The 61135-nt window shown below is 44.5% G+C and overlaps 1 protein-coding gene across 1 annotated transcript; it reads left to right on the plus strand.

Moving 5' to 3' along the window:
• The first annotated feature begins 965 nt into the window (after positions 1-965).
• Positions 966-54604, plus strand: LOC117525412 (BCL-6 corepressor-like). Its single transcript, XM_034187270.1, is given in 17 exon segments — positions 966-1078; positions 13312-13393; positions 14132-14630; positions 14633-14677; positions 14680-17309; positions 18674-18703; positions 18706-18732; positions 19294-19441; positions 20331-20672; positions 24080-24364; positions 27704-28023; positions 31908-32192; positions 47739-47905; positions 49317-49462; positions 52314-52391; positions 52579-52732; positions 53564-54604. Coding segments are annotated over 16 exon segments (5490 nt in total). The 5' UTR covers positions 966-1078; positions 13312-13390; the 3' UTR covers positions 53895-54604.
• The last annotated feature ends 6531 nt before the right edge of the window (positions 54605-61135 follow it).

The raw sequence follows: 61135 nt of genomic DNA on the forward strand, positions 1-61135 counted from the left end.
ACGGGGGAGGGCTGCTTATCGCGGATTGACATCCACTTAAAGAGAGGGAGGGAGGGAGAGACACAGAGAGAAAAACTTTCCCAGAGAACCTTGCTGCTGTCGCTCAGGCAGCAGAAGTTGTCAAAGTGGAGGAAATGAGGTTTTGATTGCGCGCTAATTTCATTTTAAGAGTCCAATTAGAAATGTGCAATAATCAGTTCCACTTTCCCTCCCCAAACATGTCACATCATTCAAATATGTTTTCCATCCGTGCGTCACGGCTGTTTTTGCAAACTGTGCGTGTGCGTAATGGGAGGGCTGGGTGCATGCACCTGAAAGCAGAAGCCGCGGCGCGCGCCTGCTGGGACACATTGTCATGCTGAGGGGTCGGATCTTGGATGTGACAGTGGATGTGTCAACGCGGCGCTCCGTGGGGCCGCATTTAGAATCACGCCGCCTCCATTTTAAAGCCATTAACTCTCAATTCGCCCGCTTTTCTAATCTGGAATCAATCGAGCCCGCGCGGGGGGATATTTACGCACAGATTGAGGCCGTCGATTTAATCCGCCCCCGCCCGTCCTGGGGCCACTTTTGCATGTCAACGCGGAGTTTTTTTTTTTTTTTTTTTTGGGGGGGGGGGGGGGGGGGGGGGGGGGCAATAACAGGCGAGAAATTGGGTGAAATTGGGCCAAGAAACAGAGAGCGCACGGCTTTCTGTTTTTTTATCCAATCCGGAGCCGCGAGGTCCGTTTTTTTTTTATTGTTGTGACGGTTTTCCTCTCACGCTCGGATGGAAAACATCAATCTCCGCGCTGCGCTCGCTGCTCGGGAGAGGTGAACAAAGGCGGAGGCGCGGCAAAGAGCCGAGGCGAGAGATCGGGTTTCCAGGCGCCGCAGCGCTGCTCCCAGAGGAGACGTCACGGTTTGATTGAAGCTACGCTCCGTGCCGGCCTCCCGGGAGCCTCCCTCCCCCTCCTCACCCCCCACCCCTCTCTCTCTCGGCGCTGCACAAAGCTTTTTGTTCCGACGAGGCTCAGAGCGCACGGATCACTTCCCCGCGGGGAGACGCGTGGCCCCCTGCAGCCAGGACGCACCTCCGGTAGGCCTACCGGGACCGGGACGACCCGAGAGAGACGGAGAGAGAGAAATTCGTCACGCATTTGACTTTATTCCGTCTGATAGTAAAATATCCACCAGCAAGCGCAAGATCTGTACCTTATGCACGTGTTTACCCCCCGGAGTGCGCATCAGAGTCCCCCAATTTCTTTGAAATTGAAATCTGTCGGCATTAAAAAAGGTGCATACATTTTATAATTGAATTGAATTACTTTTTTAAAAGTCAAAATTCTGAATTGGCATTTTGTTTACTGGTTTTGCGTCTGGAAATTCAATTCACAATCTGGTTTAATCCACGAACCTGCCATAAATATGTTAAAGGTTGAACTGTAAGTTGAGCTTTAGAAAATGTAAATGTTTAATTGGTATTTGTCTTTGATTTTTAATAGCAAGTTTATATATAATATATAATCTTGATCAAAAACTGACAATTATGTCATGCAGATTTTGGAATCTTACTCATATTTCAAACTTTGACTTGATTTACAAAATCAAAATGCATTTCTTTTGTACTTTTGATTTCACCTGGAACAAGCATCAACACTTGATTTCTTGTTTTGAATACTATGAAACACTTATATGTGACTACTTTGATTTAGAAAGTTACTATCTCATCATTTGACTCATGTTATCCGTTTTCTCAAATTTGTGACTTAAAACACTTTTTTGTTACAGTTCTGCTTTAGAAAGTCAACTTCTGTGCATTTGAAAACATAATGTATGTACTGCGCTGAGATGGTGTTGATTCAGAAACATGTGAAGGGTTCTGTTTGTCGAGAGGCTGGCGTGAGGCCCGTTTTCTGCCCGGTGGTGTTTGGTGTTGTTGGGAATATTGGTAACAGATGAAGGCTTATCTCCTGCTGAGGAATGCTCTTGGATCTCACTTTGATTTATTAGATTTCGGTGACGTGTTTCGCTGACCTTGCCATGGCCCAGCAGTGATTGAGTTGTTGAATAAGGACGACACAGCTCGCCTCCCTCCTCTGTAGGCCGCGTCTCTGCAGGCCCGGTCTTGAATGAGCCTCCGTTTGTTGTCAGATGCGCCTCGGGCGTCTATCTGGCAAAAATCCCACAGATGCTCCACAGCAGGGTGATGGCGATGGAAGTTTTTTTTTTTTTTTTTTTTACAACGCCGGCCTTCATAGACCACGAACATGTTATCAGATGTCTAGGTGGATCATCAGTGTGCTAATGTTGTCTAATGGATAATAAATTTTAATTTTCGGATATGGTTCTTCACAAATCATCAACCAAAACACTTGCTGCCACTTCCGTTTTTGTCTCACATGTTAACACCAGGATAACTCAAAGGTCTGAGCCAGTCCTGGGAGATATGGTTGAAATATTGGGTATTAGGTGCTAGGGATGTGAATCGTACAACAACTCATGATTCAATTCGATTCCGATTCTTGGGGTGACGATTCGATTCAGAATCGATTTTCGATTCAAAGATCTCTGAGAAATAGTTATATTACTTAAAAAATGTTTAAGAAAATGCAGCTTTACAAGGTTAATCAAGTGATTCTAGATGTAAATTTACTTATCTGCTTTGCTCGTTTGGAGTTGGCTGGCAGTTTAGTGAAGCGCTGGTCAGTAGTCGGCAGATAACGCTGCTCCCCTCTTTTAGCTCCGGGTGATAGCGTAGCATGTGGGCTTGCGGATTTGAAATGTTTCCAAAGTACTTGACTTTCATTTTGCAGATTCTGCACACTGCATAAGTCATGTCAAGTTCCTTCTTACGTAGCAAATAATAAAATCCAAAATGCACCCAAACATTTGCCTTCAGCAAAGATGATGCTGGCTGAATTAGCTCTTTGTCCGCCATGCTAAGCTACAGCCACTGAACTCTGCAGCGCACGTGTGTTTGAAGCACGCCGGACCACCCCCCCTCGTGGGGACGCTGTAGTACGGAAGCTGTTGCCTGACAAACAGTACACACAGGGAGTAAGCAAGATTATGTTTAAAAAATGCTTTTAAAAAAATAGATTCTTGGACCTATTCAGAATCGTAATAAATAAGAATCACGATTCGGACGTGAATCGATTTTTTTCCGACACCCCTATTAGGTGCTGGTCCATGTCAACCTGGTCTCACGGCAAGTTGTGATTCAGCAGCACGAAATATACATTAATTTATTGGTTTGTGATATTGTGACGAAAACCGCCTCATTTTCGTCACGGCAGCACAAATTCATTCTAATTCATTCCATGATGGCTGCACGAAATTAAAAGTGAAGCAGAGGGGTCGGGGTGGTTATGGTTAGGGTGGGGGGAAAGAGTAAGATTAGGTTATGGTTAAGGTTAGGGTTGGTGGTAGGAGTAGGGTTTGGAATAGTGATTTAAAACAAACCCCTGTCATGAAAGTTTGACTTATTTTGTCACAGGAGCACAAAAAAAAAAAAAACAAAAACAAAAACGTGAGACTGGACTGTCCATGTAGATCTTTACAACCCGAGAACTGTAGGTGATGTTCTACTTTCTTCTGCTTTACACGTAACGTTGTTAGAATTATTTTGGACAAGCAGGAACAGTAAAATTATAAAGTTAGGGCTGGGCAACACAACAATCACTACATCTCACAATAAAACCGATATAAAGATGATAAGCTTTGGGCATTTTTACTCTATGGACAAATCTACCAACTTAGTGGTGAAAGTAGAGTAGTTTAGTCGTGAAGGTTTTAGCTTGCACATCAATGGGAACAAGTATTTCCTACCAAAAAGTGGTGAAGGAAGTGCTTGAAACATGAGGGAGAGTGGAAGCAGTAAGAGGTATGAAGATGACTGTGAAAGTTAACTTGAGTCATCTTCTAAAGCTGAGGAAAAAGAAAACGCATAAGCTCCATTATGTGAACAAAGACTGGTGGAACTTTGCTGCGCCATCAATCAACGCACAATGAGAAAAAGACACCTCCTGTCCTGCCCTTTCACAATAAAATCCCTCAACATGCACTGGTGCTATAACATTTATATGTGTGTCACTTTCTAACTTTATTTACAGATTTATATGTTAAATTTATTACCCACATAGTTTCTTCAGGTTTCAGTATTATAAATGGCAGCATTATTAAATTATATATTTCGACGAATATCGATCAACAGCGGAAAAATATCTATATATTTTTTGCCATATCACCCAAACTATTTCAAAATGTTCCCTTTAATCTTTAACATTGCACAATAGGACTTTTTCCAAGAACTTGCCTTATGACATCACAAAGGCATAATTGTTCTCCTGGGTCTTGTCAAAAGTATGCGTTCTGTGATCTCATTTAGTCAGGTTGCGTTAAGTCGGAAAACGTCCCGAGGTGGTTTTCTTCACCTGTTTAACAGTCATTCATTTAAGCTTAATTTACACCTCAACACTAATTAAGCACTTCTTTTAATGGAGGCGGGGTGGGGGGGGGCAGGGCAATGTGTGATTTGCAAGAAGCTGTTTGCTGGTGATGAGTTTAAGAAATATCCAAGACATGAAACATCTTTTCAAAGGGAAGTCAAGAGAGTGCCGTTAAACGTGGGTCGACTCGTGCATGCGCATCCCTGTTACAATCAGGTCCTTTGGAGACATAAAGGGCCATTTAGGCCTCATTTGGCCCTGGATGAATAGAGCCAGTTCAGCTGCCACCGCCCGGGCTCTAGTGACAGCACAGAGTGTCGGGGTGGGGGCTCACAATGTCACCGTTGTTGGTGGCTGTGCTGCCGAAGGGGGAATTGAACCATGCGCTGACTTGCATGCGGCTGTGCAGTGGCCCGGGAGGAGGCCGGGGCGCTCGTTTACAGCGCGGTCGCTAATAATGTGACAGCTGAAGAGTTGCCGCTGGCTGCTCCTGGCCCTCCGCGCTGTCCAGCCTCGTTTACATTGGCTGCTTCATTTAAAAAAAAAAAAAAAAAAAAACAGTAAAAAAAACAGCATTCACACGTATCATCATCACAGTGAAACAGCACATTCTTTAACCAGGCCACCGTGTGAGTAGCTACATTATATTTATTTCTAATCACATTAACGTTAGGAGTTTAGAACTTTGAGTTTTCCTGACTTAATGTCTCCTAATTTGAAATAAGATGAATAAAAACGTGTATTAATTCAATTAGCATATTAATGTATTGGCCAGATTATACTGTAGTTAAAAATATATAGAAAACCCCTTCTTGTTTATTAAAAAGAAAAGCTTAAATACAAAAAAAAGCTTTGTGATTGTCAAAGACGTACATGCAGCCCCAAAGTAATGACATCCAGCTGACATACGGTTGCTAGTCGGGGCCTTTTGGGGATGTTGGTGTTGCACTGTGCCGTGCCTTTAGGGAGGTAAAGGGTGTCAATATAAATAGCTATTCACTGACCCCTTTTCCAAATTTTCAATGACTCAACATTAAAATCAAGGCAGAATGATTCATTTTTCCAGGTGTGATTGTCTTTTGTTTATCGACATTTCTTACCACTTGGAGAAACATCATTAGCAATCATTAATTACACTCAAAAACATGATCAAATTTGATGCGCATGACTGTAATGTGAAAGGACATGGATGCATCACGGCGGTGACTGACTCTGATTGGTCGAAGGGATATAAATGGTAAATGGACTGCATTTATATGGCGCTTTTTCATCTGCATCAGATGCTCAAAGTGCTTTACAAATAATGCCTCACATTCACCCCGATGCCAGGGTGCTGTCATACAAGGCGCTCACTACACACTGGGAGCAACAGGGAATTAAAGACCTTGACCAAGGGCCCTTAGTAATGTTCCAGTCAGGCTGGGTTTTGAACTGAGGATCTTCTGGTCTTTATCACATTTTGGTAACAAATTATTTGTATTGTATTGATCAGCACGAATCAAATCACCACCCCAAAACAGTTGGTGGCGCTATCCACGATTTGCTTCTATTGCTAAATACTGACTGCACTGGGTTTTATCTACTGCTTTCACAGTTTGTTTCAGAATATAAAACTGAAAGTTAAATATTTGTCCAGTTATTAAATTGGCTCAGTTTCTCAAAAAATGTATTCTTGACAGGAAACTAATTTTTTTGTTGCACAGTTCTAGAAATTCCAACTCGTATGCTATTTTCATCTGTTGTGATCACAGTCACTGGTGGAGTCAGCAGTGAGTGACTGCGTGCGTGTCCAGAGGTCACCGCAGTGCTCGGTGAAAGGTCAGCAAATTTGACCTTTTGACACCACCTCTGTGGCAGTCACATGGCGAACACACTCACGGGCAGGATGCACACACGCTTTGTCTCACAGGGTGAACACACTGTTATGGATTTCAGTAATGTGCACTGAGAGGAAGTGAAATTCTCTGTGAAACGTCACAGCAAGCCAAAGTGTGTAAAAATTAGTCAAAATAAAAAATTGTGCTGGAACGCTCTTATTTAGACAGAATTCTCCAGGAGAAGCTGCTCAGGTGGAGCACGTGGTGACGGAATAAGATCCGGATCTGGATTAGTGCCAACATCTCTGGTTTAAATGGCTGAATGTGGATTACTTTTGGAGTTACTGACAGCTTTTGAGTGCTGCGGTGGTGCTAGTGGTGATTCTCTCGTCTCGGCGCGCGCGCGCGAGCACACTGTGTATGTGTGTGCGCGCTGCGCGCGCAGGCTCGTGTTTAATCCGCGTTTATCCCCGCCCCGCCCTCGTCGCTGCGGAGATTATCCTGCGTCACACTGCTTTTTTTTTTTGTTTGTTTTTTTACCCGATCGGAGCTCTGCGCTTCGCGGAGTCTGGCGCAGCTCCAGGGACAAAGCGCGCGCGCGCGGGCGCCTGTGCACGGCAGCTAGGCTGTTATGACTGGTGTCCACGGTCGTCCGTGCCACTTGTTGACATGAAGAGACCGCGCAGGTGCACCCCCCAACCCCACCATGCCCTTCGCGCAGCGTCTCCTTTTTACGCACGCACAGCGCGCGCCGGCTGCGCAGACAGGAGCCCGGGAGGAAGTGATGAGCGGCGCCGGTGTTTGTTCCGCTGCTCACCGCGGGTCACGCAGAGTTCAAACCGCCGCAGGCAGAAACAGGAAAAGAGGGAAATGAGGGAAAATCGAGTTTGCTCCGTCCTCGGCTCCCTGCTTTGTTTGCGCTCCTCCCTGCGACGCGCGGGCCGCACGAGGTTCCGATAAAGAACACCCGGTGGTTTCGTTTTTAATGGTGCGAGTACGGGCTCCGCTCCAGCGGTCTGCAGCTCAGACCTCCTCTCCCTGCTCCTCCACCGTCTCCTCCTGCTCCTCCTGCGCGGCCCGCTGTGATGGATTGGACGGCCGTCGGGAGTTGTTTGTTGCGCAAACTATTCTTAGCAGCGGGGATGGGCGTCGACAGGCAGCCTTTTCCTCTCCTCAGCAGCTTTCCATCTCTTCACTCCCGCCTCAGCTGGTTTTTATCAGGAGATTGTTAACCAGGACGACCAAAAGTCTGCGTGTCCACGCGCAAATTCCTCCCTCTGGACAAACAAATCATGCAAGCTATTAAATGTCATAACTAATAAATAATAAACACATTGTTTATCCAGTAATTATTTCACGTGATGCACAGAGTGTGCAGATTATTAATGTTTCAGACAGCAGGGCACTCTGAGTGCACACCTCTGCCAACGCTGCTGTTTGTGCCATTAAAGGGGTCATATATGCAGCTCTTCACAAGTGAAAATCTGTCACCCAGTGTTTTAAAAACAGACATAAGTTTGTAAGAGTTAGAAACTTAGATCTCTCAAGCCTCACTCATTCAGAGTGAGACTCGTGCTTTAAAATGATCCTGTCAGGTCTCATGCACTAGGCGTGAGACTCAATATGTTGTCGCTTTCTCATGCTAATGCATGACATTCCACCAAAATGACCTGCAAGACAAGATTTGGTGGAAAATAACTCCTTGAGCATATCTCAACTTGAGAGTTCTGGAAGTTCACAGAGATGGTGCCACCATTGTTTATTTATTTATTTTTAAAGTAGGAAACAACCTGTTTGTGTGCCTGCTGATTTAAGTGCAAAGGAGCTGCTTGTAGTCACACCCCCTCTCCTTTTGGATAAGGGGATCAGATCTTAAAGCCTGGTTCAGTGGGCGTGTCTCACAGGACAAGCAGGAGTCCAGATACTGACTTCTGTGACTTATGTCACAAAAGTCTAAAACAAGTGGTTTCAGGCCTGCAGTTTGTTCACATGCGCACTCTGAGAATTGTGTGACTTTGAACCACCACCAGCAGCTGAGATGATGTGCAGGTGGTGGCGCTGTTTCACCAGACTGAATTGAAATCTTTTATCTTTTTTGTGATGTCCTGCCACATAGTTCAATTCTCCATATTGTCCTTATGGGGGGTAATAACATACTGAAACTAGAAGAGCACTCAGAGTGCACAGATCTGAACTAAACCAGATCCGGTTCTGAACTGTCTGGATCCACACAAAATCCTACATGTTCATGGGTATTATTATTGCAACATTTCTTGATTAAATTAATTAATGAAATTAATAAAAAAAAAAAAAAAGACAAGAAAATAAAAAAAAAATTTGGTCTTGAGCTGTATCCGCGGGTTGTCCTTGACACACGGTGCGCTACATTCCATGAAAATGATCCTGATGGGTTTGCGCAATCCTGCTGAAAGATTCGCAAACAACAATAAAACAGTGGCATGCATCCACAATCACCATTTGTTTTTGTTTTTTTTTTACAAAATTACAAAAATTTACCTTTAAAGTTGTTTTGCATCTGTGTTTGAAATTCATTCATTCAATTCAAAAGAATTTTTCAAAAATGCCATTTTTAATATCTTTATTTTAATATCCTCTTTTGTTTCCCGTGTACAAGGCGTAAACCTTTGTAGATGGCAATGACTGTTTAAGCAAATGTGATTGGACGCTCAGCTGATTCTTTGTCTAAATAAATCTGCCCTCAGCAACTCTGTGACTTTCATCTGACAGAGGCGTGTTTACTGTTAGCTGGCCCTGTTTTTATTATGCACAGTGTCAAGGTCGAGGTTTCAAATGTCTGACGAAGGATGTTGGGCCAATGGCACAGGTGTGGGCGGAGTTAGCTCCTCCACAGTTCAAAACAACGTGGTGTCCAGTTACCATGGGTTTTCGGCCTATGAGGAAAACAAAGATCTTAGTCTTTAAGGTCCTGGTGCTTCCTGTCTTAGTGGACGGTTGTGAGACCCGGAGACGACTGCATGTACTGCATTAGTACTTGGTCTCTTCGAAGGATCCTTGGGTACGACTTCAGGAGACTCACATGAGGATTGTCACTTGCATTGTGAGGGAAGGTCACCTATGACATTTAGGCCACGTGGTCAAGCACATGCTCACTTTTCACCTGCAGATGTTACTTTAATGAGGTGAGCATGGACTGGTTTTCTGCCTGTGTGGTAGCCATCCAGGCCCCGAGGCGTTTTTGTGGTGACTTGTGTCACCGGCGTGTGCTCCCTGACCTGACCTGTTCTGGTCAAGTCCCACCCACTTTCAAACTGTACAATCAAATCCCTCCTGACACGAAGTCGCGCAGAATCTCATTTCATCTTGAAATGCGTTACAAGCTACAAATGTTATAGCTTTGTTGTAATAATAAGCAATTTTAAGAAGATAATAAACTTAAATTCAAATTCATACCCATCTTCTATTTGCTGACAGTAAAACGGGTGATAATAAGGATTACGTGTACCGCCATCAGCAGAATGTGAACATTTGAAGCCACAACCATCCATTAGACACCAGACTGTCTCTCTGCTGCACAGACTCAAACAGGAACAGCTCATTTCCTCTCAGATGTCCCCAAAACCTCTGCCAATTTTTTGCCTCAGTTGGTCCAGGATTGGTCGACTTGTAAAATCATAAACAGATATTTTTCTTTTTTTTTTGGTAGCAAAAGCTAGTGGAAATACTTGTTAGAAGTTTTGTTTTAACCGTTTTTGTCAATTTTAAAATCAGTGTACACATCTTCATCAATCTCGGAACGCCGCTGTGTCACAGGGCCACTTGGTCCAGATCCAGATAGAATCTGGCAGATCACGATGTCTTTTGGGTCACAGTGCATCCAGCACCAGAATATAGTTGAGACAATGCTGACTCATAAATATGGATAAAACTGTTTATAAAACTGCACCTGAATGTTTGGATGTTAAAATAAATAAATGCTGAAACTTTTCATTTACATTTTTTTTAAATTATTATTACGATAATCATTTTTGGAGGGGGTTTCAGCCCATCAGAATGTTGAAAAAACCCCATAGTTGGAGCTGGGGTGAGATAACGATCACCTTGCGGTGATAAATGTTTTCCATGAGTGACTGGATTTTCAGATTTGGAGAGTCCCACTGTTTATACTGGACATTGCTACGTCAACATGCAGCATTTGGCAAATGATGAGCTAACTAAGGTTAGCATTAGCATGAGTGACATCACGTTAGTTTATTGGTAACGGCTACTGTGAACCATAGTTACGACTAACTATGGTTAGCATCAATCTTGGAGAGATTCATCTGCATTTAGTGACATTTATGGTTAGCATGTCCATGTACAGTCATGCTAGCATGTGTTTCCCTTTGTCAAACAAAACTATCCTCACTGTTATTGACACAGAATTTCATATCAATGAGTAAAGCCATTGTTATTCAAGGACTATGGATATATTTTAAGAGAAGTTTATGTAAGCTAAGGTGCCAGCTGTTGCTGGTTGCAGTGCTAAAACAGACACTGTTAGCATTGCTATGGCTAACCCTTGAAGTAAAATACATGAATCAGTCTTCTGGGGGATCATCCATCCATCTATCATCCCTAGCCTATTCCAGCAGTCATTGGCTGAGAGGCCAATGGTTAATGGTTGATCTAATTAATCTCCAGATGATATCCACTGGTTCAGAAATGTTCATTATATCTATTGCCGTACTTGGTGAACTTGACTTGCTCGCCGATTGCAAAGGCTCCTGATTATAACTTTTGGTTACATTGTAATGTTACTAACAGTGACCTCTAGCTGTGGTGTAAAAAGCACTCAACAATATCCCCCCCCAGGGTCTACTTCATGTCTGTCTTACATTTTGTCTTGACCACTTCATGTTAGTGTTGCGTTCTGTTATTATTAATCCTGACCACTAATCTGAACCTTACGCACCCATGGCTGGCATTGAACCGCGGACTTCCTTATCGCAGTAACACCCCCCCCCATAACAAGTTTTGGAAACGCTCCCGTGGGTCGTATTTAAGAGTAGGAACAATCACTCTCGATGATTATATGGTTTGGAGGATTTGTTGAAATAGTTAGTTGTTCTTTTGATGAGGATGAATACTTAATCAAGCTCTCGTTTTTTGTTTTTTTTTAAAGATGAAACAGTATATTTGCAATGATGTTTGTATTAAAAAAAATAGAATTCTTTTATTTGATGTCATAAAAATAAAAAAGCACAGAGGGGGTGAGTACTTCTTATAGGCAGCGTTGGCTGCCATCAGCTTGTTTATAGTTTGAATGAAAACGGCCGTAAAGGCAAAGTGTCTGTGTATCTGAATTTGCATAAGAGGCTTATTTTTCCGTTATCTTGTTCAGTCTCATTAAGTGCAGACTTTCGTTTTTCGGCGCAGGAGACGCGGCGCTGTGCTAAACGAGTGCGTGTGGGTGCAGTATGTGTCACGACAGAGAACACAAACGATAAGGTTTCTCAACTGCACGCACACATTTCAGATCTTTCAGATGCTGATGTTGTTGACACGGGGGGGGGGGTCTCTGAGGAGGCTGATTAATGACCTCCTGGGTCACAGCGATAAAAGTGGCGCACCAGTGGCGCTGGAGCACAGCTCAGAGGCATTTTGTCTGTGTTTTTTCTTTTCTTCCCCCCCGGAGTCAAATTTCTCTGCTGCTCTCAGCACTACTGAGCAAGGCACTTCTACTATTTAAAGGTCTTTGCTGCGCTGCAACTCTCACACCTCATTGCTGCTGACTCCTCTGACTTCACCGAGGCAAGGCTACGGTCACGTTCCAGGATTAGTGTGGGTTAGAGACATGACCTTTTGCCCCGAGGGTCCTCGGTTTGACTCCCTGGCTAGACAGGAAAATGTGGGTTAGGAAGGTGAAGGAGCAGCAGTCGTCTCGACCCCCTTGAGTGTTGATTGTTATATTTGTCTTTCTTTTTTCTCTCCACGGTAGCACTCGGAGATTAATTATTGGAAATAATAATCTTGTAGTTTATTGAATTTCTTTGTGAGGTAAATTAACCGTTGTGTTACGCTCCTCTGAAGGTGATCTCGGCTCTTACTCATTAATCTTGTGGTTTATATAAATCAGCCATTTGCGCTTCCACAGTTGATGTTTTTCTGTCTACACCTTGGCTGTTCTACGGTAACGGAGTTACAGTGACAGTAAAATCCATCCGTATTTCATCTTACCGTTAAACATTTGCTCTGGTTGTAATTCCGTTACCGTTGAATTGCCCATCTGTTCATTTTTTTTGTTTGTTTTTTTTAGTGCACGGTCAAACAAATGTTTGTTGCGTTGTAAGTTTCGCACAGTTGGCCGTCTTCTCTTGCGCGTTGCCGTGTACTTGCGCAGGTCTTGTTTTTGCGTGCATTTTTTTTGTTTTTTTCCCTGTGTATGCTTGGTGGGAGTGTTTGCTGAGCCGTGTCTCTGTGTTGGCGGGCAGTAAATGGTCTCCCACCGAAGTGGTCTCTGATGTATAATCTTCCCTCGCTCCGCTCGCCGAGGCAGCCGAGAGAGCAGGTCAAGGAGGTCACAGAAAAACCAGTGTGTGGGGAACGTGACTGAATAGATGAGGCCCCACAATGCAGGTCTCGCCCACAGAGAGGGTGGAAGCGGGGCCTCAGGGAGGGCTGCACAGGGGGTGTTTGATGGATGGGAAGGGGTGGTGGTGGTGGGGGTGCTTTCATCTCCAGCGATTGCTTCAGTAGGCTAAGGGCACAACCGGAGCAAGCAGCACATCGTACTTCCTGTTGCACGCTCCTCGTCTCATTTTACTGTCATGTTTCTCCAGAACATTTCTTTGCAAAATGCATATGATGTTATGATTTCAAGCCACTCAGAGATTTTTGAGCCCTTGTGAATTTCTTGTAAAAATGTTTTAGAGTTTTTATTTTATTTTTAAAAGCAGATTCCTGTTTATTTTGAGTTACTGTGTGTGTGTGTGTGTGTGTGTGTGTGTGTGTGTGTGTGTGTGTGTGTGTGTGTGTGTGTGTGTGTGTGTGTGTGTGTGACGGCGCCAAGACACTGACTGCTAACAGTTTGTTCATCTCCACAGGGCAGCATCTGTTCGTGATGTCGATGCTGAGACATAAACCAACCTGGAACTAAAACGAGAGAACCACATCACACAAAACATGGTAATTCCCTTCGCTTCTCCTCAGACCCGTTGACAGTCATTTGTCAGATGAGTCACCGTACAAATGCATTGTCAGTCTTTTCCAATAGGTACATATAGACATATTAGCAGTGAAACCCTCTTGTTGTGTTCGGCCCCGTGTCCATATAGTGGTTTTTGTTGTTTCTTTTTTTCTGTGCACCAGCATCTAATTTACAGTTGTTGTAAATGAGAATGGAGGGCAGTTTTTTTTTTTTGTATGGCCGCTTTGAGTGCTTTCAAATAGAAAATCCATGAATTTTTTTTTTTTAAACATGTTGATTTCAGGCAACTGGAAGAGAGGTTTTTTTTTATGTTTTGTCACTCAAAAGGCATCACAATAGGTGACAAAAAACTCAACCATGATAGCAGATTGGACAGACGTTTGGTTCTTGCTGAGGGTGAGTACTTGATATCACTGTACATTATGACCTAGTCATTAACCATTTATTGTTGTCATAGAAACAAATATCATGCACAGGCTAACCCTCCCCCCCATTGAAAATGCTGAAACCATTGAGATAAAGCATTTTTAGGCGCTCTCAGTGCTTTTCCACCAGGAAAAAACAAAACAAAAAACAAACCCATATGGACACAGGGTCTTACAGCTGCATGCTTTACAAGTGATCTTTCTAAACTTCTTCAGTTGGATTTGATGTGAGCAGTTTTAGAAGTCAAACTGATTTTTTTTTTCCCACCTCTTTTTTTTTTTTTTTTTTAGGTGGATGCAAGATTAACGCCCCTGGCAGCGATGGGGCTAGAACGAGGCACACTAATGCACGACAGTCTTCGGCTTCACAGTGGAGTTGTTTACCCAGGAATCCGAACAATGCCAACTGAGAAGAACCGTGAGGTGCCAGCCCTCCCCCTCAGTTACAGCCGGGACGGTCTTCCAGAGTTAATTTATAAGCCTGATGGCTCTCTGGACAGTCGGAAGCCAACTAATGGATACCTAGGCCTCTATAAAGGAACCCCACCGGGTCTTCACAAACCTGTGCTGGTTTCTCCAGCTACAGCGGATGGTCTTGCCATGGAACGTAGAGGAGTAGGGCCTGGAGAAAAAGCATCTGAACTTGGCTTGGCCGGTGCAGGAGGCAGCTACCTTCGTCTGCCGTGGCTCAGTCCTTACCCAGAAGCAAGCATGTATCCTTTCATGGACTCATCCAAGTATGCAGCTCTGAACATGTATAAGGCATCTTTGCTCAGTCAACCCAACCCCTATCTCCCCAACACCTGGGCTACCCTTCTCTGTGCGCAACCCAGGGAGGTATGTGACCCCTGCTGCAGCTGCCTCTGCTGCCGAGAGGCTTTACTATATGTCTCCTTACTCTCCCTCTCACATTTCTTCTCCCTTGGTGGCACCACCTATGAGGATTCCTGCTGTCACAGTAGCCCCCACATCGCTGGTACACTGCCAAGAAAAAGGACTTGGTGTTGGACCTGCTTTTGGACAGCAGCTTCACCAACTTTCACCTCATCAACAGCACCATCAGACTGCTGCTGAAAGGGACCGGCCCCCCAGCAGGAGCAATCGACCAAGTCGACCTCCTTCCAGGAAGAGCTCCAACAACAATGCCAACAGTAGCACAAGTGTAAGTGGTACTAATTGTGGAAATAATAATAGTATGCCTGCTGATACGTCTCCTCATGCATCTTCTTGCCTTCCCCAAACCTCTGCTCCTCCTGCACTCATTGACAATTCTCTGGATTTACAAAGACCAGTCCCTAGGATAGTGCAGCCACCCACCACTTCCACTTCTTCAATAGCTGCTTCATCCTCTAATACACAGTCCATTCCTCATCCATTCTCTGTAAGTAGTATGGCATCAGAGCAGCGTTCTCCTTCCCGGCCAAGCCCTCACAAACCCAAGACAAGAGACGTGGCCCCTGAGCACAGAGGTGTTGTGGGTGAGAGGAGACCCAGTCGGCCACCCTCTAAACCTAACTTTGATCGGTCAGGTCAACAGCTGCCAGTAACCAAAGACTCATCGGAGAAGCCATTGGATTTGTCTGGAAGAATGCTGGAGTTTGGACTGCCTCCTAATGGATTCCCAGTTAAGATAGATTCAATGGCACCAGGAGCACGTTATGGAATGCCTCCTAGTCGTGAGCTCTTAAAGGAAACACTGACACTATCTCCTTCCTCTATCCCTGCCTCTGTGGTCAGCAGCACTTCCTCAAAGGTCTCCGAGAGGCCAGAAATGATCAGCACTTTACATTCTTCCTGGATAGTACCTACCCCCTCTACTTCCCATACACAGCAAACACCAGGCTTACCCCCGTCTCCACGGCCTAACACTGACCTGGGACTTTCCCAGGCAAATAGTTCCTCACCCTCTGTCATCAAACACAAGAGTCTGGAGCGAGTCCTCCCTCAGCAACGTAGTGCATCTTGTCCTAGAAACGAGGAGCCCAACCATAGTGTTTCTTCAGTTCAACACTCTGGCTCCTCTCTGGTCACCTCCAGGACCATGTCTCCAAAACCCAATGGCGAGTGGGTGAAACACAGCCCCAGCCAAGCAGAGCATTCACCTGTTATGAGCCACCACAGAGATGGAACAGAAAAGTCCTCCCAGACCACTAAGAGAGGTGAAACGCCAGAGATGTCCTCATATAAAAGATCGTGCTTAGAGAATGGTCACCCTCCCAGCCGTCTTTTCCTTCCCCAGAGTGATGCTTACCTAAACCACAGCTTGGCCTATGCCAACAGATACCTGCACTACTCCATTCCTGATGGCATGGCTCTGCACTCCCTGCCACTTGCAGGGAAAGGCCCAGTCTACCCACATCCAGTATTGCTGGGCAGTAATAGCCTTTATCCAGCGCACCTGGCAGCAAAACACCCGTTACCCTACCACAACCTCCCTGCTGGAACAGCGGGGGAATACCTTTATAACGCACAAGAGATGGCCCATCCCTTGATGCAGCCTCACACAGACATGAAGCCAGCAGAAAGGGGTGATACAACTTTGAAGCCTCGAGGTCAAGAGAAACCCCGCAGTACTGCTGAAGAATGTGGAAGCCACAGAGTTGGCACCATTGGGAAAGAGGTGGCAGAAGGAAACCAGATGAAGTCCAGTAGGGAAGTAGGGGCACAGGGACAGAGTGGCAGTCAGAGTAAAATCCCTCTTTCATCTGGAGCATCTAGAGAAAATATAGTCTGCATTGACCTTGTGCAGTCAGACACAGATATGGAGTCCACGCCACCCGTCCTCAAGCAGCATTCTGCTTTCCCCAGCACTAATGGTAACCAAAGTGAATGTTGTCATAATAACCAAAATCAGACAAAGACTGAGTGTCAACCAAAACACCTCCTTTCTCTTTCTTATCCCATCCACCCTGGACAAAGTGCCACCGTGAAGCCCAGTCACACTGACAGACCATTAGACAATACAGTTGGTAAACAGAGAGTCACTCCTGACATTGACTGTCTTGTAACGACTCCTAGCCCATCTCCAAACTGTCCGGGGCAGGTCGCACAAGCAGACGAGACCCCAGAAGAACAGAGCCCTGCCACAGACCCTGAAGACCAGAGCACCTTGCGTTGCGCCCGCACATCTGGGGAGCGTAGTTCTGGAAAAGACAAAAGTGACCGAGATGGCCAAGGTCATCATTTCTCTCAGCAGTTCATAGATGTGGTAAAGGATGCAAACCAGGAGAAGGTGCAGGAGAATGAGACTGAAAAGGAGGACAGTGTTGTTGACTTAGGGGAGTCTCAAGGAGAAGGGGAGGAGGACGAAGAGGAGGGCAGCCAGACTTTGTCTAAAAGCTCTCGCCGATCGAGTCTAGCCAAGAGGATTGCAAACTCCTCAGGCTATGTTGGTGACCGCTTTAAATGTGTTACCACCGAGCTTTATGCTGACTCCAGCAAGCTGAGCCGTGAGCAGCGAGCTCTACAAGTAAGGCCATTAATGTATATATTATTGTGTGTGTGTGTGTGTGTGTATAGCTATCTGGAATTGGTCTTGGGGTGAAGCAATATTTTTGACATTTAATGCCAACACCATACATTTCTAAGCTCCAGACTGGAACAAAGCCTCAAGATCTAATCAGAGGTGCCTCGCTGCAATAGTCCAAATGGCATGTGGAACAAACACTGCATGAAACTGGCATAATTGACTGCACATTAAAGAAAAAAAATAAATTACGGGTACTGTCTTGCTAATGTCCTGGCCCCAGGTTCCTTGTTAGCTGTCCACTGTCTCAGTAGGCTGGTCTAAGGCCAGTTGAGGCTCTCTACCCTGGAGCGAGTTAGTTGCAGGGCAGTTCAAAGGTTAACCTGCGCTGCCCTCTCAGTATGTTGATTAAGGAGCAGTCACTGGAAAGGTTGCTTCTGTGCACGCGGGTGTTTGTGTGTCTGTACGTGCTTGTCCTTGCATGGCCGCCTCGGGGCTAAAGCATGTGTGTGCTGACTCTGCTGTAGAGCCGCATAGTTTCAGAGCGCGAGCGTGGAGGCGCACGCTGCCTTAAAACCCCAAGGTGAGCAGCAAAGGGTGGGGGTGGAAGGGCGCTTATAAAAACACTCTTTTGGGAGTTCCTGCTATGATTCCTGCATGCTCTCCCCCTCTCGTTACGCCTCGCCCGGCCCTCCCCTAGAGGCCAACGCCGCTCAAGGTCATCCTCACCCTTTTGCTCTTTCTTTCTTTCAACCCCTGCTCCTGGCACGCACCCATCGCGCTACGTCAAACACAAAACACACAATTGCAGCAGCAGCACCATCTCCAGCACCGCACCCCCCCACCATTCATAAAGAGACAATTGAGCCATTTATTTTCAGCCGTTATCTCTCGTTCCTTACGCTAAAATAAAAAAAAAAAAAAACAATATCCTCTGTTACCTGCTGGCTCAGAGGCAGCTATGTTAATAGGTTGCACATGTCTGTTTGTGTTGAGAATGCACCCGAGAAATCTGTGGTTTTTCTGTGTCATGTTCGTCATCGCTGCGACACAAAACTATCAAAGCCCAATTTCTGGACATGCAAAAAGAAAATTAGATGTGGTAGTCTGGTTAGACGGGGGGGGGGGGGGGGGGACGACGATGACTTAAACTGGACTCAGTCAATCATGTCAAGCATTTAACATCCAGTTCAGAAATTATTTGATAGTTTTGCCTGCAGTGTTAATTAACTTGTTTTAATTTATGTGTTACTATGTGTGTTTGTGGCTGCCTACTGTTGTATAAATATGTGGACGAACTTCAATAAAAAAAAATAATAAAAATGAAATGGACAGATATATTGAGCCCCCCCATTCTAATTGCATAGATGGAAGTCATATCAAGAGAGGGGAGTAAGTAATAAGTCAACCTGCAGCTAACTGGGAGGTCAGGTTCTCTACGTTTCTTATTCATATCTGCCTCTCTGACAGGCCTTGTCTCCTTCTGTGTGTCTCTGCAAAAATCTTTTTTATTTTTTTATTTACACTCCCTTCTTTTGTCTTTTTTTTTTTTACACCCCCCATCCTTTCTCTGCCTCAGGGCTTCGATACGTTTTGCTCGTTAATGCTTCAGGAAGGGAGATGCCGGACTTAGAGGCCCCAGAGCGCATGGACTCACAGTGGCTGCAGTAGTCTAACCTGTGTGTTGATGCCGTGCCTGTGATTTATACGTCTACCCCCCCCCTTTTTTTTATCCTTTTTGTGCGTATGGATTTAAGTTGTTTTATTTTGGGATGATGCCATTTCTGATGCAATTACTTATCCCCCACCCACCCCATCTTTGCTTCTGTAGCTGTTGAGGCCAGATTGAGGCTTTTCTAGAGAACTGTTTTTTGTAGCGCAGGGTAACAATGAGTGGTTTTGACGGGGTTCCTCTGCATTTCTGTGTGTCTGTGTGCATGTATGTGTGTGTGTGTGTGTGTGCGCGCGCGCGTGTGCATGCACACAGCGGGCAATGATGCGGTTCTCGGAGCTGGAGCTAAAGGAAAAGGAGGGCGGCGGTGCGTGCATGTCTGCCTCGGCAGCAGGACGGGAGCTGGCAGACAGCCAACGTAGAGAGCGCGCTCTGGAACACTGCCAGCACAGCGCCAAGGAGGGTGAGTAACCCAGCACCACGCACGCACACACGGCCATTCTGCAAAGGGGAACATGCACAGCAACAACGGAGTGCGCGTGCACACCTGCGTGCACTTGCAGCAAAAGCTGAGGCAAGACCGGGTCACACTAAAAAAAGACGCTCCCTCTGCTTCCACATGCGCACGCTCTGACTCAAAGCTTGGCAGTGAGAGAGCGAGAGACAGAGGGGGAGTTTTATTTTCAAGAAGCCTTTTGTGCTTATCTGCGCGCAGAGACGATGGAGAGGGAGGGCAGGGGGAGAGGGAGGGGCAGAGATTGCGTGTGGGGGGGGGAATATGAGTTAGAGTGAAAGCGGATGGGAGAGAGCGCAACGGAAAGAGAGCAAGAGAGGGAGGGCAGAGAGGGGAGGAGAGGGGTTAGTTACGTTGGCTGGGAGCCCAGCTGTGTGTTGGAGCGAGGCTCCGGCTGACGTGTGAGCCTAATTATGGCATGGGGGGGGAGTGGGGAGAGGGCGTGGTGCGGTCATGCTGTGGGGGGAGGACAGTCAAGAGGGTGGGAGAAGCGACCGAGTCGGACAGGATGTTTGGTTGAGTGTCAGGCCACTGGCTGGCCTCACATCAGATTAAAAAGTCTTTACCCCATCAGAGTTTTACTGCCGTCTTTAAAGCAGAATAAAAGCTGGCTGGTGTTTAACTGGCGCCCCCCCTCTGTTGATCCCCGCCGCCCCTCTCCTCTCTCCCCGCTCCCCTTCTGTCTGTCTGTCTGGTTTGCGGTCTGTCTCCACTTTCTGGCCGCCTCTTTCATCTGCTGTTGCTTGTTTTGCCTCGGCCCACACCCCCCCCCCTTCCTCTTCCTCCCCGACTTCCTCCTCCCCCTCTGCCAAAACCTGTTTCCATTCCTTCCACTCAGGTGTCCGAACAGCTTTTGGTAACAACAGAGTTCCAGTCCTGCAGCGGTGTGGGGGCCAGAGGGAGCCACTGTCCTCTGGACACGAGGCCCAAGACGGGTGCCGAGGCACGGGTCAGGTGGGGCTAAAGGACAGAGTCAGGAAGGTGGTTCGAGAGCCTGAAGGAGATTACTGTGCGCCTCCGACCTTGACGCCAGCTCAAGGGCATCTAGAGGACAAGTTCAGCCACGGGTTAGGATCCGCCAGGAAGCGCCCGCTCGGCCCCGATGCTGATTACGAGGATGCGGAGCGGGAGGAAGCGGACCGGATGTCCCACCCAGACAAGAGAGCCAAGATGTCCACTGGTGAGAATCCGTCAAACACCTCCCGCCTTCGCACACCCACCCACCCACATGGCTTACTCTTCATTCATCCCTTGTTCTACTTTCTTAAATCTTTCTGTTCCTCACTTTGCTTCCTTCCTCCCCAATCAATTCCACCTTAAACCCATTCTGTCACAACCCCCACTCCCCCCCTCACTCCTCCGTCCCGTCTCTCGCTCTGTGTGGCAGCCAGCGCCGAGGAGCGTTTAATCCTGCCTTTGAGCGAAGCGAGGGAGAGGGACAGACATTCTCTCGCTCTCTTCTTTCAGCTCCGCCGCCGCGCCTACCCACCCGCTTCAAGCTGCTCTTTTTCTCCTTCTTTCATCTCCTTCTTTTTTCCTCATCTGTTTGGGTTTCTTTTTTTTTTTTTTCCTGGCCTGCGATATCTCGCTTGCTCCCCCGGCGCTGGCGTCCGAGTCAAACACCCATCTCCTATGAGTTTTGGGGCGAGAACTCTCCCTTTGCGCCTTCAGTCTCCATTCCTTTGTTTTCCTGCCCAGTTTTTGACTTTACTCGCCTCCTACTCCTCAATCTGCCCGCTTTCAGCACGCTCGCAGCCCACGTATGTTTAATTCCAGGCTTACAGGAGGTTTACAAGCCATCACGATGTCGTGATTAATGGCCTTTGTTCTTGGCGCAGTGCTATCTGCGGGTCGTATGTGCACATACAGTAGTCGCACGAGTCGGCCAGAGCCGGGGAGAGAATTGCCTTTGACAGGTGAAAAACTTGTATTTCCAAAATGTCAGCTTCACAGAAAGTTAGAAGAAAAACAGCTGCGGTTTTAAGCTTGGCCACATTGCACTTCTGAATTTGTGCAATAGCTTTTTAATGGGTTTCATAAGACCAAAACGTAAGACGAGAATTTTCTTGTCCCGTAGAGATTGAAACCTTTACCAGCATTTAAAACACGAAAACCACTAAAACGGGTGAATGAAAAGGTATAAAGCTGAAAGGATTAACTGATGAACCAAAAAAAAAACAGATTAAAAGTTTTGATCACTTAATAATTGTTGAAAAGTTTTGTAGTGCTTCGTGGAGATTCTCTCCAACTACAACTGAATCTGACCTATTCTTTATTAACTTCATTAATTACTGTTACATTACATTACATTACTGTTGCTGTACTTCCTTATTATGTTTATAATTTAAACAACCACATTCTGTATAACTGGCTAACGTAACTAGATTAAGTAAATGCAACAACTGATTTTTTAAATTAATTTTTTTTATTAATAATTTTTTTGAATAGTGCACATGAAAATTGAGTGCTTCTCTTTTTAAAGTGGGTATTGATACATATCCTTAACTGTACTAAACAGCAAGGATGGATGGGTTTAAAATGCTTTTAATTCACATTAAATGGATTTTTACACCATTATTAACACATATCGTGGTTTTATACTCTTTTCAGTGGTCTCCTAAACCAAACTAATGTTATTTTGATTTGATTTGATGTCTTTGGGACAGACTGGTTTTAACGTGCTTAAAAGCGACTCCCTTAAATGGTTTTAAACCATCTTAAGACATTTTAACACTGTTTTGTTTTTTTTGTACACAGCGTTAAAAGAAATCCTTTTCTTTTGGTTTCTAGAATCAGTTTGTTTATACACTGAACAAAAATATAAATGCAAAACTTTTGTTTTTTTCTGCAATTTTTCATGAACTGAACTCAAAGATCTAAAGCATTTTCTATATACACAAAGATACAGCTACAGATTCTTTGTCATTGTAACCAGTACAACGAAAGGTAAGATGCAAGTCTTTCAGTGCCAATATAAACCCTGAGTAAACCACGCACAGACTTGAAGGTCTGGGGAAGAAAAGAAAAATAAACATAAAATTTAACGGAATGAAAGAGGTATGTCCAGAGCACAAATTAAAATTGAAAAAAAAAATATATATCTAAGAACGGTAGTAGCAAAAAGAGATTGCATAGACAAAAAAGTAGAAAAGTATGCACAAAACTGTGGATATTTCAGTAGCAGTGGATATTGCACATCAACAAATATTGCACTCATTTCAAGTGTGGCATGTGACCTGGCTATTTGGTTCCAGTGGCATTCAAAGCTCTAACAGCAGTTGGGTAGAACCTGTTGTTTACTCTATTTGTACTTGCTTTAATAGCCTTGAAACTGTCTGCCTGATGGCAGTAGCTCAATCAGCGTGGCCAGGGTGGGATGAGTCATTTAGGATGGTGTTGGCTATTATATATAAAAGACCTTTTTCTCTCCAATATTGTTCATAAATCGGTCTAAATCTGTTAGTGAGCACTTATCCTTTGCAGAGCTAATCCATCCCACCTCACAGGTGTGGCATATCAAGATGCTGATTAGACAGCATGATTATTGCACAGGTGTGCCTTAGGCTGGCCACAATTAAAGGCCACTATGAATGTTTAGTTTTGCTTTATTGGGGGGTCTGAGGGGTGTCAGAAAACAGTATCTGGTGCGACCACCATATGCCTCACGCAGTCCAACAATCTCAATCACATAGAGTTGATCAGCACCCAAATGCCATCTAACGTGAGCATTTGCCCACTTAAGTCGGTTACCAGTCAGGTCGAGACCCTGATGAGGATGACGAGCATGCAGATGAGCTTTGCTGAGACGGTTTCTGACAGTTTATGCAGAAATTCTTTGGTTCTGCAAACCAATTGTTGTAGCAGCTGTCCGGGTGGCTGGTCTCAGACGATCTTGGAGGTGAACAATGCTGGATGTGGAGGTCCTGAGCTGGTGTGTTTACACCTGGTCTGTGGTTGTGAGGCTGGTTGGCTGTATTGACAATTTATCTGAGCGCCTTTTGGAGACAGCTTATTGTAGAGAAATGAACATTCAATTCACAGGCAACAGCTCTGGTGGACATTCCTGCAGTCAACATGCTAATTGCACACTCCCTCAAAACGTGTGACATCTGTGGCGTTGTGCTGTGAGATAAAACTGAACATTTTAGAGTGGCCTTTTATTATGGCCAGCCTAAGGCACACCTGTGCAATAATCATGCTGTCTAATCAGCATCTTGATATGCCACACCTGTGAGGTGGGATGGATTATCTCGGTAAAGGAGAAGTGCTCACTAACACAGATTTAGACAGATTTGTGAAGAATATTTGAGAGAAATAGGTTTTTTGTGTATATAGAAAATGTTTTAGAACTTTTGAGTTCAGCTCATGAAAAATGGGAGCAGAAACAAAATTGTTGCATTCATATTTTTGTTGAGTGTATCTTAATTTTGGATAAAAATAAGTTATGCTTTGGACTTTGGGAAACAACATTTCAGACACTTGATAAATCAACATAATTATCTGCAGGTCTGGACTGCAAAGATTTCACATGGTGGAAAACTGCATAATTTCAAAGTATTTTCAGTCGAACACCATTCTTGTTCTCAGATGTGGGTGAGCACACCTGCCTGGAGGATGATGACGATGACGAGGTCAGGAAGCTCAAGGTCTGCATCGAGCTGAAGGGACTGCGGCTCAGCAAGCCCGCTGCCGGCGCGGCTTCACCTGACACGCCTCAAATCAAACAGGAGAGGGCGTGGCCCCTGCCCAGATTGACAGCTGCGACGCCGATCCCCCGGGAGCATAAAGTCAGGGTCGGGGAGCTGGAGGATCGAGTCGCCGCACAGAGGGCCGAGATCAACAGAAAGTGGGGCTGTGAGAAGCTTCTTAATGGTAAGAATGAACCGCCAGCGGTGCAAACTGCTGCGAGTCTCTAAGTTCAGACGAAGGAACGGAAATCTATCTTTGGCTCGCGTTTCACTTTCTTGTTGAGCGCTCTGTCTTCAGGGGATTTCCCTAGAGGCTTGGTCGGGGGGGGGGAATGAGGGGGGGGGGTACTTCCTTCTGCTGGGGGAAGGGCAGGAGAATCAGAAAGGGGACCTGGGGACTAAATGCTAAAGTGCTCCTCCCCTGTGATTTGGGCTTTTTGTTCGGCTAGTGTACGCCGGGCTCAGTGAGAGCGATGAAAGCGTGTGCGAGAGAAGTGGCTGGTGGAGATATGCGTGGGCAGGTGTACTGTGACTAATGTGTGATCAATGATTTTTTTTTTCTTTCTTTCCTCTCAACTCGAGTCAAAGAGAAAAGGAGGGGGGTGGGGGTGCAGACTGATTAAAACCAGGGATTTTTCCCTTATACACATGCCCGAAGCAAGGCCGAGAGAGCGGCGGCAAGAAGAAATAAAGAGCAGGAGCCAGATTAAAGGAAACAAATGAAATGGGAGATTTTTTTTTTTTTTGGTTTTATGTTCACATGGAATCCACACAACTAGATTGGCAATTTAAAATATATTTTCCTTTCACCTTTTGAGATGACATCACCCTGGCAACAGCCGTGTTAGTACTGTGAGCCCTGTTATTCCACGGTTTCTGTCACGGTCACAGTTTTCCCTTTTTTCATTCTTTTTTTTATTGAAGAATCCAGTTATTAAATAAAACACATTCACTTCTGCTCGAGATTTTCTTCACAAAGATGCTTTTCTTCAACAGGAGTCACATAGAAAATATTTCTATTATAAAAAGCTCGGAAGCTTTGCAGGAACTTGGTAACTTCCAGGGGTGTAAATCAAAAGCTTCATCACAATGCAACGTTATGTCGGTTCATTGCTCAAAGTTATATTTGCTAATATCGCAAAATCTGCTACTATTCAATATGTCGTGATATTATATGTTCATTACCTGCAAGGTGCTAGGCTGAATGTTTAGGAAGGTGGTGCATATAGACAGAAATAGTGATGCAATCTTTACTGTTCATGAACTGGAGTCCATTTGCTGTATTTTGTAGGCTATATGTTGCATTTGTCCAAAATAAAAAAAAAAATGCACCACGAAGAGGAAAAAACATAATAATCACTTCTTTCTACATGTCACATTTATTTTTGAAATATGGTGCTACTGTTTCGTGCAACAGGAAGAACTGGCATATCATTTGCTTAGAATGCAAACATCACAAGCTAACAGGCTAATTCACAGTATTTTATGAGGAACCAATAATGCAGAGTAAAATGCTTCTTGTTACAACTAAACAGATGAAAACACTCACTAAATTTAAATAAGCTTATTTAAAATAACATTGTGATACAGTTAGCCTTACCTTAGCCTAGCTTTCCCTCTCTGATGCAGTGTATCACAAAGTGCAAGTGCATAGATCTTTTTCTTTTTGTGTTATGGGGTTAGTATCCACTTTAATGGTGCATTATAACCAACCACCTTCTGCTCCAGGGAGTGGATCAGACAGTCCCCTCATTCAGATCAGTACAGACGAGCAGCTTGTCACATGTGTACACAGTGCCATCCTGTGGCCATAGATGATAATGCAATATATTTTTTTAAATATAAGTTACAGAGCCAGTTAGACAACTAAAAAAAGAGAAAAATTGCAAATTATAGTCTGGAAAATATGTTATATAGACACTATTGGGTGGAGCTTGCAAAACTCACCAATCAGAGCGAATAATGATGCATTTGCCCCAAAACTTGAATTCAAATGGCAAAAAAGTTCTCAGTGTACACTATTTACTCTGTTCCAGACTCATTCTGCAGTCAGTGTTATTGACGTAACGTGCAACATAAAGAGCCCAATTTTCCACCTGCTGCAAAGCAGCATGCGGCACCAAGTGTCAGTGTTGGTGTTCAGCCGACCCATTTGTTGTTTTCTCATTCAGTACTCCGTGCACTTTAAATGCCAAAAGGACTTGAGCTCATCTTTCTGTTCACGTGCGTGTTGGTGTTAAAATGAGGTGTGGTCAGGTGCAGTGCTGGTGTATTGCACTGCAGGGAGGCAGCAGGAAGCGACTGCACCTTTAGACAAACAAAAACCTAGTCTAAGCCCGAGAGCAGAGTTTTTGTGCTGTTTATGCATTGCAAGATTCACTATATGCATTACTTTAGCGAGGTTACACATATGCGCTCAGCTTGTACCACAATGACACAAGACTTCACCTGACTGCTTCACCTCAGGGAACTTTGGTGGCTGCTGTCTATTCACATGATTTCTCATGCTGTCAGGTCCAAGCACAAATGACAATCTGACTGGTTTCATTCTTCTTACACCACCTATGATTATGGCAGTGACTAAATGCAACCACTTTGGTTGCATTTAGTCACTCTGCACTCTAGTTAGAGACAATGTAAATACATCTGTGGCCTTTAGACTGTGTGCCATAGATAATCAAGATAGGGCCCTAAGTGTCCCATGTAACATTTTATATTGTTGAGGTCCATTTACACTACAAGTATTTGCCGTGCTTTGTTTGGACGGTGCATAGCTCAGAAATATTGAGTGTAAAGAGGTTCCACAGGCTCGGCCTTGTGACAAATCCAACGGAGCCAAACTCTCCCGTCCCAGACCATTTAATAAAATATTCCATGAGACGAGTTGGCTGGCCGGCCAGGCGATCTGACCTGGAACTGAAACTGTTCAATCCCGAAGCAAAGTTGAAATATACAAAAAAAAAAAAAAAAAATGTTTTCTTAGTGCCATTCTAGTTAAAGTGTAGTTTTAAGCTAAACGGTGTGTAGACGCATATGAGACGGAGACTATATTTATCCACGTAATTAGAAACACCTCTTAATGACCAGTGTTTTGAGGAACTATTTTAGTTAAGCCATTAATTAAACACCTTTTTGACATTGTGATATTGAGTTTGTGTGCGCGCCTGTGTGCGTGCATCCGTGCGTGCATGCGTGTCTATTGAGGCTGAAACCAGACAGTGCCACATTTGTTTAAAGAGATTACTCATACCAGTGTCCTTGCTGCAGTGAAAGAGCGCATGAATGTGGTTTTGTGTTTGTGTGAGAGACTGTGCTGTGCAGCGCGCACACACGTGTGCTCATGTATTTTTTTTTTTCCTCCTGACTGAGCAGGCATGCTGCGCTCTCAGACAGCTCTGCGTGCTCATTAATAAACCAACAGAGGGTGAGAGATGGCCTTGCAGTGCCTTCCCATCCTCCTCTTCCTCGCCGCTTGCACACTATCAGCCGCTCGCTGCGCCTCACTCTTCTCTCTCTCCTCCAGGACTGCCGGCGTCTCCCCTTCCCCTTGGCCAGCTGAAGGACAGAGTCTACCCATCGGGCCCCTTCTCAGGTGACCGTGGCTTCAGGGAGTCCAAGAGGGGCCCCTGCTCTCCGGCCCCGGAGCTGTCGGCAGGAGACACCCCACCCCTCAAGCTCCGTCGCCATAGTGACACGGACAAACCCAAGGGCAAGCGGCCGTGCAAGACCAAACACACCAGCCAGAGGGAGCGGGAGCGTGACAGGGAGAAGAGGAAAGATGTCGTTCCAAACAGCCCCGGCCAGCGGTGCGAGGCTGACCTGGGATCAGCTGAAGATGACAAGGTGAGCGCTGACAGGCGTCTAGATGTTTGCAGCGTTCTGGTTGCCGCCTGTAATTATGCAGCTGGGAGAGCGAGGAAGGAAGCATGTTTACAATGTTTAGAGATGCTGCTGGAGCGGTGACCTCCTCGTGCCCTTTAGCCGGCTCCCTGTGGAGTTCCCGCATGCGCGCGCAGACTGTCTCGGGGGCCCTAACCGCTGAAACGTGTGTCATCATCAGTGTCCTTTTGTGCGTTGGTGTGTGCAGGGTTACGCCAGCGTCTGCGCATTTGCGAGCATTCCTGACATAACGACAAACCCTGGAGCGATTACACATTTACACATGCCGACTCCCCTCGCCTGCCCGCCCGCCCCGCCAGGAATGTGGCAGCCGCAGCCGAGCGTCTGAAGCGCGCAAGTTGAAAAGAAGGGAAAGAAATGAGCACGGGGGGAGAGGCTGGTTGTTTTCCACCCGTGCTGCTCTCCTCCCCTTCTCCTCCTCAGTCTGACAGCTGCTCCGACATGGAATTCCACTGAGAGGAGGCGCGTGCAGCTCACTTCGTCATTGTGTTTCGCTCCGAGGGCCTCTGTTGGTTTAGTGGTTAAAGGAAACGGAACGCCAACCTGCAGTGTTTGTGGCGCTGAGCAGTCTTTGTGAGGGCTGCGGCCGTCTGCTTGTTTCTCTGCAGGGACCCAGCGTGTCGTCTTCACGGACGGAAAAAATCCACCCAAACCTATAATCACTTCTATTATTGATTTAACATACCAATTTGTTCTGCGTTATTTGAACTAATATGAACAGGCTTGGTCTGGATTGCGAGTGAGGCTTTGGTTCAGGAATTAAGTTTATTAGTTGCGGTAACTTGATCAGAGAATTTTAACAAACACACCAGAGTATTTACTAATTTAGATAAAGATAGTGGCAATTTATAATCCAAATCCCTATTTGACATTATGTTGTATTGGTTCTCTGTACTGTAAAAAAAAAAAAGTAAAATAATTACTTATTGGATGAACTCAATTGATTTTATACATGAATCCATCCAATAAATATATGTATCTCCAAATCAAACAAAGTACATCCATGCAATATAATTTAATGAGTTGGGGCTACATATTTTTAGCGAATGGAAGTGATGTACAAAACTGAATTGAGTTCATGAATTGAGTGTTTTTTTTTTTGTTGTTTTTTTTTTGTGAGTATACCAGTTGGGACCAAGATTTGGGGCCAGGGGTCTACTGTGTTGGTTCTGTTGTTTAAATACATAAATAAATTAGTAATCAGATGAACTCAATTTAATTTCGTATGTGACTTTCATTCAATAAATATATGTAGCTCAAAGTAATATGTTATATTCCACGGATGTATTTTGAGTTATGGCCAGATAAATTTATGGATGGAATGATGTACTAAATTGAATTGAGTTCATCCAATGTGTTTTTTTTTTAAGTGGTTTAGATAGGACCAATATTTGGGGATAGGGGTTCTTGATCACGAATCTCTCTCGCCAACCTGTGCTACAGAATAAAAATAAATTGTGATATTTATGAAATGTGAGTCTAACCTAGCGCCACCTGGTGATTGAGGCCAGAAACAACCATCTTGGTACTGCTCGGCCATTCGTTCGTGTTACGCTGCACGTTGAAACATCCATGTTTGGCTGATCTCGATAAGATGGTCTGACTTGTAATTCATTGGTACAAGTGAAAATGGAGAAACATGTTTGGCTTACAAGTTCTTGCTTCCGGTTGAGCAAGAAATTTGAGTTGCATAGTCAATGGATTTGATACGAGTGGACAGGAATATATGTGTTAATCAAGAGTGAGTACCACTTGGGCTCTAGCTTTACTTGTATAATGTATGTGTGTATAAAATTATTTCTAAAGTGATCCCCCCCGAGCTGCAGTCCAAACACATTCAGTTCACAGTGATTTGGAAAATGCAAAAACTGTGCTTGTGTGTTCTGATGTTGGAGGAGCTGGAACCAACCTGTTTAGCAATTACAAAAAAATTGATTAATTTCTATCAGTCCTCATTTTGGCACCACTTGAAGCCATTTGACTCAAGATACATAAATCACAGTATCCCAGACAGTAAAATGATCTGACCCAGTGCTGGTCCACATCCGGCCCACTTGTGTACGATCTGAACCAGATCAGGCCCGCATCCTCGTTACAGTCTGGGACGTATTTATACCTACGCTGCGGAGGTTAGGTTTGGTTTTCCTTTGTTTCTGTTTTTGTCTTTGTCTCTATTAGCAGGATTTATAGTTATGGACTCCTTTTTATGAAACCTCTCGTGAATTGGCCGACAATCCAGACGCAATTTTAATTTATCTAATTACTTTTTTGTCAGTAACTTAATAGACTCCCTATTTTAATGAGGCTTTTAAAAAGTGTTGAACTGGGTTTAATTTTTGAACAGCTGTCACGCACACGGGCTGACGTGCGTCTGCCTGGATTTCCTCTCCTGTTACCTGAATTTTATTTGGAAAATATAAATGACATTTTCCAAATCGGTCATGTTTAACCATCTTTGGAAAAGTTCTGAACTTGTTGCAGCTTAAGATCTTTAAGCCCTGATCTCACTTTCACAGACATTCATTCCAGAACGTAACAATTTGAAGCCTCATCTATATCTTGGAAAATCTTAAGCGGGTCTGGAAGGGTGTTCTTGGTGAACCGGGATATTCCATCATTTGTCCCGAGGTCTTGTTTTAACTGTGGCAGAAATTTCAAATGTTTGAAATTTTCTGTTTTCTGTCATTAACTTTGACTTACTTTGATAATTCCTTGGATTTCCAAGGAGTCCATAATGTCACGCGTGATATGGCGTCACTGGGATGTTTTACGTAGACACCACAGTCATGCTGGTTATACTACAAGTGTGCCATGGTGGGTTTTGCACGTCACATGGTAAAAGCAACAGTGAGCAACTGTGATCTTCACCCGCTGGTTAGGTACGGTTAACATTCTTGGTTCAAGCCCCCACCCCTTCTCCATGTAATGGGGACATGCATCAGGAAGGGCATCCGGCATAAAACTTGTGCCAAATCAACAAGCAGATCCACCTTGGAGATCCATCATCAGATAGAAACTACGTTAACAGTTACAAAATGATGAATATGATAGTCCATGGGCCAAGCAGGTTTTCTGTACCACTTAAGGTGACTAAACAACATTTAGAATCCAGCCTGTGTATCATGGCGTTTACAAAATTTATGATAGCAATCTCAGGGTGGTAGCTGTAGCCAGGTAGGGGTCACGTGAAGAATTACACAGAGGTCAAACTTTAAAAATGCTCCAATCATGTTGAAACTATATCACATTACTTGTCTGGACATAACGATTCCAAAAAGGTATAGTTTGGACTATCTGTGATGGAAGTCAGTGGTTTCATCTGAGATGCTAGTGTTTTAGTGCAAAATCTAAGGGCGATATTACATATTTATAGAAGCAACCAAATAAAACTTTGTTTCTTTTAATGTTCAATAACCAACAGGCATGAGTTTTCTGTCTCACTGTAACAGGTTGTCCTTAAACCGATACAAGTTTTTCGCTTGAAATGTAAAAGTAACAACAGAAGAGAGGATTTAGTGTCTCTGCACATTTTTAAGTAAAAAAACAAAAAAAAACAGGAACATGCAACACGATGCTGTTTAGAAAGATGGAAACAGATCTGACGCACTTAAAATGCCCGGAAATTGTCGTCCACACTGAAAATATGCACTTACGTACGTTGTGTGCACGCCTGCATGTTTTTCTGTGTGTGTGTGTGTGTGTGCGTGCATGTGCACATTTGTGTTCCTGCTGTCCCTGCATGTGTCCTTGAGCAGCTCGGGGTGTGCACGTGTGTCATGTCTGCTCTGCGTTAGTGGCTCTAACATCCTCTGTCTGTCTCTCCTCAGCTGAGTGAGCAGCGCAGCGCTCCGAGGAAAAGAGCCGCCTCTCCTAATCATTATCCCTGCTCTCCAGTCAAGCCCTGCTCCCCCGCCGCTCTCTGTCCGCCCTCCCTCCAGCCCCAGGGGAAAGGCAGAGCGGGCAGCGTCCCACCAGAGGCGGCGGGGATGCTCAAGCCCACCGCTGCTGAGCCCCCCGTGGTGCGACCCATCCCGCCGGAAGCTCGTCGGTTGATCGTGAACAAGAACGCCGGGGAGACGCTGCTCCAGAGAGCCGCCCGGCTCGGCTACGAGGTAAGGGGCTCCGCCTTCCGATTTCTCTCCGTTTTGCACCTTTCTCGTGTTGGGCTCTTTTTTTTCCTCCTCCAGCTTTGTTCTCGTCTGACTCCAGCAGACATAGCTCGAGTCATTTTTCAAAAAATGTCTTTCGCCATCAGATTCTTCGGCGCTATCTGTACTGTTCTTTCTCTTTTGCGCTCTACATCATTTCGCTCTTACTCATACTTTCTTTTCGCCCTATTCCACTTTTTCTCCTTCCCTTGCCCGCTACGCTCTTTCTCTCGTTTCCGCTGTCTCCCTCCCCCTTTCCTCTCTGCGCTCGCTCTTTCTCTTCCACTCTTTGTGACTCAGATTGTCGTTGGCACCCCTCCTCTTCCTCTCTGCGATCGCATGCGCGCACACACACACACACACACACACACACACACACCGCTTCCCCTCCTCTCTGTCTCTCTCAGCTCTCACATCTCATTAATTTTTTGTAGGCGAAGTGTGACACACGCTCACACATGCCGACGTGCACACGTGCACGTGCAGACAGCGAGAGCGATCTGTGGGATCATTATACAGAGACTGATGCTCGCCGCCTTTCTCTCACATCCGTAGGTTTTTCCCCCGTCTTTGTGTGCATCTGCCGCTTGTTTCTCCGCACATATTAAACCTTTGGTAGACTTCAAACAAATCAGAAAAGTGCACTTTCACAAGCAATTTGATAAGTTTACGAAATGGGGACACCCACTCAGAAGGCTTTAGAGTTTTTCAATGGCCCAGATGGATTCTAGAAAACAACATCTGACCCACGACTGTGGGATCCTGAAGACACCCTGAATTATTAGACTAGACTCAAATGGAACAGTGAGAGAATGTGAGAAATTTCACCTCTGTTAACTGCACTTGAGCCGAAAATGATGCTGTGTGCTGGTACGCGGACGTGTTGACACCATTGTTTTAAAAATGGCCATAAAGCTCAGTCTGATGCAGCAGGATCGGGGACACGCTATACTGATCTCCATGACAACACAGGCAAGACTTGAAATGATGCAAACCCGGAAGTGGAAAATCTTGCAGTTTCTTGAGTGGCATCTTGAGGCTGGCTTCAAAAGGGAATCACGTCCCATAGAAGCACATGTTAAAATGTTCTGCTTTGCTGCAGAAGTAGTTTCCCCCTCCATGACAACTCTGTGGGTGATTATTTTATTTTTATAACTCATCAGTTGTGCATGGTCACTTTGAATGATGGGTAATGTGTGCCGTGAGCAGAGTCCAGAATCCCACTAGCAAACAATGCTACCAGTGGTTGCTAGCTGTTGTAGACTGACTATCATAATGTTACTTGTTGTGCTGTTATTTGTCCTAGCAGGCCATTTAAGAAGTCTGTGATCCAGTATTTCTGTCAAGTGAAATTTTTGCGCTATTTAGTTTGTTATATTAGCACCATTAGCAATGTCAGCGGGTATTGGTAGCTTGGTGATATTACTGTCACTGCTAACCCACAGTTACTGAGGCAATAAGCTGGTAATAAGTTTTAATATCTGCACCAAAACCACTCATCATGAAACCACCACCCAGTCTGCAAAAATATGCTTTAATAAAACACTGAAACCAAGGTTAGCCCGTTAGCTTTAGCTTGTTCAGTATTTCTGAGATGGGACATGTTGGGCTTCATTCATTCCACCCAGGTCATGCAGGGTCTTGCCCACACTCTGCCTCTTTTAACATTTATGAGTTGGCTGGGACTGAGGCGGAGTCAGCACTCCCAACATGGTGACACCCAGAGCCGCACTGTTTGATCTTCAAAATTGCTCTTCAGAAAACCTATGGGTGACATCACGGAGGGTTTGTCCAAAGTGTATACAGTCTATGGTCTTGCTTCAGCTGAATGTCTCGAAAGGCCACTTGACCTCCAGGAAATTTGATATTTACTATACTGGGCACTTCCAAAACAGTGTAAACTCAGTCTACAGATTTGGAGGTTCCAGCTCAGTGATTTCAACAAACAATTACATATGTGTGTCACAATCAATTTGTGGAAAGCCAGCCTGTGAGCCCACCCTCCTGGAGGTACCCTCGTGTCCGTCCTCAGGGCCATGGTGCCACCTTGTGCTGAATGATTTGAGCTACAACTCACTTAAATTAGATTTCAGGCTTTTCAGTACATATTGGTTGGTTATTCACTGCAGTTAACAGGACATGCACCAGATTAATGGAGTCATTCCGTGAGTCCGTAAGCGGGTCGACAAACGTTCTGTCAGTAACTCCTTTAAGACATCACAGTAAATTGTGTGGAGTAAAATATACGCTGTGGGGTCTGTATTTTGTCCCACTCCCAATTCAACTCTATCACAAAGTGAAATCAACTTTGCCGACGGTAATCGAGGAGGACAACCCGATTTAGCACCATGATAGAGTTGATATCACAAAATGTTTGACTTTATTTCACGCAGGGGTTTCAGCATCATTTAGCACAAGCCAACAACAGTCGATTCTTGATGAAATTCTGTTAAATTAATGGTAAATGTCCACCAGGTGGAGATATTACTCCATTTCAAGGACCTTGAGTACAGGCTGCCGTGGGACATAACGACCCTGTTGCTTACAGTCGTAGATGTGGAAAATTTTTGTGAAATTGGGATGAAAATCAGCACCCCCAAATCCGAGGCCATGGTTCCTGACCAGAAAAAGGTGCTTTGACCTCTTCAGGTCGGTGGAGTGTCCTTGCCTCAAGTGGAGGAGTTTAAGTATCTCAGGGTCTTGTTCACGAGTGAGGGACGGATGGAGTGTGAGATCAATAGACGGATCGGTGCAGCATCTGCAGTGATGTGGTCGCTGTATCGGACCGTCGTGGTGAAGAGAGAGCTGAGTAGGGGGCAAAGCTCTCGATTTACCGATCGATCTACGTTCCGATCCTCACCTATGGTCATGAGATGTGGCTCATGACCGAAAGAACGAGATCGCGAGTACAAGCGGCCAAGATGAGTTTCCTCCGCAGGGTGGCTGGGCGCTCCCTTAGAGATAGGGTGAGGAGCTCGGAGTCGAGCCGCTGCTCCTCCACGTCGAAAGGAGTCAGTTGAGGTGGCTCGGGCATCTTTTTCGGATGCCCCCTGGACGCCTCGCTGGAGAGGTGTTCCGGGCACGTCCCATTGGGAGGAGGCCCCGGGGAAGACCTAAGACACGCTGGAGGGACTACATCTCTCGGCTGGCTTGGGAACACCTTGCGGTTCCCCCGGAGGAGCTGGAGGTGTGTCTTGATCAGGAGGTCTGGGCGGCTTTGCTTGAGCTTCTGCCCCCGCGACCCGACTCCGGATAAAGAGGAAGAAAATGAATGGATGGATGGATGGATGGTGAGACGTGTGCTCCATTTGGGCTGGGGCTTGATCCCTTGCATTTTGGGCTTGTAATTAAAAAAACACCTGCTTCTTATGCTTGTGCCTGGTAGTTCGAGTCCAGAGAGGGCCAGCAATGAAGATCTCATAGGCTCAGTGCAATTCTGTGTCCCAATTTTCACTCCAACCACAAAAGAGTTACCCTAGGCTTGTCCGAGTTGGATATGAGTTTTGCCTAGAGTCACATTGAGTTGTGCCAGGCTTGACATAGGCTCTCCCAAGTTTTGCCATGGCAACTGGGAATTTGACCAAGCTCCAGGAAACAGAATTATTTTCCAGATATGTGCCAGGCTGCGTTGAGTGGCGTGTCTTGCGCAGGCTGACTTGTCAAAATGTGAAACACCCCAGTGGATCACAGCGACCCATATCAGCTTTGATCATGAAAACCAGAAAAAAAGTACTGCAGTTCCTCCTCCTATTTCCAAATCAGGTTGAGAATAGCTTTTCCCTATAGCGCCAACGAAAGGCCTAATGTCAAAATGCAGAATTTGAGTGTAGCCATGATGAAAATGGACAAGAACTACATCGGCACGCAGACTCAGAAGAGTCCAGAACTGTGAGGTAAAAAACAGGCCTTCAGATAACAGCGATGACTGACGTCTTTTCTATGTTAAATCTCGTTGTGTGTTTCCTGTCACACGACATTTGCAGTTCCCACTTTTATAGCATATGCATCCAGGAGGCTCATGGTCTACAACCATAAGAAATTGTTGTGTCGAGATCACGGTTGTAAAAAATGCGATTAAACATGGTTTGATGACGTAGTGCTGGATGCATTCCACATGATGTGCAACTACAAATACAGCGCGGCCGCAGTATAAGTTTCACACAACTGTGGCGCTTTGAGAAAACCTCTTCGAGATGTCAATACCTGTACGACAATGTTGCAGGATCCAGATATTAGCAAAGTATGTCATGTGTTTGCAACAAAAAAGGAATTTTTTTAAAATCCTGCCACAGTTGAAACAAGACCGTGGCGTGATAGCGGAACACCCCAGTGCCTCACGGACACTCTCCTTGACCATCTACGATTTTCCAAGATATGGACACAGTTATAAACCGTGACCTTCTGGGATGTACGTCCACGAAAGCAACAACGGGACTCAAAAATACAAAAGCAGGAAAGCGAAGAAGGACTGATGGTTGCTGTGCCGAATCTCACCTCCTGTTGCTCTGAAAGCTTTTAATTAAAGTTGGATGGCCTGCTCTGTCATCCCCCCGCTCGCCTCTCGTGCTTCAGTACGTGAGTCTAAACGTCTCCTCCCTGACAGATTTTTACAAATTGATTTATCGATCGGGGTGGTTTTAATGTCACTCGAGCTGCAGATTGCGCCGTGGGCGCGTCCACTGCGAGACAGATTTGATCAGCAGCAGAGGTACCGTCGCACGACTGTAAATAGGTGTGGGTATCTTTTGTTGCTCATTAACCGCTTGCTTTATGGTTGTGTGTGTTTGTTGTACACATTTATGATGATGAGGTGTGGGACAGACTGAGAGGTAAGCACTGGGAGTATAATGGCGTTCTAATGGCCCTCTAATGTGCCGTGGTGACTGCGGTTAGCAGTGGCGGCGGCTGTTTTTCAGCAGCAGGGCTCAGCGAGCCGTGCTGGAGAGAAGCCGGCTCGTCTCTCTGATTTATGCGTCTCTCTCCCCGAACGTTACCCCCCCCCGCCATCCCCCGCTCTCTCCTTTTTTTTCACCCCGTTCTTTGCATTTTTTCCCCCCTCTTCCTGCGTGTGGAGAGAGACGAGGGGAGGGAGGGGAGAACCTGAGACTGCACAAACAAGGCACTGACCGCTGCGCAAACAACACCCCTTCTTCCCCCTCCCTCCCCCCCCTTACTCTCAGGAAGCTCGTCTCTCACTGCCTGTGTGTGATAAGCCTGGGGCAGACCCCTGGGCCCCCCCGCCTCCACACACAAACACACACGCATGCAAAGATGTGCGCAGAAGACACGCCAATTTATGTGCAGCCTGTCACGCACACACAGGCACACATGCACGTGCACGGGCCTGCAGACGCACAGAGGGCTTGTCTCACGCTGGTGTTTTACTGCCTCAAGCTGCAGGCTTATCACACGCAGGCAGATAAATATGAGGGCCTGACACAAACACGCACACACACAGCGTGCACGCTGCCTGTGAACGTGCACCCATACTTTGTGCAGCGAAGAAAATTTGCCCCTTCCTGATTTCCTCTATTTTGTATAATTATCACATTTATTTATTAGAATTTTATTAGAAGAAGCAAGAAAATGTGACTCAACACTGTGAATGTTGGTTTCGATTAAAAATTCCACTTTCCCGAAAACTAACCCTGTTCAAAGGTACACTCAGTCTTGTGATCTTCTCGCATCGGAACCCCACCTCGCTTGAGCTTTAGATCACAGTACGGTGACCTTCTCCTTCTGACTTCATGGTTCAGTCAGTTATGGAAAATCGTTGAGGACCAGCTTCAGTGTTGGTACGATATTCTTAGCGTTTAATGCTGCGTTAGTTTTTGGGTTCGATGGAGGTCCAGTGCCTTCCAAATAGTTCCACTTTTGAATTATTGTTGTATATACCATCTAGAGCCCTGCACAGTTCAGGTCCAGATGCGAGCCTCAGTCTCAGAACAAAGTTATGGGATGGGGCAGGCGTGGGCCTAGTTTGTTCAAAGTGTGGTCCTATGCAGGCGCCGGTTTAATTGGCAAAGTGCAGAATGGCCGTGGGTTTAAGAGTCAGGCCCGCGCATGGCTTTAAACCATCATCTCAAAGGTTTTTTTTTTTTTTTTTTTGTAAATGGGCGATTCTTTGGTAACGGAATTACAATCGGAGCACATTTTTAATGGGGAGCTAAAATATGGCCAGATTTTCCCGTCATCATAATTCCGTTACCATAGAATCACTCAAATGGCAGTCTACTTTTTAATGTCTTGGTTTCTCAGTGGTTTTGGCCTTCCAGCTCTCTGAGGAAGACCATTTGGTGCCATCCTCTTTCGAATGGCAGAATCCCAAATGTTGACCATAACCTCTGCAGTTCTTTAGAGGTCCATCTGTGTGTTTTTCTGGCGCCTTTGAAGAGTCATCAATGTGCTTTTTGTGGACTTTTGACTATTGAGAAGATTCGCCACCGTGAATCTTCTAAGCTTGGAGATAATGCCATTTGTCCCACCATCTGAGATATGACTTTGTAACCCTCTGAACTGATGTTAAACATCTGCAACATATTTCATGCTGGTTTTAAATTGGTTAGATTTAATTTACACGCGTTTTGACTCTTCAAAATCCAACTATCTTTGGACTGTTGTTTGGTCAAAGTACCAGATCTATTTGGATTATGGGAATTAATGACACCCATTTTTCTACTTTCTGACATTTTCTAGACTAAATGATTAATCTTAAAGATTATTGACTAATTGTTAACAAATAGAATTGCTAATTGCAACCCTAATGCATGGTATCCTTACGAGGGCTGTCAATAAAGTATAGGTCCTTTTTATTTTTTCAAAAACTATATGGATTTCATTCATATGTTTTTACGTCACATGCTTGAACCCTCGTGCGCATGCGTGAGTTTTTCCACGCCTGTCGGTGACGTCATTCGCCTGTGAGCACTCCTTGTGGGAGGAGTCGTCCAGCCCCTCGTCGGAATTCCTTTGTCTGAGAAGTTGCTGAGAGACTGGCGCTTTGTTTGATCAAAATTTTTTCTAAACCTGTGAGACACATCGAAGTGGACACGGTTCGAAAAATTAAGCTGGTTTTCCGTGAAAATTTTAACGGCTGATGAGAGAGTTTGAGGTGATACTGTCGCTTTAAGGACTTCCCATGGAGCGAGACGTCGCGCAGCGGTCCCAGGCGCCGTCGTCAGCCTGTTTCAAGCTGAAAACCTCCACATTTCAGGCTCTATTGATCCAGGACGTCGTGAGAGAACAGAAGTTTCAGAAGAAGTCGGTTTCAGCATTTTATCCGGATATTCCACTGTTAAAGGAGATTTTTTTAATGAAAGACGTGCGGACGGGTCCGCGCGTCGGGACGCAGCCAGTGCGGTGCGGCGGCACAGGAAAAACACCTCCGTGTTGATAACCATTTGTAAAATCCAGGCGGCTTTTGATGGCTTTCAGTGGAGTGAGTATATGAGAAATTGTTTAACAGCTGGACATGTTCCAACTTGTCCTTAAGGCTTCCAACAGAGGTGTTTTTCCTGTGGCGGAGCGTCGCGGCGGCTGCGAGCCGACGCTGCAATCCGCCCGCACGTCTTTCATTAAAAAAATCTCCTTTAACAGTGGAATATCCGTATAAAATGCTGAAACCAACTTCTTCTGAAACTTCTGTTCTCTCACGACGTCCTGGATCAATAGAGCCTGAAATGTGGAGGTTTTCAGCTTGAAACAGGCTGACGACGGCACCTGGGACCGCTGCGCGACGTCTCGCTCCGTGGGAAGTCCTTAAAGCGACATTATCACCTCAAAATCTCTCATCAGCCGTTAAAATTTTCACGGAAAACCAGCTGAATTTTTCAAACCGTGTCCACTTCGATGTGTCTCACAGGTTTAGAAAAAAATTTTGATCAAACAAAGCGCCAGTCTCTCAGCAACTTGTCAGACAAAGGAATTCCGACGAGGGGCTGGACGACTCCTCCCACAAGGAGTGCTCACAGGCGAATGACGTCACCGACAGGCGTGGAAAAACTCACGCATGTGCACAAGGGTTCAAGCATGTCTGACGTAAAAACATATGAATGAAATCCATATAGTTTTTGAAAAAAATAAAAAAGACCTATACTTTATTGACAGACCTCGTATGTGCTCGTTTGCGTACACCACTACAGAACAGATCGCCTCCTTTCTGAAAATCACCTTGTGCAGTGCACATGCGTGTCATTTAGCACACACACACACACACTATTCTCCAGCGTTCCAGGCGCTCGGCCGACACTGTGCATATTTCATGTTCGTTTAGTTTTGTGATCCGTGCCTCTGCACATGAAAGCCCATTCTCGCCTCCTCCCTCCCGCGCTCCCCTTTTATTCTGGCGCTCTCCCTCGTCTGCCCGGCTCTCCGAGCATTTGAAATGGTAATGAGCTGAGATTCTGCGGATGTCTTCATCGCTCCCTCTCGTGCCGGGGTTTGGGCCCTTCAGCTCTGCCCGTTGAAAGCTCAGATAAAGGTGCAATCTGTCATTTATTCTGTCGTAAATGCACCGACATGAATCACGTCTGATTTTTCCATCTCAAATCCATGTAGGATCGAAACAAGAAGGAGAAATTAGACGACATTTCATTCAGATGTTGTTCAACCCCCAAATAGCAAATTAATTGAGGTTTGCTGTTTTTTTGGGGGTTTTTTTTACAGTTTTCTGCATCTGTAGCTGATAAGAATTGATATTCAGAGCAGGTTACTAATTAACTAACTAACTAATCTCATTTGTTTTAAAAGTTTATTGTGCAATTAGTCAAACACCAAAAAATTAATCACTGGTTCTGTTTGTAATCAATTAATTAGTTGGCTTTGAGGTGAAGCAGGAAGATGTTATTGTAATGGCAGTCTGTCTGTCTGCCTGCCTATCTGTGGAGATATCTCCAAAATCCAAAGAGCAATTTCAATCAATTTTTTTGAATAAACTCAATGGACGGTCCTCTTATAACACCGGTCATGTCAAGTTCAGAGGTCCAAATGTCAAAGTCAAAGCAGAGGTCATCATCTGCTGTTTGCAGCAATATCTTCAAAATCCAAAGAGCAGTTTTCATTAAACTTGCTGGAGAAGCTCATTGGACTGCCTTCTCATAGCACAGGTCATGTCAGAGTCATAGGTCCAATGTCAAGGTCAAACCAGGTCATACTGTCCCTGGCAAATCTTCAAAACACAAAGAGCAGTCTCAGTCCAACTTCATGGATATACTCAGTGGGTGGTCCTCTTGCAATGTACGCCATGTAAAAGTCAACGTTCAAGGTCAAATTAGAGGTCATTGTCATGGCCGTATCACAAGACCTACAGCAGTTTTTAACATAGACTTCTGCACTCTTGGGGCAAACAAATGTGTCAGACCTCTGGCATCAGTAACATTATGTAATGTTGTGAAGATCAATGTCATATCGAAAAATTAGCCTACAGCAGTAATGCAGTGCAATCGCTTGGATGTCATTTATTGAGCAAACTTCTAAACATCCTCTGGTTCCACCATCTCAAGTATGAGGATTTATTGGTTTTCTTTGTGTTGCATCACTGCAGATCAATGGTCCTGTTTTGTCTTAATCCCCACAAGTTAGTATTTTGCATACACAAGATAACTTGCTCCCAGAGGCTATTAATTTGAGAAATTGGCTGCGGTGGTCCAGAGGTGGGCTTGTGGTTAGATGAACCTTTGTTTGAGTTTCCCATCAGACAGGAAAATCATGAAGGTCCATTGGAGAAGGTCCTTAAAAGTTGCTCCCAGTATGCTGTTGAGTATCTTTCTTGGTAGCATGCTGATAATGGTGTGAGTGGGTGGATGTGAGACATCATTGTAAAGCACTTCAAGCATCTACATCCAATAGAAAGGAAGTCCAATTAGGACAGATTTGTTCCCACTGGTTATTTTGTTGTGTCCCCACCATACTTGATCCCATGGGATAGTATTGTGTTTGTACATAACATAAAGTGTGCACACAAATTTTGTTGGCAGATGTGTGTGTGTGTGTGTGTGTGAAATCTCTTCCCTTAGTTTATCATGTATGCACAAGAGATATTAAGATATTTATTGCCAAATGAGTGTTTTATGCACACAATATTCTGTTCTTGCAGGATATTGATGCAAAATTAATTTGCTGTAATTTGTTTTCACTAGTTGTATTTGTTGTTGAACACATTTTCCTTTTGCACATGAAACTGTGGATTCCAAGAACGATTTCAAAATTGTGTGCACAAATTATTACGTCATTGTGTGCACAAAATACTGCATGGTTAGAACAAGTATCTTGACTTCCCACCGAGGCGAGCCTGCGCATTTCAGATAACCGATTAATGACTAACGGACCTGCTGCAGTCACACAACTTCTGCTGTTGACTCGCCTGCTCACGTGTTTGAATACGCACGCACACACAAACGCGATCCCGCTGTGATTGACATCTCGTCAAACCGCACCTGCATCTGCTGCACACATGCGACGGGCGTTCGCACACGCACGCATGCGCGCCGCCTGCTCCGACAGCGGCGGCGCTGCGAGGGGTTAAATGTCTGAGTGACGCATTGATTGCAGCCGAGCGCCGGGAGGAAGATTACAGGAGGAGGAGGAGGAGGAGGAAGGGGGAGCAGCGTCTCATTTTACTGCGGAGGAGTGTGTGTGTGTGTGTGTTCGTGTGTGTGTTCGAGCGTCTGACGGGAAGCCGCGGCTCTCGTGCTAAGCTCCTCGCGCTCTCCCGGCGATATTAAACGCGGCTCTGGAGGTTTAAAAGCCGCGTGCACGCTCGGCGCGCGCTGCCGTCGGGCTCTCTCTCTCTCTCTCAGCCAAACGCTCCTTTCTCTCCTCTTCTTCCTCCTTCTCTCGCTTTTTCCTGCTCGCACTTGTTCGCTCATTTTCTCTTGCCTTTTTTTTTCCTCTCTTCACATTATTCTCTCCAGCTCCCTGGCACATATCTCACTTTTCTGATCTACTGACGCCACTGTGTTGGTTTTTCCAACACCTGTGTCAAACCACCAGGAAGGGCGGCCAAGTGTCACACCCTCTGTGCAACCAGCAGAGGGCAGTAAATGTCTTTAAATGACACTTAACCCTCTGGGGTCCAAGGGCATTTTTTTGGACAGTTCACTCGCCTGGCATAAATGTTTTATTATTGCTGTTAACAGCTCTCCCTGCATCCCACAATCAAGTTTTATGTCTCCTTTTGCGCTCACTACACACCGGGAGCAACTTGTGGATTAATGACTTGCCCAAGGGCCCTTAGTGATTTTCTGGCCAGACAGGGCGATGTGATGTCCTTCACTTTGGAAAACTGGAGTGTGCACTGTTTTTTTTTTTTTTTTCTATTCTGACATTTTATAAGCTAACGATTAACTGATTGACCTTTTTAAAAAAAATGGCAGATTAATTGTTGATGAAAATTATCAATAGCTGCAGCCTGATTTGCTTCCCTCCAGCTCTGTCAGCCTGTTTCCTCTCTTTGCTCGCTCGCCCTGCGCTGACAGAGGGAGCAAGATAAATACTTGGACTAGACGGGCAGGCTGGAATTAGCATAGAAATGGAAGTTTGGAGTCATTTCCCCAGTTTAGATGAGCAGCTCTCCTCCCCTCGGCGCTGGGCTGTTAGAGCTACAAGAGTGTGCGCTGCGTGTTTAGGGAACCAAGATGCACCCAAATCCCAATAAGTTTCCCAGTGCAGGCTTCAAAATGTAGTATTCTCTTGATATGGTGTTAACAGGAAACATGTTAAACACTGTACTCCTCCAGTGTTTTTATCTGTTAAATCACACTGCATGGAATAAATAACCCAACTGCTTCATGTAGCCAGGTTAGAAATGATTCTGGCATCGTTGCTTCTGATTTATTTTGTTTGGTGAGGCTGTCCACAGGTCTGATTGAGCATTTTGGACTTCAGTTGAAAATTAAGTGCTCTTTTTTTATTAGCTTTCATCAATTCAAGCTATTGCGGAATCAGCAGCCGGTGCTTCTCAGCTCACAATATAAACTGACATCCACCATCATATACCATGTTTTCTGGTACAATACTGTCCTCTTGTGGAAACAAGTAGTCAATAAAGTAGCACCTTTGCTGTATCCGACTAGTTAGCATGTACTAACATCAATTAGTGCACGCTATCCAACCATTACTGGGCTTGAAGTAAGCAAACCAGTAATAGGAACACAGTTTGGACATTCTCTTTTTGCTCTGTATGCACCACTCTGCATTTAATCATTAGTGATTGATCTCTGCTCCCCTCCACAGCATGTCTTTTTCCTGGTTCTCTCCCTCAGCCCCAACCAGTCCCAGCAGAAGACTGCCCCTCCCTGAGCCTGGTTCTGCTGGAGGTTTCTTCCTGTTAAAAGGGAGTTTTTCATTCCCACTGTTGCCAAGTGTTTGCTCACAGCGGGTCGTTTTGACCGTTGGGGTTTTTCCGTAATTACTGTATGGCCTTGCCTTACAATGTGAAGCGCCTTGGGGCAACTGTTTGTTGTGATTTGGCGCTATATAAATAAAATTGATTTGATATGCCACCTTTCCTGTCCTTTGACTTGGGTGTTTACAGATAACACGTATGTACATACACACACACATATGCTGTGAAAATTTCTGTTTTGCAACACCAGACTTTTTTTTTTTTTTAATGTCTCCTGGTGTATATTTGTGTACAGTGGTCCCTCGTTTATTGCGGGAGTTACGTTCTAAAAATAGCCCACAATAGGCGAAATCCTCGAAGTAGACAGCGTTATTTTTTACAATTATTATAGATGTTTTAAGGCTGTAAAACCCCTCACTACACACTTTATACACTTTTCTCAAACAGGCATTAACATTTTCTCACTTTTCTCTCGTGTGTAAACACTCTCAAAGTTCAAACCTTAGTAGAAAAATAAGACCAACCTGTTTTCAGGCCCAAACATTTGTTTGAGAAATAAAAATAGAACGTTTTCCTATAAATTAGAACTAACAAATTTTATTTTAACGATCAACCTACGAGGTTGGACACGTAAGAAATTATTAATAGTGACTGACCAGTATTTCACAGTTCCTCTGATCGCGCCTCTTCCTCGTGGTGCCGCTGCGCTGTCACGTCTTTTTCCGCTGCAGGTGTCTTTTTCCGAGTGAAAAACACAGTTATGGGTAGTTGTTGGCGCTCTTTTTTTTCTTCTGGGCGATAAGATTCTTATAAACAGACACACAGAACACAATGCGCATGCTCTCCATTCGCGGTGCCGCGACCGGCCTGCTTGATGAGGACGCAGAACACAATGCGCTGTAAAAAAAAAAAAAAAAAAAAAAAAAAAAAAAAAAAAGTAAATTTGGACTAAAAAATCCGTGAAACTGCGAGGCCGTGAAAGGTGAACCGCATGGCCCCTTGAATGTTGCTACCATTTTCAGGAATGTTCATTATCGTCTTTGAATTTTCTTCTTCTTCAATTACCAGGCGCCAGCGTCTTCGTAGGATAGTGTAGTGTACTCAGTTTGCAGTAGCTCATCTGCGTGTTGTTTGACTGCTATTCTTCTGCCGACTGTGGTGGACCACTTTTCCCTTTTGGATAGTAAGCTAGTAACATCAAATTTAAATGGCTTCTACACGATTTAGTGCCACTAGATGTCACACGAGCACCAGCATTTCAGACTCCCACCTCTTCTACATTGTGGATCAAGAATGTCAATTCAGGGTCAAGTTGGAGCCCTTTAGCGGCTCAAATGGCTTTCAATCGGGGAAAAGCCACACCTGTGTTGATTATAGGTCGATCACGTTGTTGGTCGTGTGCATTTTAGTCTCTGAATGTATGTTTCTTGGGGTGAGGAATTTCTGGAAAGTCACTACTCTTTGCCATGCTGAATTCACAGTGCTCGGTGGGTGTTCACTGTTGTCTCTTTATGGATGGGGAGGTGGTGGGAGCAACAGTGTCACAGGGTGAGACCCAGATGCACTAAACTTGCACGTTCTTGGTCTAGCTATGTAAACCAAAAACAGAAAAACCTGGATTCCAGCACACACACAGAGGGAGTGTTGCTTCATTCTCTGCATAGGAAGTCATTACGCCACCAATGTACATCTTTGCATAGAACATATTTGTTGGCTCCTATATGAATATTTAAAATGTAATTTATAGGACTTTTAATATTTCAACGCATGATGCAGATATAATTTCTTTTTCCCACAAAGTTACTTTTTCCTACTCATGCGGGGATTGGTGCTTACCTGAAATAGAAACCACTGAATTTTGAAGTGAATTCATAAAATGGAACACTATGCACAATAATGTCGGTCACCGAAAGAGATTTTCCATGAAATTCGTTGTGGCTATCCTGGAATACCAGCCCAGTCTCACATTTTGTTTTGCTTTTTTTTTTTCGTGCTCCCGTGACGAAATGAGTCAAATTTTCGTGACTGGGTTTTTTTAAACACACTATTACTAATCTTACTCCTACCCCCCAACCCTAACCTTAACCATAACGTTATCTTACTCTTTCCCCCCACCCTAACCATAACCCCCCCCCCCCCCCGCGCTTCACTTTTAATTTCGTGCAGCCATCACAGGATGAATTAGAATGAATTCATACTGCTGTGACAAAAATGAGGCGCTTTTCATCACAATATCACGAACCAACAGATTAATGTATATTTCGTGCTGCTGAATCACGACTTGCCATGAGACCAGGTTGGGAATACAGACTGACACATTTTGGGTGGATCAGAAGAAAAGGATGGATCAACCAGGGAATTTTACATTTTAAAAAGGCAAAATAATGTGCGTTACAAGCATGCATTATTGCAAAAGTTGCTAATCAAATAGAAGAGTTATTTCTTTTTTAAGGTTTTACTTTGCAGAATCTTGCATTTTGTTGTTGTTGGTGTGCACCGAGTGCCATTCTAGTTTTGGTTTGAGAGATAATTAATCCAATTTCTGTGGTTTTCTTCAACAAAGATACTGAAGAGGTCAAAGTCGCACGTTAAAACGCATATCCAGCCAGACACAAAGACATTAAGGGAAGTGAAACGTATCGCAGTCTGAGTCCGCTGGTATCACCGCACGCCCAGGCTGCACGCCATCTCCTCATTTCCACTCTGTTTAGCAACAAGAGATGCTGCTCTCGTCCAGTAACGACCCGTCTGACGGCTCGGTGCTGTTGCAGCCTTAAACAGAGGGAAACGCTTCCAGCTCTTGAACGCCGCTATCAAACCACTTTGTTCCGCTTCCTTCATGCTGTGTTCAGAGTCCAGCCATTGTAACTGGCTGCCACAGCAGAGTCCAGGCCCAAAAACGGCACGCACACATGCACAAACACAATTTGGCAGGCTAAATACAGTTGAGTCACACTGCCAGCTGCAGCATTATGGAGCGTTTGTCCGGCACAGGAACACACTCAGCTCCTCCTTTCCCTAATTTCTCTCCCTCAGGAACCGTAACAGGAAGAACTGTTTGCGTCTGCTCCGTCTGTCTAGTATGTTTGCTCTCGTATTACTTGGGTTGTCGCCACACATTCTGTCACGCACACTAAACCCGGCTCCCTCTGTGTCGGCCCGAACAGGAGGTGGTGCTGTACTGTCTGGAGAACAGAGTGTGCGAGGTGAATCACAGGGACTACGCCGGTTACTGCGCTCTGCACGAGGCCTGCGCCCGAGGCTGGCTCAGCATAGTTCAACACCTGCTGGATTACGGAGCTGACATCAACTGCAGCGCGCAGGACGGCACCAGGTACACACATGCACGCAACACTGCACACAATCACAGCTTACATAAACACCTCTGCTGTGCACTGTGCAAATATGAGCCTGTTGGGTTTTTCTCTTTACTTTTTAGTATATGTATGACAAAGATTCAGTTTGTACAGGAGTCAAAATTTTTTACTTTTCTAATCATATTGAACAGTGCATCACATTATTCATCTGGTCATAAAGATTCCAAAAAGGTATAGTTTGGACTATCTATATCCGAATGTTTTGGAGTTATGGAGCAAAAACAGTAAACGTGGTTCAAACAAAGGTCCAGTTTGTACAGGGGTCAAAAGTTAAAACTGCTTCAGTGCTGGTAAAAAGTAATGGAAAATTATTGGTTGAACTAACAGGATTAATAAATGGAATAATGATGATGATGCTGAATGTTTTGTCTCCAAAGTAATGGTCAAAAAAGGTCAACATCCATTGGATTATATGGCACCTTGTAAATATGCATAACATGCTGCAAACTGTTCCTTTTTAAAACCACATTAGCCAACCAATAATTTGCATAATTTTTTGCCAAAATTGTAACAACTTCAGCTTTTGGCCCTCGTGCATACTTAAATTGACATGTGTTGTCATTTTTTGCCCCATAATTCCGGAACATTCAGTCACAGATATTCCGAAGTATACCTTTTTGGAATGATTATGATCAGACAAATAATGTGGTATGCATCTCAGTGTGATGTGAACATTTTTAAATTGTGACCCCCTTTTTAAAACGTGGTCAGGGAAAGAAATCAAACTTGAATTGTCCAAGCATTCTTTTTCCAACTACAATCAAGTGAGATTTTTGTTTAAAGAACCTGATCAGTTATCAAGGTGCAAACCTTTCATCATTTAAAAAAATTGCTTGTTTTGCATAGTACAGTGTATTTATAGACATTTTACAACACTGCACGAAAGTGACCCTAATCATTCTACTTAACTTTTAATTGCTGGCCTTTAATCTGCCCCGGATTCAAGTCAACTGCATAATTCTATCATTTATTAAACTGTTTGTTTGCAGTATGCAGTATTTTATATTTTACGCCCGCCTGCTTCAGAGTTTGTGGGAATATTTCTACTGAATGACAAATGATGCTTTTGGGAGTATCGCCTTCGTGTTTGCACTCATCTGTAAATCACTAAATTAAGTGCACATGCAGCACTACCACAGGCGGGCGTGCAAGTGCAACAAAATATCTGCAGCAGAGGTTTGTGAGAACTTTGGTGTTAATGTCAAAGCTGAGAATGAAAAGTTGTAAAGCCACTAACAAACTATTGATCTTAACTAGAGCAGCATATGATGGTTAGATTGTTCGTTTTCAGTTTTTGGGTCAGCACACTGTTTAGTTCTACACATACTGTTGCTGGTTGTTAAAATGAATGTGCATGTGTTTGTGCAGGCCGATCCATGACGCAGTGGAGAACGATCACCTGGACGTGGTGAGAGTCCTGCTGTCCTATGGTGCTGACCCCACCCTGGCCACGTATTCTGGCCGCAGCCTACTTAAGATGACTCGCAGCGACAGCATGGAGCGCTTCCTCACTGGTACGGTCTGCTAAAAAAAAAAAAAAAAAAAAATCGGTCACCCTCAGTAAAAATTTTGTAATTACAAGCAGCAGTGCCCCTAGTGGCCACTTTGACCCTGCCAATACCAACAAGGCTTCAAAAACAACTTGACTGGCCTGTCTGTTTTTATTTTATATAAAAACTGTGAATGTTAAAAGTTGCCTCTATGTTCAAAGCAGGAGGTTCACTAGTCCTCACCAGTATCGAACAGAACCCCAAATTTTGGACCTCAATACGCAGTAGTTTTAACGCGGTTACTTAAGGAAAGGAAATTTTGTGGACCTGCTCATTCATTGTCTCCTTTAATTCAATGCATTTCCTGCTGATTGCTGGGAACAAGTCGTCGGAATTTAAGTTGCATCCACACTAAACTGATTACATTTGAAAATGCATCAGTGTGCATGGAAGCTCATTCCACTTCTGAGGAATCTCAAAAACAGACAGGCACAGTAAAAGTCTGCAAACTAAAGGTGTAGGGTTTTTTGTGGCACAGCACTGACTTTGAGAAAGGCCTACTGTGGCTCATTCACTGTTTGCTGTTCTAACCACTCTGACCTCTGTACGACCCGTCACTACGAATCCCCTTCTGTAAATCCTCGCGCGCAGTCGCTGTACCTCCCAAGCCGCGGGTTGACAGGTCCGTCTCCGTCATCCCTTTTCCCCTCTGGCATATAAACCCACACCCTCCCCCTCCCCGGACCACCTGTTAGACAGGAAGTCTCGGCCCACCGGGCTCTGTGCGGCTGCCTCTGAGCTCCTCTATCTGGTTACTTAGCAACGCCAACTGTGTTTGCTCAGCGTGTACGTGCGCTGTGGCTGGAGTCTCTGCTTGTGTATATGTGTGTTAGCGAGGCTGCCGCTGTCTGACGTGATCAGAGTGTGGGTTCGTCTAAAAGCACAAACAAGCTTCAGTTTCTCATCATAGCCTGAGATTTGAGTGTCGCCTCCATCGAGTCAGTCTTCCACGGAGGAATGTGACTCACACCATGGAAACGCACCACGGCGAAAGTTGATTTGTTGAACTTTGACTGCACTAACTCACTGACCTTTATACACGCACCCAATGAGAGTTGAATGCAGCGTTGCTTGTGCTCACAACAGAGGAAGTGCTAATGACATATGTATCGGAATTTCGCAAATTGTTGAAACCAACATAAGAAAAAACAAAGCCAAAAAAAAAAACATGTTGGCCACAAAATGGCAGCTTTCATATGCAGCTGTTTGGTTTGTTGCTGAAATATTTGAAAGTGTGAAATAAGTGCAGTTAATTCTGTTGATGTAATAAAATGGTTAATACCAGCGATTTTTAGTACTGGGTATACAAAGCAGAAGAAAGTACAGCACCACCTACAGTCCTGGGGTAGTAAATCTCTTTAGGAGCAAATTTGCAATAATGTGAACACAGTTAAGCTACTCTCACATCGGGCCAAGTTTGGCACCGTTTCCTTCTGCAGGGGGCTCCAAAGCTGGCACACCATCATGAAATTTTTTTTTTTTTCTCTCCCAAAGTTCATCCACTTTTATTGGCTCATATTCAGCTTGGCACAACGACTTAACTCAGCTTGACTGTCACGTACATGCCATAATCTGAATGAAAATGAATGGCAGCTCATCGCTTTGCCTCTGTCGCCTGTGGTCACTTGTAACTAATCTGACTGCATATTACTTTGACAAGGTCTGTTAGAAAAGTATCGGACCTTTTTATTTTTTGCAAAAACCTGATGGATTTGAATCACGTGTGCTTGCATGAGCAAACCTTGAACCTTCGTGCGCATGCGTGAACTTTTCCACGCCTGGCTGGAAAAGTCCCCCCCCCCCATGACGCGCTTCACGGATTAACACCTCATTTCTGCTTCAAACTGCACAACACTTATCTATCTCAGCGACAGATATCTGAAGCTTTAGTACAACAATCATTTCCACATAAACTCAGCGTTATTTCATCATAAAAGACGGCGGAAGCGATCAGAGTGCCGCGGCTAAACGAGATGCTAGCTGATGTGTTCACTGTCCGTCGAACATTTCAAAGCGTCACAGAATTTCTCTTCGTTTTGGCTTAAAACGGCCTCATTTCTGCTTAAAACTGACTTTAGAATGATTTAAGGGGTTTTACCTTTATCATCGTCTTCATGATTCTTCTTCTGGCCTGCTCCAGCACTTTGTATTGGTGCTGTGCATCACACTGCCCCTAGTGGCGACCGGTAAAGGCGATCAGACACGCAGACTTTTTTTTTCTTTTTTTTTGAAAGCGGCTGGAAAGGCAGATTGAAAAAGAATAGCAGAGAAAGAGAAAAGGAGCGATCCAGCTCTCTCTCCCCCCCCCACCTGGTCTCACTCATCTGGAGGCCGTTAATCCCTCCAAACACACGCCAGACGCCCCTCGCCTCCGCGCTGGCATGGAGCCCAGCTGTGTGTGTGTGTGTGTGTGTGTGTGTGTGTGTGTGTGTGTGTGTGTGTGTGTGTGTGTGTGTGTGTGTGTGTGTGTGTGTGTGTGTGTGTGTGTGTGTGTGTGTGTGTGTGTGTGTGTGTGTGTGTGTGTGTGTGTGTGTGTGTGTGTGTGTGTGTGTGTGTGTGTGTGTGTGTGTGTGTGTGTGTGTGTGTGTGTGTGTGTGTGTGTGTGTGTGTGTGTGTGTGTGTGTGTGTGATTTATCCAGCCGCCGCTCCGCTTGTTTGTTTCCAGCTCACGCTCCGTGCGCACGCGCGGCCCGTGACTGTGTGCGGTTCTTGTTTGATTCCTGGCAGCTGTCCGCGGCCCCGGGATCGCTCTCCTCCTCCTCTCTGGTTCTCTTGGATAACACGCTCCGTTCCTCTCCTCTCTCTCTCCCCGCAGATTACTTCGCTGACCTTCAGGGCCGCTCCGACGACGATCCGGGACTTTATTGGGAATTCTACGGCAGCTCCGTGTGCGGTGAGTCCGCCTCAGCGCGCCTCTTTTACGCGTCTCCACCGCCATCTAGCGGCGAGGCGCGTGTCTGCACCTTCCAGCTGAGATCATCCAGCAGAAAAGTTTCTTATCACAGAGCAGACACACGGGTATAAATGTGGATCTAAAAATGATCTTTTTTTGTTTTTCTGTGTGCATGCATGTGTGTTAGAATCCAGTGAAGAGGGCGGAGCCTATGACATCCTGGCGGACCCACCAGGCCCAGATCAAGAGGACGACGAAGACAAAAGGGAGGTCTTTGAGTTTGAGTTCTCTGACCGACCTCTGCTGCCGTGTTACAACATCCAGGTGTCCCTGTCCCAGGGGTGAGTCAGCATGCAGCACAAAACATACAAAAATACATCTAGAAACTCATCTGAATGTTTAAAATGTGTAACAAGACCCAAATGGAACATTCAGAAGGAGAACCAGAGGAAGGAACCCTCCTCTTAGAAGAACAGATGTGCAGAAGCAGGAACATCTGCTTCAAAAAAAACTGTGACCAAAAAAAAATAAAAAATCACATGCACGTTTATTATTATTATTTCTTGTATGTTAAAATAATCAGTGCTGGACAGAGAGCTGCAAAAATTAATAGCATATTAAATTAATTAATCTTTTCTCTTTTTTACAATGACATTCTTTGATTTCAGCAACTTGACTGTGAATAATTTGTGGTTTATTTTACGAGCTGCTTTACTTTTATCTGGCAGTAAACTGAGTGTCTTTGGGCTGTGGACAAAACAAGACATTTGAACGTATCCTCTTGGGCTCTCATTAACACTGATTGGAATTTTTCACCATTTTTGATATTTTACAGGCCTGATTGATTAATTGAGATAACATTAGTTGTAGCCAGAGTTTCACAGCAATTTGAATTAAACTCAAACGAACAACATACACACAGAGGAAATTTTTAAAAAATCACTTACTGGGATTGTTTTCTGGATTATACTTTTAAAATGAATCAATATTGATAATTTGTTTCGATGTCTTCCACCTGAACCAGAAGTCACAAATTTGGATCTTGAATGTTTTGTTTCCCAGAGCATAGAAAAACCCCATTTAAAAAAAGCAGAGTTAAGAGTCATGTAGATGATTTATTTCTTTATGTTCTTTTTGTCTCTGAGCCTTTAAAAAAAATCTATCTCTTTCAGGCCCAGAAACTGGCTCCTCCTGTCCGATGTCCTTTGCCGGCTGCGGATGTCTGCACGCGGCTTCCGACAAGCTTTCCCCCACATGGAGGTGGTGACGGTGGCGGAGGCGGAGTTTTACCGGCAAGCCTCCCTGTCGCAGCTCTTCTCCTGCCCTGAGGAGCTGGAGGGATTCCATCCGGACAGCAAGGAGCTGCTGGATCTGGTGGAAGACAGCGCCGAGCTGGCCTCCCTGCTGGGCTCCACCCTGGAGTGTCTGGACGACCGCTGGGACCAGCCCGCGGACAAGATGAAGGACAAAATAAAGGCGGTCAGCAAGCTGGGCTCATCCTGACCCTCGGCCCCTTTGAACTCTGACCCTCAGCGAGCAGTCAGGGGTCCTGACGACACGCCTTCGCCTTAGAGTCGCCGGCTCGGGCCCCGACCCGGACCAGCACCAGAGCACTGTACAGATGAGCTGCTGGCTGGAGGGGCTGCCGGAATGTTTCACTGAAGATTAATAAATTTGTGACTTGAGACTCTTAATAATGGTCTTATTTTTATAGATTAATATATGTATAAATACTAAATTCTATATATAGAGAGAAATATTATAGAGAGGGTTTTCCTTTTGGGATGTTGCTCAGGCCTCCTGAAAGATTTTGTAACTGAAGGAGAAGTGGAGCTTTGACTGACGGAGCGTGCGCTGCACATCGTGCATGTGTGTCGCTGTACAGAACCGTACCAACACTGCGCTATTCAATGTGGTATTTGTGTTATAGGAAGCACATCACGTCCTGGGCTTGTTTTTAATTTTTTTAAACTCCTCAGACTTGAGCACTCGCTCAAGTCTCAGGTGTTAAAAAAAAGTTTTTTGTTTAAATTAGCTTCTGATGGAGTCTGTAATTTAACAACAACAAAAAAGAGCTACAAAACTGTTTGTATAATAACGTTTGAAGATAATGTTGATATCCAACTTTTGGCACAGTGCTTGTATATAAACGGGAGGCTGCTGTGGTTAAGTAATTTTTGGTGTTCATTTTTGTTTTAACTTTGTAATTAAAATATCTCATAATTTGTATTTATATTTTACAAAAGAAGTTGCTTTAAAATAAATATACAAACTGCAAGATGAAATCTGTGTTGTTCCTTGGCTCAGTGAGGAAATGTGGACACAGGCGGCTCCAGGGCGGGGCTTCACGGGGCTGTTGACCCCCCACAAGAAGGTCTGTAGTCTCACCAAAGGTACACCAAAGAACTGACAAGTTATCATGGCTAAAATTCCTTTTTTCTAAGGTTGGGATGACCAAAGAAAATCATCATCTAGTCAACCGCTAAGCCTGGCTCCAAGTCTAAGCAATAAAACTCCCAATTTAAAAAAACTCCCAAGTTAAAAATGACTGAACTTTTTTTTTTTAGTTTCCTCATCATTTTTCACTTCAAAATACTTCCAGTATTTGTCTCTTTGGTAACATGGTACTTACTGACTTCTCAGTGTTTAATTCTGTATTCTTTATTCTTTATTATTTATTTATGTATTCTTTATTTAATTAACACTTTGATTCTTCATTACTGTGCTACAGCCTGTAACCTGAAAATTATCCTGATTGTCAGGAATAGTTTTTTTGGAAGGTTGGAAATTTTATGTTTTTCTGAAAATAAAAGTAATCATTGCTCAAGTGGGCAGGTAAATCAACCACAATGAAAATGTTTGTTAAACTGTGTATAAACTGAACATTGAAGCCATAAAAACACATTTTCTAAACCTTTTTGTAAATTATTTAGCTTTAAAATTGTAGGAAAATTATTCAATCTGAATTTCCCAACTAGTTGACTAAAACAAAATTAGTCTGGTGCTGTACTAACGAGTCATATTTGATTACTATAGGCCCACTGACACAAGCATGACTTTGATTCACACACTTGCACACACGTCATTGTGACGATCCCACCCGCTGTGATGCCAGCTGGACACCGTGCTTGTTCCACCGCCTGCCACGTGCTCTACGCTGGATGCTGAGTATATAAAATAATTATTTCGTAGCAGATTAATCATTTTTCTCTGCAAGATGTCTGTTGAAAACGGCTCTAATCATTTCCTGAATCACAGAGGACCGCTCCAGCAGCACCATTTGCGTGCGCTGAATGAGCTGGACAAAAGCATTTGGAGCCGTCTAAAAAGGTAATTATTTGTCATGTTTACATTGTCGTGGCTTGGTAAAACAGTTGCATGTTCTTTCCTTCTTGTCTGCAGCTGTTAAAGTATGTTTGTGATAGATTTAACATCTTGTTATAATCCTTCAGATGAGCTGCGCTCTGATGCGATCTGCTGACGCAACCACTCACTCTGTTCACTTCTTTACACCGCATGATGAGCTGCACGTAGTGTTTGCAAGCAGATCGTGTCACGTAGCACCACATTTATGAGTGCAGGAATTTTTGAACATTTCAAAATTCTCTGCGCAGTTGCCCGCGCCGGCGCCCCTCTCACGTTCAGTCTGCACCCGTTAAAGACGAGTTTACTCTCCTGCACGACAGAGGTCGTGCAAGTACGTGAATCAAAGTCATGCTTGTGTCAGTGAGCCTTATGACTAGTCCCAAATAAGCACTTTTTATCCTCAGTTTCTTACATTTTCTGACTGACCCGGTGGAGCAACATTTGGGTTGGAGTTGGAACTGCGGTTGGAGTGTCCTAATTTCAGTGGCTCATCTCCCATCAGTGCAGTTGCCCGTTAACTAGTATGGCTAGGACTCTGATCTTAGTCTTCTGAGTGTCCTTTCGGCCATCTGTCATTGTGAACACTGGAGTAGGGTTGCATAGCTGCAACATTTTTATCACGGCATGTGGAGACAATATGTTGTGTTGTTTAATTTGTTAGTGTGGCTAAAGCAAATGGTCACCCCGCTGAGTCTGGTCTGCTTGAGGTTTCTTCCTATAGTTAAAAAAATGTCTGGGGGAGTTTTTCCTGACTACTGCTGTCAATGTGCTAACTCATGGGGTGTGTAAGATTTAACAATGCTCATGTCTGCACATGAGCATTATGAGCAGCACTTTGGGGTGAATTTTATTGTGATTTGGTGCTGTATAAAATATAAACTGAATTGAGATATTGTTCATGCACTGCTCTGGTATCAACTGAGCAAGTTCATGCAAGTTCATGATGAATAATTAGGTCTGGGTGTATGTGCTGGTGTTACGCAACCATCACACCGCAGAACTACCCAGTGAGGTACCCAGTCCATCCCCACCTCTCCACAGTGCCCATCAATTTGCTGCAGCCAGCTGAAACATGGGCATCTCCTTGGCCTTCTCCAGTTGATGAGGTCCTCTGAGTCACCTGTGTGCTGGATCTTGCCCAGAGAAATGAGTCACATGGCCAAAAGCTCAAAGGTGGCATTCCTTCACAATATGATACTTCTCCCTCTCAGCAACCATTCATTTGACAAAAGGTCATTCTAGTGTGATGGAGGTCAGCAGGAGTCATTGTGCATATGGTAGTCGGTAAACCTCACTCCCCAACGCCAAAGGACACTGTCCACGGATGCCAGAGGGCATGGGTTTTAGCCTCCTGGTCAGATCGCCTGCCTACTATGCCAGAGATTGTGAGTGGAGAGTACAGACACAATGCAGAGGTTAAATCAGAATCAGAATCGTCTTTATTGTCATCGTAATTTGCATTGCAATGAGATTTGAGTGCAACTCTAATAGGTGCTTTTCCAAGGTGCGAGTGAACTATCAGTACCTAAGGATCCTCAGACAAGACCTAGTACCAAAGACATCCAGTCGTCACCTTATGTCACTGGTTAGCGTCCAACTCTCACAACCATATGTAGCAAGGTGAAGTCCGAATTGAAAAGATGTTCCCGCAAGCTTGGCTAATGGGGAATTCTCCTTTGGCTAACCTGGTAGAGTTCTGGTCTTTAGTTTGAGCAGTCCGGGGTTTGATCCCACCACTGTCCCGGCCACAAAGGCCTTCCGGTCACAATTGGTGTTGTCGGCAGGATGTGGGTAGTCACAGAACATGCTTAAATGCACCTGTGACTTCAGGACAAATTCACAAATGGTGGGGAGATATGTACGAAGGTGAAGTCCGGATTGAAAAGATGTTCCCACTAGCTTGTCTAATGGGGAATTCCCCTGGCTGACCAGGTAGAGCTCTGGTCTTTAGTTCGAGCAGCCTGGGGTTCGATCCCACGGCCATCCCGGCCATAAAGGTCCTCTGGTCACACATAGGACAGGAAGCAACAGGACTTGAAAGACTTGGCACTTTGTTCGCCTCGAAAGATTTCAGCATTGCAAAAACACCTCATGACTCAAGAGGCTCATCCCAGACATATCTCAGTCTCAAATATCAAGGAACCAGAAACTAAAACTGCAGAGATAAGTGAAAGTATCTACAAACTCAATACTTTTCACTGATAGCAGAGTCCATGAAGTTGTTTAAAACCCCAGCACACTCCAATTCGAACCCAACATAGTGGACTAATACAAAAAGTGATTTTATTGTGAGAAAAAGTGGTTACTGATTAAGGTCGCAGGCCAAGGTCAAACTTTTCCAACTTTACATTTACATTTGTCCTGTCAGAACGGTAATTCTTATTATTTTAAAACACGTCATTGGTGCTGTATTGTGTGAATTAGCCCTTGAAACTCAGTTATACTATAAATCTCTCATCACACTGCTCGTTACCTCATCTGACCTCACCGACTTTGAAAAACGTTTTAAAAACTATAAAATACATTAGCAACTCTTTAATGCTTAACAACATAAACTCGCCTTTTAAATGATTTTGTGTTGTTGTACGTCCATCATGGCTTTCTGCCTCAGCCTGCAGCGCCCCCCAGTGTTCAAAACATAAATGGTATTTTCATGACACAAATGTTGAACGTTTGTGCAGGTAGTGTTTTTCTTAAAATATTACCCTAAAGAACAGCAAGATCCACCAGTAAAAGAAAAGAAAAAAAAGGACAAAAAACTAATAATGTAAATAATAATAATAATAATAATAATAATAATAATAATAATAATAATAATAATAATAATAATAATAATAATAATAAATTTGATTGACCAAAGAAGTTTGGGTAAATCCTAATCTGTTAACAGGCCCTATCAGACTCTGATCAGCTGATTTAGAACAAACAAGTGTTAAAAAAATTATGGGTGTGTCAGTCCTGATTGTGGCAATACCTCTGTGGTAAGGAAGATAGTGCCTTGGTCTGGTAGATCTGTGACAGCTGTGCGTGGTGGGTTTGTTTCATGTGGAAATGTCATTGCACAAACACACTGTCCTTGACAGATCCTTAGCCTGGTCTGATGGCTGGGAAATCCCAGATGATCAGGGTCTGAGGATTGCTGCAGCCTTCATCCACCCTCACAGCCGTTGGGTTGCAAGTTATCACCTCTTCTGTCTGATCTGCTGTTGAAGACTTCTTGTTTCACCTGAGAGCCGTTAGTTGTCTCGTGTTCCAGGTTCCTGTTGGGCCTTCATGGTCACAGTAGTGGCCACAGGGCACACATGGCCCTCATTGTATTTCACCCCAAAAGGTAAGCGACTACTTGATCCGTTACCCAGGTGTCATGACGCAGATGAGGTGCTGTGCATTACGTCTACACTGAATATTTAGAGTGCCCTGCGGTATGAAACACCTCCTCCTATGGACAAATCCTCAGTGTGGTTGCAGAAGAACTCCCACAATCCAACTGGATTGCCAGTTGTGTCCAAGTCTGCAAGTCTTCTGGCCAGATTGTTTGCATATTCTTGAGAAACAGCCTGATCTTCAAGTCTGGCCAGATTTAATCTTGGGCACTGAGAAGGCAGTAATCTGCAAGAATTTGACTGAATCCTCAAGGAAGCCACAACAAGTCTGTGGACAGAAACACAGTGGACACTTGTGTAGACCCTACAGTTCTGCAGAATTCTCCAACATTTTCCCACATGGACAAGGGCAATCTTCTTAGCAGCATTACTGGTATTAATTGAGAACACCATGTCCATAGGTGTATGTGTGGATGCTGAAATCAGGATCCATCAGCTCATAGCCCCTGACGTTCTGAAGAGTCAAAGAGCATTGAGCCATGTTCACCATGGTTACTAGATCCCTGCAGATCAATGCAGCTCTCCAGCAGATCCATGCAAATCAAAGCAGCCCAAGCACTGAATTCACACATGAGCTGGCAGTATAGTTTAAAAAACAGGAGATTAATTGTCAAATAATCCTGGTAACAATCAAAAAGACAGCTGCGTGTTTATTGGTCTTTTTATGTTCAAAATATCAGTAAGGATGCACGACAGGCAGCAGCAGTGAAGTTCAGAGAGATGCACAAAGAGAAGTGAAAGCCTGAGCTGCTGTCTGCAGGCGCAGCAGAGTCGGACCATTTCACAGAGATAAAGGTCACGCAGTGACAGGAGGCCGTCAGTCAGCTCACTGAGAGGCCGGAACAGGAAAGTTCAGCTTGTCGGCACAGACGCTGAATTCAAGTTGTCATATCCTCAGGCAGAAGGTGGAGCAAGGCCACGTTCACTGTCCAGAGCTGCTAATTCCAGTGAAATCATTGCAATGTTTGCCAGCCCCCGGCATCGGTCCTGATCTCTGCAACAAACTGACAGATGATCTGAGATCCATCACAACCATAATCTTATTTAAAAAAAATTAAGACCTTTCTAATTGTCTCTGGCCTTTGACTATTAACTGTCTGTGGGGCTGTTTTTGCATATGTATGTAGTATATGGACATTGCTCGTAATGTGGGTGTGTTTTTCAGCATGTTCGGTTGGCCCTATGCTAGTTGTGTGTGTGTAGTTTTTCTTTTAATTTTTGCTGTTGTTGTTTGAACTGTGTTGTTTTTTATCCATGTAATTATCCTAAGACCAATTTATTCCCGTTGAAAAAATATTTAGCATCATATTTATATAAATCATGTATATTTTTGGTCTGATGACAGTGATGATGATGACGATGATGATGATGATAATAATAATAATAATAATAATAATAATAATAATAATATAGTAATAAGATACAATAACAACTTCATTTATCCCAAAGGAAATTATTTTGCCAGAATATAGAAACAGCAAACAGTACACAATAACTGAATAACTGAATAACTCCGAATAGCTCTGTTCATTATGTATTCATCTTGCAGAAGGGGGAGGAATTATGCAGTCTGATTGCCACAGGTAGACCTCTTGTGGCGTTGCATGGTGCACCTAGATGGTCTCAGTTTACGACTGAAGGTGATCTGACAGGACATCAGTGTGGCATATAGGGATGTGCTGTCCAGGATGCTGAGCAGTTTCCTCAGCATCCTCCTCTCTGATACCTCCACAACAGACTCCAGCTCAACCCTCAGGACAGAGCGAGCCAAAAGATTAATCATTTGTATTTATTTTTTATCCAGAGGACCACAAATGGAAATGTTTTATGCTTTACTGTGCTATCCTTGCTTATTATTATTATTATTATTATTATATGCAGTACACAAATCACAAATTGTCACACACAAATACACAATCAGTCATTACCGAAACATACCACATTAAAATGAACTGATTCAATGTTAAACTAAACTAAAATTTAGCTTTTTAGGGT

This window comes from Thalassophryne amazonica, chromosome 14 (genome assembly GCF_902500255.1).
Source record: "Thalassophryne amazonica chromosome 14, fThaAma1.1, whole genome shotgun sequence".
In the NCBI taxonomy this organism is placed as follows: Eukaryota; Metazoa; Chordata; class Actinopteri; order Batrachoidiformes; family Batrachoididae; genus Thalassophryne; species Thalassophryne amazonica.